This window comes from Pyrus communis, chromosome 16 (assembly GCF_041283825.1).
Source record: "Pyrus communis isolate YQ-2024b chromosome 16, ASM4128382v1, whole genome shotgun sequence".
Lineage (NCBI taxonomy): Eukaryota > Viridiplantae > Streptophyta > Magnoliopsida > Rosales > Rosaceae > Pyrus > Pyrus communis.
The window spans coordinates 13,020,459-13,091,847 of NC_142580.1; the positions used below are offsets into that span (position 1 = coordinate 13,020,459).

The window sequence follows — 71,389 nt, forward strand, 5'->3', positions numbered from 1 at the left end:
AATGGGTCATAGTTTTTGTCCATGAAAGATTTTTTTCAAAACAATGGCATTGAATACCAACGTACATGTGTCTACATTCCACAACAAATGGCATTGTTGAACGTAAACATCGTCACATTCTTACCGTGGCACGTAGTTTATGTTTCCAATCTCAGGTCCCTCTTTCATTTTGGGGCGAATGTGTCACAACTGCTGTCTACCTAATTAATCGTTTACCATCTCCTTTGTTGTCCAACAAGTCTCCTTTTGAGTTATTATACCAACGTTCACCATCATTTGATCATTTAAAGGTTTTTGGATGTTTGTGTTTTGCTACTGTTGTTCACCCTACACACAAATTTGATTCTCGTGCTAAATGTTGTGTATTTGTTGGATACCCCACTAGTCAAAAAGGCTACACCCTATATGATCTAGAAACAAACAAATTTTTTGTTAGTCGGGATGTTAAATTTAACGAAACTATTATTCCATTCCATTCACCAACCCACCCTCCCCTGACCAACCCTCATAACAACTCCTTACCACTACCACTACCATTATTTAGCCATGACATCCCATCACTTAGCCTTGACATCCTTTCCTTCAGCCGTGACCCCACCCCAACCCAACCCACTAGCCCGCAATCCCCACCACCTCCCACTACTCCTATTGTCATCACTTCACCCCGTCAGAACCCTCCACCACACATCACTTATCCTCTTACACCAACCACTGACATGCCAGCCTATCAACATGACCTTTCCCATCAACCCAACCCCATGCCCTTCCTCCCACTCCCACGTTAATCCCTTCGTCCAAAGCGACCTCTGATATGGCATAAAAACTACCATGTGACCAACCACGTCAGTCACTCTACTCCAGGGCCTCGTCCTTCCTCAGGTACTCGGTATCCCCTCTCTGATTTTCTTTCCTATTCACGTCTTTTTTCTGCCCATTGTGCTTTCCTAGCTAAAATTACAGGTCCCGCCGAACCCACCTCTTATGCTTAAGCTATCCTTGATCCAAAATGGCGCACTGCCATGCATGCAGAATTAACGGCTTTGTAGCAAAACAATACATGGACCATGATTCCCTTGCTTGCTGGTCACAAACCCATTGGTTGCAAATGGGTCTATAGAATTAAGTACAACCCTGATGGCACTGTTGAGCGATACAAGGCTCGTCTTGTTGCCAAAGGCTACACTCAAATTGAGGGCATTAATTATCAGGAAACTTTTTCTCCTACTGCTAAACTCACCACTCTTCGTTGCCTCATTGCCGTTACTAGTGCCCGTCATTGGTTCATTCATCAATTGGATGTTCAAAACGCTTTTCTTCATGGTGGTCTGCATGAGGTTGTTTTCATGGAACCTCATATTGGTCTTCGCCGACAAGGGGAGAACATTGTATGTCACCTTAACAAATCTCTATATGGACTTAAACAGGCCTTCAGAAATTGGTTTTCCACTTTTTCAGTCACCATTCAAAAAGCTAGTTATCAACAGTCAAAAGCTGATTATTCCCTTTTTACAAAGGCCCAATGTACCTCATTCACTGCAGTCTTTATCTATGTAGACGACATACTTCTTACAGGAAATGATCTTAAAGAGATAGAACGTCTCAAAACATTTCTTCTCACACGCTTCCGCATCAAAGATCTTGGTGATTTAAAATATTTTTTGGGCAGTGAATTTTCTCGTTCCAAGAAAGGCATTTTCATGTCTCAGAGGAAATATGCACTAGATGTTTTGCAGGATTCGGGTCTTACAGGGGCACGCCTAGACAAGTTTCCAATGGAACAAAATTTGAAACTCATTCCCACCAACAGAGCATTGTTAGATGATCCCACCAAGTACAAAAGACTAGTTGGACGATTGATTTATCTTACTGTCACCAGGTCTGACATAGTCTTTTCAGTTTGCACATTAAGTCAATTCATGCACGAGCCTCGCAAACCTCACTGGGATGCAGCTTTACGAATTCTCAAGTACATCAAAGGTACTCCTGGTCAAGGTTTGTTATTTCCTGTCTCCGATAATCTTGAATTAAAGGCTTTTTGTGATTTCGATTGGGGAGGTTGTCGTGCCACAAGAAGGTCAGTGACTGGGTATTGTGTCTTTCTTGGAAATTCCCTCATCTCGTGGAAATCCAAGAAACAAGACAATGTTTCTCGATCATCTGCAGAAGCTAAATATCGAGCTATGGCCAACACATGCCTAAAGTTAACATGGTTGCGCTATATATTGCAAGATTTAAAAGTTCCGCAAAAAGGTCCCACACCATTATTTTGTGACAATCAAGCCGCTCTATATATTGCAGCTAATCCTGTTTTTCATGAATGAACGAAGCATATTGAAATTGATTGTCACATCGTTCGAGAAAAATTGCAAGCAGGAATGATTAGTCCTTCACATGTACCTTACACGTTTCTAGTTAGCAAATTTATTCACAAAGGCTTTAGGGAAAGATCAATTTGTGAAATTGCGAGACAAGTTGGGACTTCATGATATTCACTCTCCAACTTGAGGGTGAGTATTAAGAAAGGATCGTGTAATATTCTGTAGGATATGTTTACCTAAAGTAGTTGATGTGAAATCCAATTAAAAGAGGGATGCAATTTCCTAGGCTTTATTGTACATTAGTTGAGTTGTGTATATATATTGTACTCTTACTTGGGCAATAAAAAAGAAACGAAAACCATTCAGCCAATTACTTTTCATAGCCTTGCAATACACTATTCATTCATTTAATAAATGGAGACTAAAACCCACCCACCATGTAGGCGCCATCGCCGCCGCCACCCTTCATGCCTTCTTTGCCTATCATCAAATCTTTGCCCATTGCTGTCACCGTCGTCTTCCTTTGCTAAGAGTGGTCGTCGTCTTCCTCCAACAAGTTTTGCCATCGTCTTCCTCCCACAAGATTCGTCGTCGTCTTCCTCCCACAAGATTCACCGTCGTCTCCCTCTAACAAGATTCATTGTCGCCTTCCTCCGACAAGCTTCAAGTCGTCTTGGGTGAGTGTTCGTCGAAGTTGGGTTGGGCAAAGTTGTTGGGTTGGTATTTGTTAGCACAACTGATAATTACTCAAAAGTGCATGTCTAATTCGCTTTCCCGTTAAGTAATTTCTCTATTAATTTATCAAAATTTTGATGTAATATTAGTCAATGATGAGTGTATATTTTATTTCACTCTGAAAGTTACATTCTCTGACAATATGTTGAATATAAATGAGGGGAATTATATGACTTTGTGTTTTTATAGTCAGACTAATGAATTTGGTCAAAATCTTGTTATAAATCCTTGGTTTTAATTTAATCAACTGGTGTAGACCAATTTGAGTACACGTTTTGGGGTTTACAATATACATTTGGTTTCGTATTCATTTTATTTTGATTTCGTTCCATGTCATCTATTAAAATTTCTTGGAAGTTAAATAATAAGATGAAGAAGGAAAGATGGGATTGTCTGCAGCGAGTAAAACCAAGAAGCACATGATAATAAATTGGTGATTAAGCCTTTGTCGGTTACAAAAGAGTAATGTTATTCATACTATGTTTTTGTATCATATTTTCATACCACCTTAGGTGACATTTGATGTGAATAGTTACATCATTTGAATTAATTAGATTTTTAAATTTAGTTCATTGTTTAATAAACTAATAATTAAGAAAAACTAGTTGATTAAATGATGATTGTGGTATACGAAGAGTCTTTCTCTTTTATTTCCTTAGGTTTTGCAAATTTTTCAAATGATGTGGCTGTCCACATCAGATGTCACCTAAGGTGGTGTAGAAATGTGGTATAAAAATATGGTATGAATAACATTACTCATTACGGAAAGGAAATGAAGCAAAAGGGAGAAGGCAGAGAAAGAAAAAGGAACGGCTGGAGTTGTGCTTGGCATTAATAATTAAGAGATAATAATTATGATTAAAAACCACAATATTATTTCTCGATAATAACTGAAAATTATCTTAAAAACTCAGTCATCCAACGGTCTAGAACTTTGCTCACTCACGACCTCGGTTGTATGGGTCGATGATGTAAAATCAGGTCCAAAAAGAAACCCTGCACAAAAATCTCTTAATCGATGCCGAATTTCCGAAATTTTTCGAGATCCATGTTGTTAAATTTAAGGAGAGTTCTAGATTCTGGAATGCAGGAGTCGGTTTCCTCGTCAAAACCCCGAAAAGTGAACTCCCAAATGCCGCCGACGTTGTGGTGTTCGTCGAATAGGGTGATACCCATTTGGATGAAATTGATAGAATCAACGTGGTTACCACTTAGTACTATGGTCTAGTGTTATTCCTTTTCACTTGTAAGTGAGAGGTCTTAGATTCGATTCTCGCCATACATATTATTTATTTATTTATTTATTAAACCAAACAATTATTATTTTATTTTTTTAAATCGTAACAAATTTTATTTTTGGGGGGGGGGGAATTTAAAATTTTGGGGGAAATTTTAAAATTTTCAGAGGGAATTTTTGCCGCTATTTTTTTCTGTCGGTTATAACTAACATTAATGATAATTGTTTGTCGGTTTTTATTTTAAAAAAATATTTCTGTCGGTTGAAACCGACAGTAATAGAAAAGACTCTAAGTCCAAAATAAAACCCCTTCATCTCTTCCTTGCGCCGGTGCTTCTCCCTTCCCTCTTTTCTCCTCTCCTTATTTCCTTCTCTTTCTCTTCTCTCCTCATTTACTTCCAGTTCGAACACCTGCAACCAAAGTTCATAAACCCAATTCTTGAAGAGGGTACTGAGGGAGGAGTTGGGAGACAACTATAGCAATCACAAGCTATTGGTGATTACTGTACAAGTTGTGCTCTTAGAGTCTGGTTTCGTTGGCTTTGATTCATTTTCGGGTATGTTGGCCAATCAAAGGACGGGTTCAACGATTTCGCTTTCGTATACTCTGCTTGAGATATTGCGAAATCGGGGCAATACTAGTAGAGAGGTTGAAAGGGTTGTGTTGAAGTTTCAGAATTTGGTGCATTTTGTGAATGTTTATGGGTCTTTGGCAAATGACAATTCTTCGCCCTATCAGGTATGTTTGGACAAAAACAGATTTGCCCCAATGATTGAATTCGTTTATGAAACCCAAAATGTCAATGACAGAGATGGGTTCGTTTTAGAGTTATGGAAGATTGTGAAAGATGGGATCACATTCCCATTACTGATTAATCTTTGCGCAAAGACTGGTTTTACCTGCACCACCGAGCTTTATGCGCCTTCCACCGGAGCTCAAAATGAAGATTCTGGAGCCAATTCTTACCGTTGTCAGACAAGAAGAAGGTAACAATCTCGCTCTCTCTCTCTCTCTCTTTCTCTTTCCCCCTCTATCTCTCTCTCTCTGTCTCTCATATGGGGAACTGTGGGTACGAAAAAACTTGCTAAAATTTGTTAGTAGTCAGTAGTTACCCAGCCAAGAGGTGATTGAAAAACTTGAATAATTTTGTGTTGTTTGTTTCAGTGGGTTGGATGCTGTTTGTGGTGGTGCTACGAGCGGATGTCGTCGCTCAGAACGGTTAGCATAGCATTATGGTGTTGATGCTGCTCAAGACACCTCAAATATGGGGCAGTAAGGGACAGCCCATCCCATGAACTCTTTGGACTCGAACAACCCCATGATGAAGGGTAGAAACGGGTAAAGGTTCGGGTTGGATAGTCTGGTCAAGACCTAGATTTCCCAATGGGCACGACGCTCGGCTTCTAGCTTGGAGCGGAGGGCGGACTTGTCGATGACTTTGAGAGCGCACGGGCGACGGGTCAGATGACGGGTCGTGGACTAAGAAAACGGTGCTCATTGCTCCCTTGCCTAAGACTTTAAGGGCCCTAAGGTTTTCGAGATCGAGCTCCGGCGAGGTTTCAGATGGTGAATACACAAAGTGCAGGGGATATGAAAAATGCATAGTGGTTTATATTTTTTTTATTATTACTAAATTTTCTATCAGTTATATCCGACAAAAGTGGTCGTAGTTTTAGTACTTTCTGTCAGTTTTATCCAACGTAAATTCTCTTATTTATTTATTATAAATATATATCCTGTTGGTTATATTTGACACAATTTTTGTCGGTTTTAGGGTATTTTATGTCGGAAAATTTATTTCCTAATGTTGGCAATTCTGTCGCTTATTATATCCGCGACTGCATCCATTTTCTGTCGGATTTTGCTTAAAATCCTACAGTAATGTACGTTTCTTGTCAGTTATCATAGAGACATTAATAAATGGTTTTCTAGTAGTGTTAGTGGCAAAAGTTTCGTGATGGCAAGGATTGCTGGTAAAAGATGTCATGTATGAGACTTCTCCTTTAGGTATAGTTGTCCTTACTCTTCTTTTACTACAATTTATCTATGCTCTGACATCACTTGTGTAATATGGGTTCAATCTCACTCACATGCACACTCTAAATTAGTCACATTTAGGTTTTAATTTATTCACATTTTTCACATCACTACACTTTATGGCTTCGTCATTATCCTGGTGTCGGCTAGCACATCGCAACTTGGGTGTCCAGGTGGACATTTCGGGTCGGAGTGTGTTAGTTTGGTATCAGAGCATAGGTTACGCAGTAACACATTCATCACACACATGATGTAAGCATTCTCTGTTCTTGAATTCTAACGTCATAATTATGCCACCTCGTTGAACATGAAATATGCCAACTTTTCATGACTTTTGAGCAACTTGGAACAACTATTGCTGACACTAGAGTTTACATGAAGAACCTCCTTGCCAAAGAGCGACCCGAAATGGAGACGTTTCGTTGACCCTGAAATAGGGTAATCGTATCGATAATTATGTACCACCAAAAATTTATCGATTAATCACAACTACAACCCAACCATCGTTACCAACCCTTCTTTGTTAGGAAGCTGCAAGCGCTTTTATCCTTAGTAATCTTTATTTTTTCGTGCCATTTCCCAAAATTTCCTCAAGGTTTTGCTTCACCTCGAAGTTTTCGAAAATGTCTCGAGTGACCATGTTAGTGTTGATATGGTTGCATTTAACGGAAGAACATCTGGGAGACAGTCATTTTTGGTCCACGACAACATCAATCTTTCAAACATAGCAGTTATGATTCCAGATCTTCAGGAGGAAGATCGAACATCGATAAATCCCTTTATGAGGTAAAGTTAACCACAATTCCCATTCTCGAGCTTAGGGTGGTTTCACAAACACTAGTTTCCATAATTACATACCAAAAGCAGTAGTCAGTGTTCCCAAAAGCAACAAAATCACCTCATAGGGGCAACGTTCCTAGAAATCTTACTTACTCTTCTGATTGTACCTAGATTATCTTGTATTCGGGAGCTGTCATCCAGTATTCAGGTGGTATGATTTCTTTATATTGAAAATATAATGGTATATGGATATCATAACATTGCTAAGACATTGGTTCACTATTTCATCTAGATAGACATTACTAGAATACCATAGAAAGGTTAGGTAACGGTACAACTGACATACACACATATCCAAACATGCAGGGACAATGGAACCATAATTATGGAAACTTAGGAGCAAGCCATGCAGGAGCAGCAAACTTGTAGTCATGTCAATGACATAAACCACCAACCAGTCACATTATCCTTGTCTGTTCAAATACCTCAACCACATGGTACCTTAGTCGAGTACGTCTCGAGAATTCCAATGCCACAACAAGTTTGTTATGCCAATGCGAGTGTAGTGATTGCACTGTTTCCATTACCAATTCAATAATGCTAGTTAATCTTATTTTGTTGGATATTGTGGAATTCCACCTAAACCAAGAGATGGATCGACTACATTATTATTATTCCTTTGGTGAAGCATCAACCGAAAGTAGTCATTTTTCAACGACTTGTTATCCCTATGGTCAGCTCCACTAGCAAACATCAGAAACCTAAAGCACAAAATTCCCACCGTAAAGGTGAAATATTTATTGAGAAAGGTTTTGAAGGTTTATTAGCACGTGTTGTAGAAGAAGACAACAATCTAGTAAAGCTGAAAATTGTGAAACCGGTCAAACTAAATTCCTAACGTCATTCCTAAATATCTACCTGTGTTACGATTGAGTTGTGTGAGGCACCATTGATCTACGTCCAAGTATAACACCTACTTTCCTTGAAACTTTATCATAGAGACCTCTACTTTCATTCATGAAGAGCAAAGACCGAACCTTAAGATTATACATTGTTTACTAGTAATTCAATTACGCGACAATTAAAAACTGTTAATTCATGTCTTGAATTGATCTCTCCAACCAACTTTATGGAACCCGAGCTTACTTCGAGATTGATCTAAAGTTTGGTTGCAACCAGCTGAAGATCAAAAATGATGATGCCCCTAAGACTACATTCATGACTCGACATGTTCCTTATGAGTTCCTCATGATGTCATGCAGGTTGATGAATGCTCCAATATTGTTCATGAACCTGACAGACCATGCATTTCGCCCATGTACCGTGAGATTTATGATAACCTTATCACGAACTTCCTTGTTTACTCTAATAATGAAGTCAAACTTTCTAAACATCAATGATTTGACCTAAGCAATTTCAAAGCGAATCATATTTACACTAAATTCCCTAAATGCAAGTTTTGTTCAAATCACGTTTCTTTTTGGGAGATGTGAGCTCATCAGACGGTATTCTTGTCAATCCCTGAAAATGTTGTAGTTGAAGAAAAATTGGAAACCCCACGAGGTTTTGTGAAATACTAGGCATCCTTGGTCTTGTCTTTTAACATAGTTGACCACCAGAACGTCTCGGTTGACTTTTCAGGGTTGACCGTTGACTTTTTACAAAATTTGTCTAGGACCCCTCTTAGCATAGTTCGACGCGCTAATTCCGAATTCGCCGTCCATTTTCTCAAATTTGAAGTTGAGTTTTACTAATGTTTCCCTATATTATACTTAAGTGCAATTACTATCGAAGACTGACTTTCTTAGCTCGAAAAGATCTGACATCACAAGTACCTGTGAGTAGGTATTTTTGTTTTTATGTATATATGTGTATATGTGATTTCTTCGCGACAACTGCTTTTATATATTATGATGTGACATGCCATGTTTAGCTTTACAAATAGACTTTTCGTGCACTTCATGTTTTTAATATTATTTGTGAGCATAAATTGTGGCATGACATCCTTGCGTTTTATCTGCTCATTACTACATGTTTGCACAGTGTCTCTTAGCTATTTGTACTGTCCTGGGCTAAGGACTAGCTTCACGTGTACTTCGCATGCACCGTTTACATTCACTTTGGATCTAGAGTTAAGTGTCAACCTGTCCTTTTGTGTGATGTTTTGGACTCATATGTGATGCGACTAGCGCATCTCATGTGATGTAGTACTAGAATGTAAAACCTACACCCAGCATGTTCCATTGCTTGAATATCTCTACAATGGACTTGTATGCCTACATAAATTAATAAGCATGACTTCCTATAATAACGAATTGAGATTTGATGTTGAGATGCCTTCTTATTGTGCCTACATCTAATAGCTTACTTGTGATGCAGGGTACCTATTACATACTATTATTATAATATTTTTGGGAAATAATATACTTATTTTACAGTGAGGGATTATACTTTTTAAAAAGGTTTTACAAAACTTTATTTTTCAAGCATACTCACCCTTGTTTTTGGCCCCTCCAAGATTTTAGTGGCAAAGGTTTCGTGATGGCATGGATTGCTAGTAAAAACTATCATGTAGGAGACTTCTCCTTTCGGTATAATTGTCCTTACTCTTCTTTTACTGCAATTTATCTATACTCTGACATCACTTGTGTGATATGATTTCAATCTCGCTCACATGCGCACTCTAAATTAGTCACTTTTAGGTTTTAATTTATTCACATTTTCCACATCACTACACTTTATGGCTTCGTCACCTTCTTGGTGTCGGCCAGCACATTTCGATTCGGGTGTCTAGGTAGACATTCCAAATCATAGTGTGTCATAAATACTGCCAACATTTAAGTTAACCTAGTAATTACACGAAGAAATAGAAGAGGGGAAGATGAAAAATTAAGGCTTTTTCAGTAGAGAAAGAGAGTCAGAGGAAGAGTGAAAGATAAGAGGAGAGAAGACCGCAAAGTGAAGAAGAGTCAGAGGAAAAGTCAAGAAAAAGTCGAAGCAAAGCCTTTTGACGATGGTCAACGCGTGGACAGGCTGACGTCATTCCCCTATGCGAAGGACAAAAATGCCCTGCATCTTGGCTTGAAGAACTTCCCTAACCCGAAGATTAGCTCAGAAACCATGGATCCTTTCTTCTAAATGCATGGTTTATAAAGTATAAACTTCACCCTCCACCCCCACCCCCAAATCAATGGACATAATTCTTTCAAATCATCGATCTTCTGTACACTTCAAATTCAATACCGTACATATGATATTTATACGGCACTCACCTCTTTAGTTTATTATGAAAATTTAGAAAATACGTACAATATAGACTATAGTACATCAACAGTACCTCTATTTTCATCAAGGTTCTAAAAAACGTTAGGCACTAGTAGAGTGGCCGGCTGGCGCCTAGCACCTAAGTGGCTAGGCAGGGTCTAGGCGGCCTAGGCAGATTTAGGTAAATTTCTTGTATATATTGTAAATAAGTGCATATTGACACTTACAATAAATTATTCTTGTACATCTTGGAATAAATATATTATATACCGTATAAATTAGTTAAATTAATTTTATAGTAGATGATTAATTATTGAGCAAGATGTTATTTAAAAAAATATATATAGATATCTAACATAAGAGTATAATATAAGCTGATCTTATTCTGATCATAAAAAGAAAAATAATAAAATAATATAATGCAAGAGTGTAATATAGTGTTATTTTAAAAAGAACAAATAATAAAATATTATCTAAATAATTTCTATAATTTATTTATTAAGGGATAGTGGGTAATTATTGTTTGTCCCTTTATTATATGCTAAGGCTGGTGGTCTTCACGCCAAACTAGGCATCTTTTCAAACTGTTCCACTTTCCATCTTCTTTTTCTTCACGCCAAACTAGGCATCTTTTCAAATTTTGATTTATGGTTTCTCTGCTGCCTGTTCTTTCGCTATCTTTTTCTTTCCATCTTCTTCTTTCCTGAAAAACCACAAATCAAACATCGAAAATATCTCCCTCTATCCCTCCAAATTAAAATAACTCTCTCGATCCCTTCATCTCTCCACCGCACATCTCCCACTATCCACCACCGCGCTTCTCCGTTTTCATGCACAAAAGTCTTGGGTTTGCAATACTTGTCAAATCTGAGATACAGCACGACGAGAGACACCTAGATGTTCTGGGTTTGCAGTTTGCACAGACACAGATCAGAGAGACAAGGAACCGTTTACCATGCCTCCTAGCACTACCTAGTGCCGCCTAGTTGGCCGCCTAAACCCTCTCCGTTTTATTGAACATTTTGCCCAAAATCGCCACGGAAGCCCACCGCCCAACGCCTAAGCGGCCGCCTAGGCCAATTTTTAGAACACTGATTTTCATACCAAATAACAAAAACCTACATGCACGCATGTTATGTATCAACAAGATCCATACAAAAAAAAAATTTATTTATTTCATCAAGTCCTCTTTTTATATATATATATATATATATATATATATCACCTATATTGCATGCATGTTATGAATCAACAAGATCCATAAAAGAAAAAAAAATTATTCATTTCATCAACTCCTCTTCATATATATATCACATATATTGGAGTTTTACATAATTCTTGATATACATCAACTCCTCTTTATTTATAGGGTAATTTTGTATATAATCAATACAAAGTTACCATATTGACAATAAATCAACAATATTTATGTTAATTATAAATAGGTCAATCATGTATTTGTGACACTTAAATACATTTGAATTCAGACGTTGTGTTGCAGTGTCCATTTCACAGTTTTGTTTTTCCCGTCACTCACATGCCTCATACATGCCCCTTTTTACATTTAGATTCAGACATTGTAATGCAGTGTCTGTTTCCTAGTATTGTTTTTTATTTTTCGATTCAGACATTGCGTTGAAGTGTCCGTTTCGTGATTCTATTTTTTTCATCAGTCACATGCCTTTTATGCTTAATACCTCGCGTGACTCTTGATTTCTACATAGGATTCATACACTGCAATGCAATGTTCATTACCTGTTTTGTTTTTTACATTTGGATTCAAACACTCCAAACACTACAACGCAATGTCAGTTTCGTTTTTTGTTTTTTTACATTTGGATTCAAACACTACAATGCAATGTCCGTTTCTTGGTTTTTAATTGTTGATCGTAGAAGTATGTGTTTTCTGATTTTGAATTGCTGACCACAGTGTTTGTTTTCTAGTTTTGCATCGTAGGCGTGTAAACGGTGGTGGAGAAAACGCGAACGTGTATGGAAACAGTTTCGTGAAAAGGGAGCAAAAAAATCCAAACAGTTTCCATTACTTAATTAGCAATCGAAATTGTCAAGCTCCAAGAATTTGCAAAACTGTTTCCTCTCTGATACATCAAGTCAACTACAAAAAAGTAGTTTTTAACCCTACTCAAGTTTCATCATTGGGATCTAAATATTTTCCTGATTTAATGAATTCTTCTTCAAACATTGACTTTACAATATCATCACCTTATTGTCCCTTACAGATGTAAAGACCTTAAGAAGTTACAAAATTTCACAGCCTTTCACATATGAGAAATCACATGTCATTGATCTCCACAAGTCACAACTAAACACCTGCAGTTGAACCATTGAGAATCAACGTCGCCGACTCCCAATTCTGCTAATTCCAATTCAATTTCAAAAGCTGAGGAGAGAGAGAGAGAGATGACGACGAGTCTATCAATACTGAAGGTGATGCTAGTGATGGCTAGGATGTGCATAAGCGGGTACATAGTGGGCCTACCTCTATACTAGCACTTCATGGAGGGCTTAGTCACCGTCTCCCACTTTTCTTCTTCCTCCTCTTTTGCTTGCCCTCCCTGCACCGGCAATTGCTCTTCTCACTATGTCCTCCCAGGGCCGACCTTGAGGGTAGCCCAAGTAAGTGCCCGCCTAGGGCCCCCACTTCGGAAGGGCCCCTCAAAAAAAATTTATATCATGTAATTAACATATAAATACAAAAAAAAAAAAAAAAAAAAAAAAAAAAAAAAGTAAGAAATATCATAATTCATTTGTTAGTGCAGTGGAAATGTTGGCTTCATTTTTCTTTTGGGTTGTTGAGTTCAAAACACAAAACTGTCTTTCAGTCACTAGATTTTTCTTGTTTTTCAAATTTATTGCCGGTGTTGAGTTCGAAACACAAAGCTGTCTTTCAGTCACTAGATTTTTCTTGTTTTTCAAATTTACTTCCAATCCATCTATCCAAATGCATATAAAGTTATAAAACTCAAGTCTCTTTGTAATTTTTTTTTTTTTTTCAACTTCTCATTCTCTCCATTTCTATCGAATGTTCAAACCAACTTCTCATTCTCTCTATTTCTATTGAATGTTTAAACCAACTATCATATGGTCTTAAAGATTGTACTTTAACGTAATCAAAACTTTGAATTTATATTTTTCTTTTCAATAACTTTTATTCAAAGGATTATTTTAATATTCAATTCGTTAGTGTGATGTTGAGTTTAAACGAAGAAAAAAAAACACAAGGGAAACAATTGGCGTTGAATTTATTATACTTGTCAATCAAGTTTTATTGTTATTTACTCTCTTCATCATCAAGTTTTATCGTTCTTCACTTTTAATCTTAGATTGTTAACTGCAAACATTTAGTATATTTGTGTCTAAAAACGTGAATCGTGCGATGTTTAAATAATGTTTGTATATTTATCTTCTTTTGATATTAATTTTTAATGATATTTGATGTGAAAATAGAACTTTTTACGTATTTAGCGAATTCTTTTGTATACAAATCAATATACAAAGAATCAGAGATCCGAGCATTTTAGGGCCCCACTTCGAAGGCTCGCCTAGGGCTCCCAAATTCTCAAGGCCAGCCCTGTGTCCTCCATCCCCATTGGTAATGACATAAAACATATGTGGCATTCATTATTAACATATCTTTAATAATAAAAATATATCATTGATTAAATCCAAAACAAAAATACATCATTGATATATGATTAAACTGTAAAGTTTTTATTGATTTTTGGCTAAATTACCTTTATTTATATCACATATATTTGATCACATATATTTGAGTTTTACGTAATTCTTGATATATCTTAACTCCTCTATATATATCACATAATTGGAGTTCAGAGTTTTACATAATTCCTGATATATATGTAGACCGATTATAACATGTTTCTTTTAAATGACTTAGATCAAAACGACATCGTTTAAGCCAAATCATTTATTTAAAATAAAAAAAAAATAAAAAATAAAAAAAAAAACTGATTCTTCTTCGTTATTCTTCTGCTGTGCAAACTCTGTAGCCACCGCAGCATATCACTCCTCTCCTCCGCCACAAGCCCAGACTGGGGTGCTCCTCGGAGGTCCTCACAGCTACTTCTCCAGGATTCCGGTACTTTGAGTCATACTGAAAGTTGTAGTAGTTGACACGGGTGTAAACCCCATCGTCCATGTTGTATATATTCTGTTTGCCATTAGTAAGCGTGTCACTGAGTGTAGGAGAATGGGACATCGCACGTCCCTCTGGTTGCTAGCAGACTCACCTTCACCATAGTCATTGGTGGCACAGTGACCTTGTACAGAGTCTCCACCACACTTTCCGATGTCTCAGTTTCCCCCCACTGGAATACTGCCCCAAACTCAGCCAACACTTCGATTTTTCCATTTCCAATTAGAGGAACTCCGGCTTCGAAGGTGGTCTTGATGCCTAATTTGAGTGACACGTTTGTGTTCCAAACACTGCTCCTTGTGTTCTTATACGAGACCTTCATTTCTACGGTGTTTTGTTCTTCTGTTCGGTTGAGGGCCTATCCGGTGGCCATGGTGACGACCGTTTGGTTATAGATCCTCGCATCAGGACACGGTAGTTGACATTGTAGATGCTTCTCGACACAACCACCTCTTCCAGTTCGAAGCGTGCCTCTTGGGTAATGGTGGGGACAGCAGCGTTGAGACAATGATATTTCCCCTCGGTGGTGAGCCTCTTGCAAAATAAGTTGTTACCCAAGTTGCGGAGAACCAAGAACTTACCGTCAACCTTGACTGGCCAAAACAACATGTCCATGTTGTTCTCATTGTTATGAAGCTGAGTCTGCCCATATCCAGTTAGGGCTTCGCCTCCAGAATTTTCCATGGCGATCGTGTTGAATTTTGAATGTCTATATTTTGTATATATGAAAACAAAGTACAAGGAGCTCATATAAATGAGCGGAAGAAAAAGCAACAGAAAGGAAAAGAAAGGAAAAGAAACAGAAGCCAAAAAACAAGGGAAAAGGAAATCAGCAAAACAAGGAAAAGCAAAAAGCAACAAAACAAGAAAAAGAAAGCAGCAGCAAACATGGAATCAGAAAACATGGAAAAGCAAATCCTTGATTTATGGCACTTCTTCCAATACTCCCCCTCAAGCTGGATCAAAGGGATCAATTGATCCGAGCTTGGATAGCAGATGATGAAAAGTAGTAAATGCCAGTCCTTTGGTGAAGATATCTGCTAGCTGGTCATGACTGCGAATGAAGTGTGTAGCAATTACCTTGGACTGCACTTGATTCCGAACATAATGACAATCAACTTCAATGTGTTTAGTTCGCTCATGAAAGACAGGATTTGATGCGATGTGCATTGCTGCTTGATTGTCACAGTGAAGGGACATAGGTTGCGGGTGAGGAAACCCTAGATCCGAGAGTAGAGTTTTGAGCCAAGTGAGTTCACATGCCGTTGATGCCATAGCACGATATTCTGCCTCTGCACTTGAGCGTGCAACCACACTTTGTTTCTTGCTCTTCCAGGTGACAAGATTACCCCCTACGAATGTGCAAAAACCAGTGATAGACTTGCGATCGAGAGAGTTCCCTGCCCAATCTGCATCTGTATATCCCGAGATCTGAGTATGACCATTATTGCGCATGAGGATCCCTCTACCAATGGAACCCTTCAGATAGCGAAGCACACGGTGAACAATCTTCATGTGATCTGTGTTTGGAGCATGCATGAACTGACTAACAAGGCTCACAGCATATGATATATCAGGACGAGTGATAGTTAGGTAAATAAGCTTGCCAACCAATCTCTGATAATACTCTATATTAGGAATGATATCACCATGAGACTGCAGCTTCAAGTTGCTATTCAAAGGTGTCCGAGCAGGTTTACCATCTGTCATGTTTGCCTCATGGAGAAGATCAATGATGTACTTGCGCTAATTTATAAAACAGCCCTTGTGGGAATGTGCCACCTCGATTCCTAAGAAATATTTAAGAGTGCCGAGATCTTTGATAGCAAATTTGTGACTGAGATATTGTTTAAGAGCACTAATCTCAGAAACATTATCACCTGTAACAATTAGGTCATCGACATAAATAAGCACCACAAGTTTACCAGATTTGCCCGATCGCACAAATAGGGAGGAATCAGCATTGCTCCGAGAGAAACCAACTCCCTCTAGGACATGACTGAGCTTGGCATACCATGCTCGGGGACTTTGCTTGAGGCCATAAATGGCTTTATGAAGTCTGCACACCAGGTCTGGATTGTTTGATTGAGGATGACCCGGAGGGATTTGCATGAAAACTTCTTCTTCTAGTTCCCCATGTAAAAAGGCATTTTTAACATCCATTTGAAAGAGAGGCCATGTATTGTTAATGGCAACAGATAACAGCACCCTCATTGTATTCATCTTTGCCACAGGTGCAAAGGTCTCTTTGTAATCTACTCCATAAGTCTGAGTAAATCCACGAGCAACCAATCGAGCCTTGTGTCTTTCAATCGTGCCATCTGAATGAAACTTGATCTTGTACACCCAACGACTTCCTACAGCCTTCTTTCCTTTAGGAAGCTTCATGATGTTCCAGGTGTTGTTTTCGTGAAGAGCTTGAAGCTCTTCTGCTATAGCAGCTCTCCATTCGCTATGTAATTTAGCTTCTTGAAAGCTTTGAGGTTCATAGGTCTCAGTAACTGTATTGAGGAATGCAGCAAATGAATGTGACACTTTGCTGTAATCAATAACAGAAGTTAAGGGATGCCTGACATTGTAAGTTACATAATCATTTAACTTGGATGGGAGTCTCCTCTCACGGGAAGGATTTCGACGAACTGTGGGAGGTTGAACCACTGGTAGTTGAGCAGTCTCTTGGTTGGAGGGACTTCTTGAGGGTTCAGATAAGATAAGTTCATCAGGTGCCACTGGTGGTGTGTTCTGCAGGTTGTGAGACTGAGAATGGACCTCATTAAGTATTTCGTCCCTTATGACACCCGTTGCGTCTTCTTTACATGGATATGGTATTGGAAACAAGTCAAGCATGTTCTTCCCCTCTTGAGAGTAGTCCAGAGGTTGAGTGAAGTAAGGCATTGGTTCCTCAAATCTTACATCTCTTGAAACAACCATTTTCTTAGTTGCGGGATTGTAACATTTGTAACCCTTTTGAGTGGAAGAGTAGCCCAAGAAAACACATTTGGCAGCCCGTGGTTCTAGCTTGTCACGTTTTTGTGCTTGAATGTGAACAAAGCATGTACATCCGAACACTCGTAAGTGTGACAAATCGATTTGTCTGCCTTTTAGAATCTCATAGGGTGATTTAAAATTCAAAACCTTACTGGGCAATCTATTGATAAGATATGCAGCCGTAAGAACACCTTGAGACCAGAATTTTTTCGGCACATTTGAGTGAAACATCAGGGTCCTAGTTTTTTCAAGTAGGTCTCTATTCTTCCTTTCTGCTACCCCGTTTTGTTGGGGTGTTCCAGCACAACTGGTTTGATGTAGTATGCCATGTGTGCTTAGATAATGAGACATATTATGGGACATATATTCAGAGCCATTATATGATCGTAAGACATGAATATTTGAAGCAAATTGAGTGTTTACAAGTCTATGAAAATCTTGAAAAACTTCCAACACTTCATTTTTAAATTTCAAAAGATATAACCAAGTTATCCTTGTGAAATCATCCACAAAGGTTACAAAGTATTTGTATCCGTCAAAGGACTCTAGAACTGGTCCCCAAACATCGGAATGCACGATTTCAAAAGGGTTACTAGCCCTAGATAGAGAGGAGGTGAAAGGTAATCTAGTGAATTTAGAAAAATGACACACATCACAAGAACTTGTAATCTTGCACAGGTTTGGAAACAAAAAGGATAGGACTTTATCAGAAGGATGTGCAAGGCGTCGGTGCCAAAGTTGTTGTTCCTGAATCAGGCTTGAGGTGACTTGAAAAGCCTTGGGAGTTTGAGCATGCTGGAAAAGATAGTAAAGGTCGTTTAGAAAAAAAACCTTCACCAATCATCTTCTTGGTGGTGATATCCTGAAAAAACACAGTTTTTGGAGAGAAGATGGCAGTACAGTTTAGTGAGTTTGTGATTTTTCCAACAGATAAAAGCTGAAAAGGGAATGAAGGAACATATAGGGCCTCAGACTCGACATTACTAGAGATCAAATGTATTTTTCCTTTCCCTACAACCATGGCACCCTTGCCATTAGCGACTGACACTTGGGATGGACGTGAAATTTTTTTAAAATCATACAGATTTGTGGACTTGTTGGTCATATGATCAGTGGCTCCTGAATCTATAATCCAATAATCATGCATATTACCTATTTTAAGAGCAGTTGAGAAGGATCATAAGATACCTGGAATATCTTGTTGTGTCACGCCTTCTTTCCCAGCCAAAAAACCAGCAAACTGCCCAAGTAGAGCAGCTGGTTTGTTGTCAACATGACTGGTTGATCCTTCATTCTCCCCACCACCTTGTTTCTTGTGAAGAAAGGCAGCAAATTCATTTATCAGCATGGCCGGATTAGAGGTGAACATCTGTGCTTCCTCGGAATGAGAGGTCATGGTATGATTTGCCTTGGGTGATGAGTTGTGTGCTCCTCTAATGAAGCTCTTGTTGCTGTCCCTCGAATGCTTGGGCCTTAGTTTAGGATGGAGAATCCAGCAATGATCTCGTGTATGTCCACCATTATCACAATAGCTACACTTCACAGTGGGTTTCTTTCCTTTATATCTCCTCTCTTCACTAGACTTGTGATTTGAGAAATATACCCTAGATTCTGGTATATTTGACTTTAATTCCACAGTCATGATTTTTCTGCGAGTTTCTTCCCTTTGGATAGTGGCACACACACTTGAGAAGGAAGGAAGTTCAGGATTCATGAGAACATGACTCCTGAGATCTTCGTATTCAGAGCTCAAACTTGCTAGAAGCTGAAAGATTTTATCTTCCTCAGCTCTCTTGATCAACACGGCAGCGTCAATGGTGTGTGGCCGATAAACATTCAACTCATTCCACATGGTGGTCAACTTGCCAAGATGATGCACAAACGAGTTCCCTTCCTGTTGTAGACTAGCAATATCCTTCTTTAGCTGGAACACTCGAGCTGCGTTATTCTGATTTCCATACATCTCTTTGAGATTTTTCCAGAGAACGTATGAAGATTCCGCATAACTGAAGATTTCTGCAATCTTTCGATCCATAGAGTTGAGCAGCCATGACATGACCAGCTGGTCCTTGCACAGCCAATCATTGTAATCGGATGAGGACACATCAGGTGCTGGAATCACGCCATTAACATAACCAAGCTTCGATCGTCCTCCTAACGCAAGGGAGACAGCTCTCTCCCACGGGAGATCGTTGAACTCATTTAGTAGGACCAAACTGAGACGTTGATTTGGATTGATATCAACATCTAGATGAGATGAAGAAGACGCAGCATGCGAGTTTACTTCTTCGTCATGCACGGAGCTCTCTTCAGCCCTGATGGAGAAGAAAGGGAAACAGGGAGACGGTACTCAGAAGCAGGTCGATAGAGATCACTGCTCTGATACCATGTTGAATTTTGAATGTCTATATTTTGTATATATGAAAACAAAGTACAAGAAGCTCATATAAATGAGCGGAAGAAAAAGCAACAGAAAGGAAAAGAAAGGAAAAGAAACAGAAGCCGAAAAACAAGGGAAAAGGAAATCAGCAAAACAAGGAAAAGCAAAAAGCAACAAAACAAGAAAAAGAAAGCAGCAGCAAACATGGAATCAGAAAACATGGAAAAGCAAATCCTTGATTTATGGCACTTCTTCCAATAGATCGGATTTAATGCGAATGGTTCCGTCCCCGGTTTGGAAGACCTTATTCCCCACCGTGGATCTCTAATGTCATCAGACGAGAACTGTAAGTAAGGGTACCCCTCAATCCACTGCGCGCTGAGGTACTTCCCGTTGTCGCCCTTGAGGGCTATATGTTTGGGCAAAACCAACAGCGACTCCCAATCAACGATCAAGCACACATCGCACAAGTCGCTGTCGGGTGTTTCACTTCCTGCAAATAAGCAGGACTCGTAGGGCGGGCCAGTGCGCCATAAGCATGCATAGTTCCGGAGCTGGACGTGACGTAAACGGACGCCTTGAGCAGAATCGTGTTCGTCCACGTAGACTGGCTCGAACAAGGTGCATGACCATTTGGATTCATCCTCCTGGGGTTCGTCAGCGCCGGCAACAATCCAATGATGGGTTTGCTGTTGGAAATATGCCCTGAAAGTCAATCTTTGGAAGAAACCTTTCAGGACAATAAATTGATGTATATATGACTCTTATACATCGGAAGGCAAAGATACTAATTAGGACTATCTCAATGAACAAAATATGTCCTAAATAGTGAATCCATGGACAATGGATCGATGGAAGAAGTAACCTAATGATGTTAGATTACAGAGACCTTCTTCTCATAACCATCATGTCCAAAAAGGTTCTTGGTCATAAGGATTGTCGGAGGGATACTGACAATCCATAGACCGGTACATACTATGTCTGCTTCAATTCGAAGGATGGAAAGTCTCATCCCATTCGTGTAGCGACACTAAGACAAGCATGTAGGTGCTCATTAAGGGAATGAGTTCACTGAACACAATCAAACGAGAGTACTTGCATGGAGGTCTACTCACATGTCAAGCAAGTAACTCTAATGGTTGGAATAATGTAAGTAATCCTTTGACCTGAGGCATCGTCGTTGTCTTGTGGTTAAGTACTTAATCTTTGATTATGTTGAAGTCATTCCATACGCGAGTGTCCAAGGCATCGTTGGGGTTAAGCCACTTAGCCATGAAGGCAAGTGAATGTGCAACAAGGAATCTCTAATCCTCGATAAGAAAGGATGAATACTCTAAGATATGATTCGGGAATCTTCGGCCGAAGTATCGAGCGTAATAAAGGAAAACGTTCCTATACGTCTCAATTGAATCGTATAAGAAGGAATAATCACATTAGGGGTTTGACATTATAAATCCATACCCTAGTGATGTGATTGAGAGTATTGTTTTAGAGAATGATCGAATTACATTGTAATTCCAACTGAATAGGTTCTCCGAATAAACTTCTACATTAGCTTGGGTAGCCATGATATATGTTTAGATGTCACTCATGGCTTGTGAGTTCTTCTAGATGATTAAATGTAGTCATCAAAGAAGAAGGTGAATTAAAAGTAAGTTTTAATTCACTAAGTGTATGGATTAAATATAATCAATTGGATTGGTGCCAATCACCTCACTGCCTTGCTAATTAGAACCTAAAAGATTGTTCACCAATACACTCTTGTAGTGAGTAACTAATGCATGATGGAAATAATTAATTGGATTAATTAAGTGTTTTGATTAATTTAGAAAGTCTAAAGAAATCATAAAAGCGATAAAGATCGTTTTGGGCTTAAAGAAACGTTCGGGTTTAATTAGGCCCATTGGGCCAAAACCCATTGGGCTTTTATTCAAGCATTGGATGACTTGAAATAATTAAAAGCCCAAAGCCCAAACCAAACACACATGGCCGGCCAAAGAGAGGAGAGAAGGTCAATTGTTGACTTGTTTCTTTATGTAATAAAAGGAACATAATAATGAAAGAGGTAGGTGTGTGTTTTTTAGATGATTAAAAACACAAAAGAGAAGAGAATATCAAACTCTCTCTAACAACAAAGGGCCGGCCACCATGGGGGAAAATTAGCTAATCATTTTATCACCCCTTTGGTTATTCCTTCATCTTTCTCATTACAAAGTGGGTGAGGATCTTTAGAGGTTTTCATATCTTTGGAAACTTGAAGAGAACCTAGGAGCACTTACTATACAAAGTGGAGGAAGCAAGGAGGGAGGCTAGGCTCAAGGAGTTTGAGGAGCAAAGATCTTGGAGGTGGTCCATCCTTGGTCTAAGATCTAGATCAAGAGGTATAAAACTAAACCTCTAGTTTGTTCTTCTTATAAATTTTGTTTTGATGCATCTTATATAAACCTATGCATCTTGAAGGGGATTTGCATGACTATAGCTTTGATAAAATGTATGACATGCTTCCGTTGCTTTCGTATATAAATTTTGAATTGTATATGCATGCTAGTCACTAGAAATCCCACATGAATCTCATAGATTTCCCTTCAATTGGTATCAAGAGCCAAAGGTTTATGTATGATGTGTCCTTTTAGATTTTATGCATATGGGTTTTAATTTTATGTATGTCATATTATTGCCTCATTCAAAATATGTTTATCTTTTGTTTTTTCAAAGTGTTGAAAAATTGTAAATCAAAAGTTGAAAAGGATATGCAAGAAAAGTGTTTTTGATGCATGAATGAAGTTTGAGTTTAAATTGTTTTTCATTCAAAATATGTTTATCTTTTGTCTTTTCAAATGTTGAAAAAGGTGTATCAATAGTTGAGAAAGATATGTATGCAAAAATGTTTTGGATGCATGAATGAAAAGAGGGTTTAGAAACAAAAATTTTGGGGTTTTATTCCTTAAAGGGGGTTCGGCTAAATGGGGAATTTTTGTTAGTGTTTGTGTTTTGTTTTGAACCTCACACACACACCTTGAAGCTAGAAAGTAGTGATCTTGTCACTTTTGTTTTTTGGGTTTGAAAAATCACCAAGAACATACAAATCTTGAAAAATATGTTCATGGTTTTGTTCTTGGTGTTCATGGTTTGGTTTTTGGGGAAAATGGTTTTACATGCATTGTTTTGTGGTTATGGATGATGTACATACCATCCATAGCCTACACCAAAATTTAAATTAATACCTAGACTTGTCTAGATATATATTTCCATCACCCTTTTCCCTGAAGTCCTTAAAGCAAAATTAAGTGGCAAACAAGATATATTTTTCTTCTTCTTTATGTTGAAATAATGTAAGGTGGGTGAGACCTACCCACTTCCCCCTTCATTTGGCCGGCCAACTCAAGTGGTTTTCCCACTTGAGGGTCCTTTTGTAATCATGAAAAGTTTGGTATTACTTTTAGTATTTATGGTTTGACCTCTTACTTTTTCATATTTGCATTAAGACCCCTACTATTTAAAAATTGAAATGTTTGATTTTAATTTTGTTTAAAGTTTAAACTCATCATTTAATTATGCCCATATGCACTAAATCTAATTGATTATATTGCATCCCATTTAATTATTTAATGTGATTAAGTAGTTAGAAAATGGGTGACTATGGACTTATGCCTTAAACGATAATTGAGCTATGAGTTAAGGCGCTAAAATCAAATTGTTTGAACCTTGGGAATGTGTTTTAATTACTGTTTCAATTGGACCTTGTCACGTTTCGACATTAATCTATCTCTCCCTCTTAGTATGTGTAATTTGTAGGAATTTGTACAAATCGGTTTGTAATTCTTATTACTTCTTAATCTCTTTTAGTTAGTTGATTCCCTCTAGTGCTAGACTAGAGTTTCTTTAACTATTGGTAAGGAGACATAACTAAAAGAGGGTTTTGACATGAGATTAAAGATTAAATGGGTCCAACGCCCTAATAAGCAATGAATGATTGTCTTTCATTTCTAATGGCTCAATGAAAATGTTTTAATTGGATTGAAAATCACGTAATTAAAATGACACAACCTCCCCAAGATCTTATTCAACAATGTTGGCTCGTTGTTGCAATAACCCAATAAGTCCATGGTCATCCAAGAGCCTAAGATAACTATAAAGTCCAATTTCAAAGGATTGCAAAAACCGTAGTAGTAGTAGTTACTTCCAATATTTAAAAAAAATTCGTTTTTGATATTGATTTGTTTTTCTCAAAACAAATACTGGGAGTATCATACGCTACTAAACTATAATGATTTCAATTAGTAGTTATATATATCTCCAATATTTTGAAAAATGTTTTGATATTGATTTGTTTTATGAAAACGAATAGTGGGGATATCATATGCTACTAATTTCATTAACTTTGGACTAGTAGTTGTAATAGGACAATTTATTTGAATATGTTTAAATAAATAAAATTGATGAGACCTTAAAATCCCTCAACCAACAAAGAATATTAAGTTGATAAGCGAGAGATGCTTTGAACATTTCTTCGTAGGCCTTCCACCGTGGTGGGCTCCAATCGTTTGTGACTCATGCACCAACTTCACCCTATAATGGGGAGGTACAAAGTATGTGCTTACATTCAGGAGGAGTCCATAAACATATGATGAGGTGAGTGTAGACAACGAGTATGACCAACATGATATAATTCTGAGGTTATGCTTGAACCTTTACATAAACTAAGCATGGTGGGAATAACTTAACTAAGTGCAATGGTGCCAACATGATATAATTCTGAGGCATTCATTCTCTAGAGGCCAAACTAGATGGGTAATTACAAGAGTTGTAAATGACTAAAGTGTTATTCTCTCATCATTATTTTTGCTAACCAACATGATATAATTCTGAGGTGGGCTTGGTAATGGTGAGTCTCCCATACCCCGCTAAGAGTTCAACGTAACTCTCGGATTCTATTGAGGGATATGGAATTTGCCAAAAATGGTGGGTGGTGTCATTCGGTTTAAAGACCCGAATCGTGTGACTTAATCAACAATCAAACTAATTTATTTTATTGTTTATGTATTTAGATATGGTTGGAAGCACGTTCGCGAAAATACTCGACAAACATTGCCTAGAGGGGCATAATTTCCCAACCTGGTATCGTAATGTCAAGATTCTCCTAACATTGGAGAAGATCATTTACGTACTTGACAAGCCTCTTCCTGACATACCTCTTGGCCCTGAGGCCACAGAGGATGAACGTGCTAAGTATGACAAGCACGTTGAGGATGATACACAAGCCAAGTGCTATCTGTTGGCTTCCATGAATGAGGAGCTACAGAGACAGCACGAGGGCATGGACAGTGCATTTTCCATAATACTCCATCTTACGGAGTTATATGGTGAAGGGACGTGCAACCGTCGCTTTAACACTGTTTGTGAACTTGTGAAGACCAAGATGGTCAAAGGGGCTCCAGTGCATCAACATGTACTGAAGATGATAGGATTCATAGAACAACTGGAGAACCTAGGTACTCCACTTGACGGGGAATTGGCCCAGGACTTTATATTGGCTTCTCTTCCTGATTCATGTTCACAGTTCGTAATGAACTACAACATGAATAAGATGGATCATACTCTCTCTGAGTTACTAAACATGTTAGTAACTGCTGAGAAAACTATGATAAAAGAGAACGTTGTAGGGACTTCTGCAGTAGCCTACAACAAGCCATCCTCTTCCAAGTCTAAGCCGCAAGGCAAAGGCAAAGGGAAGGAGAAGAAGTCACCCACTCTTAAGCCGAAAGGGGGAGTGAAGAAAAAGAAGGCAATGGAGCCCAAGGGGGCTTGCCACCACTGTGGAAAGGAGGGACATTGGAAGAGGAATTGCAGGTTATACCTTGCAACTCTTAAGGACAAGCCACAAGGTATGGTTTATGTTCTTATCTTCAATTCTAATTGTTAGATCTTCTAAATATTTATATTTGATATAAAGTGCTAATCACTTATATAATTGTATATAAGTGGAGGAGCTAAGTAGAAGAGGAACAAGCAAATAAAAGAGTGGAGAAGGGTTCGGTCACCATGTTTTTGCTTACTACTTGGGAAGTTTGTTTAGGCATTTAAAGATTGTCTTTAAACTTTCTTATTGTGTTAAGAACTTATTATGTGGCTTCATATGATGGAAGACCACTATTAATGCCTAAATGTTTGAAGGTACTTAAATAAGTCTCTAAATGTTTAGAGATAATTCCTTTTAAGTTAAACATTGTGAATGTTTGTGTTATCATATTAATGTAATGTGACGAATGCCTTCTAAATATTTCCTTAAAGTAAAGTTATGAATTGAAGATTGTCTTGTTGTATCCTAGATGAGATACATGATAATAATGATATTAGAAATAAGAAAAACGTTTCTTATATGGTTATCACTTAAACCACAATAATCAAGATCACTCTTGATTCAATTAGTAGTTTTGAACAATTAATTGGACATTCTTAAAATTGTTTTAAAATGTCAAGTGTGTTTAAACCAAAAATTTAAGTGTCTAAATCAATAAAATGTTTAAAGGTTTTAGTCACTTAATAACAAGACATCAACTTAGTGAAGAGTGAAACAAATGAGCTTGAAAGGTTTTAAAGCTACTACACAATGTCCTCAACCCGTATACTCCACGTTTATACAATTTTTGAATGTATGAAATGATTTCTCATTAAAGTCATGAGAAATAGTGGGAGGTGAGAAATTGGATATAAACTTGAATATGATTGGTTTATAGTTGTCTAAATAATAATAGTACTTGACTATTATTGAGAGTTTATAATTTTAATTGTTAAAAGACTCAAGCTCTACAAAACATTAATATTCTATGTTGTGTAACATTCTAAAGAATAGTCTTTGAATGTAGGTTTCGTCAACCTAGCATAAAATGGTTATATGTTGGGAGTTGTCCATCATTCTCTTTTATGAGAACAAGCTAAATTACAAAGCATATGGACAAGTTGATGAAACAAAAGGGAATAGTTTCAAAATGAGTCACAACATATAGTTTAACGACAAGACAATCCGAATTCGTCACCTTATGTAACTATAACGCTCCATGTAGTTTTTGATAAAGAATTATATCAACCACCTAGAAGGAATGGTTGAGTTTCTATATCCTTAGTAGAAGCCTTGCTTTCACTAAAGACTTGGATAATTCTTATATGACTACATTAAAGTCTTAGTATGACTAAAACTTGAAGAATGGTGTATGACACCATTTAAATGATTCATTTAAATAACTTGTGTTAGCTAGTATTGTTGATAGTCTCAAAATTGTTGAGACATCATTAATAAGCTAATGGATCTCAATGATTGTCAATAGATCCAAAACAAGTTAGTGGGAGTAATATGCATTCAAATCAAGAAAAATTTAAGTGTTAAGTTTTGAATGAATGCTAAGTTACAACAAGCCCAATGGGAGTGATGTCATAATTTGAGCAACAAGATATGAATGAAGTCTATTTGATAGACTTGATCAAACCTAGATGTTACTCGAAAAATGACAAGACATGACACGGTTAATTTTAAGTATAGACTTGAATTGGACTTATTGATATAACAAAGGCTATCTTAAGGAAGTTATATGGGGAAATTAAATCTCAAATGTTGAAGATTTAAGAAAGCATTTTACTATATGATAGAAAATCACTTTCATAACCCTTATAATGAATGTGTCATAAAATCACAAAAAGGGACACATGTATGGACTTGTGAGTAGATATCCAAAAGTGAAAAACCATGGGTTATCACTTTAAGATATTACTATATCCCAGGATCAGAACCAAAGCAACTGATAGAGTATTATTGCCTTTAAGAAAGGAACATCAGAGTGGGACTTTGGAAGCGTGCATTCACTTAGGTTACGAACCAAAGTGAAAATAACCCATTTTAACAAATGGAACTTCATAATGGATGAAGAACTAATCATATGAATGTATTGTTAGTATCGTACTACAATGGTCTCAAGGTTGGAGCAAAGTTTGTATAAAGTATACAAACAAAATATATGTCGATATATTGTTTTAGAAACTGCTTCAAAAGGTGTTTTGAAAGGAAGGGGTTCTTTTAGAACCAATGATTGAATCCAAACCATAAGGTCGTTAGTAGGATACTACGACATAATGGGGCACTTACTATACAAAGTGGAGGAAGCAAGGAGGGAGGCTAGGCTCAAGGAGTTTGAGGAGCAAAGATCTTGGAGGTGGTCCATCCTTGGTCTAAGATCTAGATCAAGAGGTATAAAACTAAACCTCTAGTTTGTTCTTCTTATAAATTTTGTTTTGATGCATCTTATATAAACCTATGCATCTTGAAGGGGATTTGCATGACTATAGCTTTGATAAAATGTATGACATGCTTCCGTTGCTTTCGTATATAAATTTTGAATTGTATATGCATGCTAGTCACTAGAAATCCCACATGAATCTCATAGATTTCCCTTCATTTGCAACCACCTGACCCAGTATTTATTGTTGTAGCAGCACCTTATGTGCACCAGTCCGTTGCTAGCTCCACTACTCTTTGCCATCTCCATTTGGAGCTTTGCGTACGGACTCACAACCTCTTGTCCGGAGAATTTGAGAAAGCCATGGATCTGCACATCTTCCTTTACGTAGCTCAAGTATTTGGCGTTGTACCTTGATTGTAACACCACATACCTTGGCAATTCGGGCGCCATATATATATTTTTTTTTTCTTTTTTTTTTCCTCTTTCTTACTCCTCACACTTCATACTCCTCATGCTTCTTACTTCACTCTGACTTACTCTCACTTCTTCGTTCTTATGACTTTAGTTACAACTAGAAATAGTGCCCGCGCACGCGTTGCTACAGGATTAGAAAATGTATGTTTCAAAAGGATAAAAGAATGTAAAGCACAATATATACAGATATTTAAAGAAAGATCAAGTTTGAATCAAAGGTGCAGAATGGTTTGTAGACAAAATGAGAATAAAGGGATTAAAATAGAAATAGAGGAAGAGCCCTTAGGACATTAGTAAACATAAATAAAATCATCCTTAGATGCTTAAATAATAAAAATAAGTCAGTAACCATTGATCCTACCATCTAACTTCTCCAAATTGTCACCTATCTTTCCAATAACTTCCTCTCTTTAAAAGAAAAATTGCCATCTATCTTCAAATTCACAACCAAAATAAATTATATTGTTTACTTTATCCAAGCACTGAGCTTTTAATAAAGAACACTAACCTCCATTGGGACCAGAGAGTGCTCCACCATCACATGACTGAGTTTTATAAGATCCTCCATGTTCACAAAACATTCATAACTAAATTCATTAAAGGCTCAACATTCTACACTGGAATACAATGCAATACTGCAAATTAGAAAGAACAAAACGCAAAAAAAATAGAGAAAAGGATACAGTTATGCATCGTTGGCAGCATCCAAATTGACAATTGTAATTTTCCTCTGAGCCAAAAACAATGCAATCTCTGCAACAATCAGAGCTTTCCGCTGAGAACACAAAGAAACCTGCAACAATCAGCTCTGAACAAAATGTATATGGATCCATCGTTGGCAAAACTGCGGTGCAAGCAAAATGTTTGCAACTTATTTTGTCAATTTTGATCTCCGATTCTGTCCACTCATTTTCAAATAAATTGGCATCTAAGGTAATACCATGAAGCAGCTGATTGACTAATCACCAAGAACGTCAAAAGTTTTTTTTCACTCACAACCAAAGAAAAACCATCTACTTCCTAATTGGGGAAACACTTCAAAAACCTAAAGTAATAATGAATTCGAATTTGAATCAGAAGGAAGCCACAATTGTTTTAAAACTCCTAATAAATTTGATAACTAAGCTGACAGATTTTTTTCAAAGCCTTTAAATATGTAAGCAAAACTCTAAATACTCACCACTATTTACCAATAAAAAAATTCTTTATAATTTCAACTCACTATTTAATTCAAAGATTGATCCAATGAGATACCGTAGTTTTAGTTAAGTATCACTTAGAATAATAATTCCCTACACCGACAACTAATGTTATTAGAGTAACTTACAAATTAATTATTTTTCTTCTCAATCAGTAGGTATACTAATTGAAATGACCAATGAAAACTTTTGAATATTCTAGTGATCAGTGTTTGCAAGGTGAATCCATCCATATAAACAGGAGGTGCTTACTCAAAGCAACATGGAGATGTTGTACACATCAGATATCTGATCTTCACCAAGTTGTCTGAAAAGAAAAGAAAAAAACAGTGAAATGTTATATATTACACCAAATTCATATGAACATTTCCAAGTAAATTCACACATAATTAATTTTAAAATAAACAAAGAACATACTTCTTCTACAAAGTAATGTCACTCCTATTCCTAATGCAGATTACAAAGACAATTAAACGAATTTAACAAATTTAACAAATTGAATGAAACAATAAAGAATAACAAATGAGGATTTAAATATTTCCATGTGATCTGGAATAAGTGAAGAACCTCACATGATCCATCTGATCTTTCTTCTTCTTTTCTTGAAATGCTTAGAGGCAGCTTTAAGCACCTTATTACAAACTTATCAAATTTTGAATACTTTATGAATTTAAGATCTTCAGTTTTAGTCTTACATTCATGGTTCCATATTCATAGCAAATTCCAAAAATTTAATTAGATTTAACCAATACAGTCCTAAACCTATTTAATCTGAAAAATATAAAAAGAATTCTGTACATTACAAAATAAAATCAAATCATATAATCTCAAACATTTTATTCATACCTTTTTTATTTTGTCTTTATACCGATCACCAACAGCCTTTATATATTTTTACTCAATCTCTGAAGGTGAAGTTTTTTCAAAAACCTGCAATCATGACAAAAAAAAATATTTAATGTCATACTCCATAACTCTATCCCCCCGTTGACTCCACCCTTCTGGTTAACTCTATCTATTGCCTAATCTTTGCAACTCAGCCATAACCTTCAAATGAAAAATCTATTTAACTAAAAACATCTTGCAGATGGTCTAAGAGCAGTCTGTACTAATCAAGTTCTCTACACACCATTATCGCTCAGTTGATTCAAATCTTGAAGAAAAAAGGTGGGTTGCTAGATTCATACCTCTCCACCATCTTTAAGTGAATCCAAAATGTAAAACATCTTAACAATTCAAATTAAATAGAAAAAAAAATTAAAATTTTGAAAGAACTTGAGCATCATACTTTCTTACTCAGAAATAGAGAGAAAAAAGAATTGGGGGAAATATTTGGAAATTTACCAGAGGGATTTAGGTGGAGGCGCCGAGAGGAGGCGGTCGGCAAGGCAAATTGAAGCTCGAAGGACGGAGCTTCGACTCTCCGGTAGCGACGAGATCTAGGGTTTTTCCACAAAGACAGAGGGAAACCTAGATTGGGAAAATAGGGAGAGAAATAGAGACCTTGATTCAAAGAGATATGGTGAAGCTCTAAATCGAGCTGTTTGGTGCAGAGAAGAGTAAGGGAGATGGGGAGAGCAGGAAATAAACAAAATAAGGAAAAGCTGATAATGGAGAGAGAACCGAAGCACCCAAAGAAATCGAAACCAGAGCGTGGCCTCGGAGGGCAAGGAAGTCATTTTGATAATGGAGAGAGAACCGAAGCACCCAAAGAAATTGAAACCGGCGCGTGGACTCGGAGGGCAAGGAAGTTATTTTACTGTAGAAAAAATGGCAAACAAGTGGCTTAACAAACGAATTGAGGGGCATTTTGGTCTGCACACTGCCCTAGAACAGTACCACCCGAGTTTGGGTTTTAGTATATATAAATATGTACTACCTCATCTATTTATAGGCAAGGTTTTGCCAACTTACTCTTACCGATCGACTTGGGCTTTCTCTAATAACCACACAAATTTACAAAATTCTAGGTCTTTTTACAAAAGATCTTAGATATTTTATGCATGCATTTCACCGACAGATTCTAGGTCTTTCTACAAAAGATCTTAGATATTTTATGCAAAATATCTTAGATAATTTATGCATGCATTCCACCGACATATTCTAGGTCTTTCTACAAAAGACCTTAGATATTTTATGCATGTATTCCACATGCTTTTGCTAGAATTATCTAGCATTTGCATGAATCATCCATTGTGCTTGTGTTGCCTTTTCAACATGGGCTGGACCTGGCCCAAAACAAGATTACAATTCAACACTGTCACCATTCTAAATCTTTTTCCACGTTTACAGAACATTAAGTTTCAAACATTCTTACTCCAGGAATATCTTTTCAATTATTGGCATCATGACACACATGTTACTGTGTTCATCGCTTTGGACGGTTCGAAGTTGATCACCATAATATAGTTGATTTCATAGGAATAGATGTGAGATGAAAACATGCTTACTTCCAATCCTTGACTTCCTAGTTTAACTAAAGGGATTTGAAACTTTTCTTCCATCTTCAACTAATAAAAAATACTTGTGCAATGAAAAGCTAGACCAGCTAATGGCATCGCCATAACACTTCACCTTCCGATGTCGAAAAAATTCACGTAGACATATTTAGCTATTGAATATACTAATGAAAGAGGGAACCCAACCCATAAAGTAACCTCTAGTCAACTCAAACTTATTCAAAACTCGACTCAAACTTGGGTTGGGTTCGACTAAGTTCGAGTTAGCCCGTATATGCAGACGACGTACAGCATGTTAACTGGCCCCAAACTTAGGCGTATCACACGATGAAAATCCCCTAGGCCCAATGATACTAAGTTGACCCAGCTGCTTACGTGGCCCGAGCGACGTGTCAAGGACATATAGCCAATCGCCACGTATTAATCTCCGTTTTCACCGTCCCTCTTTCTTCTTCTCCGTCGTCTTCTTCTTCTTCAACTTCAAGCTGTCGTCATCGAGTTTGAATCTCTCAGACCCCAAAACTGAAAAGACAAAAAAATGGAGGGAAGCGCGAAGGGTTTGATGCTGATTGGTCTTCTTCTCATGAGTTTCTTCGGAAAGATCGCATCGCTATCGGTGACAGTGAACGATGTCGAATGCTTGTACGAGTATGTGCTCTACGAAGGCGACACCGTTTCGGGCAACTTCGTGGTCGTCGATCACGATATTTTCTGGGGCGCGGATCATCCTGGCCTCGACTTAATCGTGAGTTCTGTTTTTATGTTTTCACGTTTTATCCCCAAACCGCAATCGCATCGAAATTTTGCCAAATTGGGTTTTAGGGTTTATGCAGGGGACAAATTTTGGAGGGTTTTGTGAGTTGTGGAATGGATCTGCTTATAGATTGTAGATTTTAAATTGGTTGGTATTAAAATTTGTTAGAATTTTTTGAAGATATCGATTTTTAAACTAAAATTGGTAATTGAAGCTGCAATCTTGATGCTTGTAAGTCAAAGCCAGTTCTGAAGACTATTTGATATTCTTAGTTTATTGGTTTCGAAAATTCAAACCCCCGAATCGAAAATATTGATAACTGATAAGATTATAAAGCAAAGGTGTGCTCTTTTTCAAGTGTTTGTAGCAGCATCAAGGAAGTAGAAATAGTTCGAGTAGGTGGGAACTGATGAGAACCCAGGGAAGGTCTTGGAGAAATTGTCAAAAATAGAGCTACATTGGCTGTCTGAATATCCCGCTAGAGTCTCTGCTTCAAAAAGAATAGAAGTAGTGGATCGTAATGGTGACGGTCACCAATCCTTACAGGTGTGCTTAGTAGGGAGAACCCGTTTCAGATAGTCATGCCTCTGTCCATCTTGCACAAATTTTTTAAACAACCTTGTCTGTGATTTTAGTAAAACTACTGCTCAAGATTTCCACTTTGTTTCCTTCCTGGATTAATATTATTCTGTGGTAATTCATAAATTAGGTAAGTTAAAATTCAGTTTGGTTGTGTCATTCAAGTTGAAATTCATGTTAAATTTTATTATCCGAACCTTCAAAGTATTGCTAGATTTATTTCAATAATACTACTGCATTAGACATATGCTTGAGATGCTTTGTCTTATAACTTTTAGTTTAGATGTGGAGTGTAGGGGTTTGAACCATTGGGATACTGAATGCATATAGTACTTGGTAAATAGATTATGACAATGTGCATTAGGAACCAAAATGTGGTGTTATATGAAAATATCATTTATCTAATTTTATAAGAATTATTAGTTTTCAGCTGCAAATAATTTGGATCTTATTACGTTTCACTGTTGGGTATGTTTATATCCACCCAGTTTTTCCATGGCAGCAATTTAAGTTCTTGCTTAAATAAAGGATTTTGACATTGGATAATTGGACCAAAAAGGGGTGAGGTTCTTGTTTGTAAGAACTAAGAACTCAAAAGAGTCGGTTCATTACATACCTATTCTCTACTTTGTAGCTTGGGCACTATGACTTCTGTTTTCTCTAGCTTGGTATTGGTTGGTACTTGGGTATTGCATAAGAGTGTAGGAAATGGTATCTGGCTAGATTGGAGTTTAGCGAGCAGATTGTTCATGATTTTTGGTCTTTGGAAGGCAGTTTCGATATTTGTTTCATAGAGTTGGTGGGTTGAGAGGGATCACCAAGCATTTGAAGGCATGCAACTCTCTTTCTGTAAATGGACCAAGAAGGATTATCTATCTTTCCTTCCTCTTCTAGAGATTTTGTTTTCTTAACATCCTTGATTTTTGTTATTGTATGCTTCTTGTCTGCATTGGCTGCACTTATTCTTTCAAATAAACTTTTACTTGATGAAAAAAATTCCTAATGGTTGTATTTTGTGCAGGTGACATCTCCTGGTGGTAATACGGTGCACACTTCGAAGGGAACATCTGGGGATAAGTTTGAGTTTAAAGCCCCAAGAAGTGGGATGTACAAATTTTGTTTCCACAATCCTTACTCAACACCAGAGACTGTTTCCTTTAACATTCATGTTGGACATATTCCCAACGAGCACAATATTGCAAAAGATGGTTTGTGAAATTCTCTGTCAATATGTTTTCATTGTGTTATTTTCTTTTCAAGTTTCGATCTGCAATTTGAAGTAATTGTTGTCCTGAATGGCCAAAAGGAAAACACTTTTCCCCTTTGACTGTCAACTACTATGAATTGCTTGCTGAAGTATGTTAGTCTCAGTAACACATATGAGACTGATTTCAGTTTTATCTCTGCCCCCCTTAGATTTTCTTTAACCTTTAGATGTTTGTTTGTTGCAGAGCATCTAGACCCTATAAATGTTAAAATTGCTGAGCTTAGAGAGGCGTTGGAATCAGTTACATTAGAGCAGAAGTACTTGAAAGCACGTGATGTTCGACATCGTCATAGTAAGTTTTGGTCTGTCTTTACCAAGAAAATTGTCAATGTTGCAGTCATGCTATATCATTATAGTGTACTGCAATTAGATCTATGCCCTATTTGTTAACAGGACCCTTGCTCCCCACTTTGTGTGAGCGTATGGGAATTTCTTGAATTTTAATCCCTATATGTCCTCATTACCATTTGTATCTGTGTTTACAATATCTTCTGTTTGATTTGTTTATTATTCCCTTTGCAATTCTATACTCACATGTTATGATGCTAATGGTAATACTTAGTTATGCTTTGATAAAACTGAAAATATATCTTTGCTGATAACTATCTACTAAATGTGCAGTACTGTACAACCCGCGTTTAGCTAACTTTTCAAATATTAGTTCATTAGATCAAAATTTTCGACAGCTTATTTTAGTTATTAACTGAAATGGTGATAAAACATTGACTCATGTGCAAGTGTTAAAATTAATGCTAGACCGATGTGGACTACTTGGTTACTTTTGTGATACTCCAATGTTGTTGATTGTGTGCATATGTTATGAAGTCAAGAACTCTCATGACAACCATTTTTCAGTGGCTACCCACAGATAATTAACCTGCTTCTTGTTAGCTCATGCCAGTACTAAGTAACGAAATAATGCGGTGGATAATACATCCATGTTTTAGGACCTGGTAACATGTTATGATTCTGATGACATACTTTTTTGTGACTGCCACAGCAAACGAGAGCACAAGGAGACGGGTTGTGTTGTATACAGTGGCAGAGTATCTTGCGCTGGCTGCTGCGAGTGCTTTACAAGTCGTATACATTCGCAAACTTTTCAGCAAATCGGTTGCATACAATCGGGTTTGAGCTGCTTGGGTCGTGTTATTGTGTATTTTAACAACAGGATGAGCCTTATAGATTATTTCAGATACGTCTTTTGTGTAACAAGTTATGAAAAGTTAATACTATTTTGGTTGACTGGCACTTTGAAATGTCATGGAGCTTCTTATTCTTTTGCCATAAAAAAGGGAAATGAGCTTCTTAATGCATGCAACAGAATTTCCCAGAATAACACTTGCGCAAATGTTCCAAAAATAAATCAAAAATTGTTATTAGCACTCTAAAAATCTCATTATGTAATTCAAATTTTTTATAATTAGAAAGAAAAATACACTTGTAAGGAGTGCATACCAGTGACAGTTTCCAAAAAAATTAGATCTAAAATCAATACCAAACATACCCTAAGCTATCATTGCATGTGGTTAGTTTTAACTAGATATTGAACTTATTACAAATATGACATAGTTTTAACTAGATATTGGATTTATTACAAATACGACATAACTAGTTCTAACTAGATTTTTTTTTTTTTATTTGAACAAGCGATATTATTTACACTAAGAGGTAGGAGAGTGAGCTGAGTTTTACAATGGACTAGCAATAATGTAATTCAAATTCATTTTTTAGGAGAATCGAACTTACAACCTCTTATTTACAAGCAAAATCTAAATTTCTTTTCCTTTCCTCACAAGGAAAATCCAGATTTAGAAAAAGGTTATAAATCTCATTCCTCTTTTTTTTTCTTTTTCTTTTTTTTTTTTGTGACTCTAATTATTGGAAAAAAATCCACCCCTAATACATTTTTTTTTTTAAAAAAAAAAGATATGTAGCAATTTTATTCATAGATCAGGGAAGCACACAATAAAAAAAAAGAGGGTGTCCCGAATTGAATCTAGAGGCTCCATCGAAACCAGTTCGAACATTTTAATGTTTGTGCTACGCATAACTATGCCAAATAAAATTTATCTTTAAAATTAAAGTAGTGCTCGAAAGGTTATATTTGTATATTGATTGATATCACGAATAATGCATACATGCATACTATTGAAAAAAATAAAATAATAATATAATTTGTGTTGTAAAATTAATTCTGAGAGTAGGTGATACTTGATACAAAGAGGAACAACATACCGAGAAAGAATTATTCAGGTGTACGAGAATTGTATGTTCACTCTTTAATTTTATATTTTTATTTATACTAATTATGATCAGCCTTTTTACCTTATAAGTAACCAAATCTATGAGAATTTGATCTCCAAATTCTATTGACATTCTTCGTCAAATTCACACAATTATATTTTTAATAAACACACTAATTGCACTGGTATGCTTAATATAGATATGCGTGTGTGTATTTAATACAAGTAATTATTTGATATGACAAGTAATACTCCAGGAGATCTTTCCTTTTTAGTGAAAAATAGTCAACTCAACTTAAATGCATTTAACCCAAATTCCGAGATGTTGAGTTTGCTTGTCGCGATAAATAAGGTGAAATTTTTCGTAATCTTTCCGAATTTTAAAGAGACGAATTATCGTTGCTTGTCAACAGTCATCTTTTTTAAAAGAAAATTAAAAATTAGTGTTCATGAACATTGATATGTAGCAACTAAAATATTACAACTTAAAAGAACAAAGAAAGAGTATTATTATCACAAAACCTGTGTGACACTAATTATTGCAGAAATTTACTCGTAAATGTAATTGTAACCAATTTTTCCCCGTTTTGGCAAAACCATTTACAGTTAATAGCAAAGATATTTACTGGCAAGATAGGAACAAATGGTTGTAATTTGTACAAAGTAGTAAAGGCAATATTGGAACACCAAAAGTCCTTTCTAAAGCTTATAATATTAATCCGTGATTACCCATGGAAGACAAATTTTAGATCATACATCCAACTCTCTCTCTCTCTCTGCTTTTATCCGCCATTTCTTTGTGTGTGTTTGACTCATCGATAAACTAAGCGATCCAGAAAATGTTGGCTGTGTTCGACAAGTCGGTCGCCAAATGCCCGGAGGCGCTGCAGAGCCCTCGGTCCGGATCAGCCTCCGCCCTGAAAGATGGGTTTCTGGCGCAGCAGTTTGCTTCTGTGCATCCTTCCTCCGTCACTGTCAATCTTGGCGCTTCTGGTCTAATCGCCTACTCTCTCGACAGACAGAACCCTCTTCTTCCAAGGTACAATATCATTGAAAGATCATCTCTCTTTTTGGGAAAATCAGTGAAATGGATAATACCCTTTAAAGAAAACAACAAATTAAGACTGCCCATTTCTTTGTATTTGTAGTTTTTGGTTGATCCGAACTCGATGATTCCTGGGTCGTTTTTTTTTTTTTTTTTTTTTTTTTTGTTAAAATAAACAAAATGGAAGATACCCTTTAAAGAAAACAAGAAATTATGATTGCCCATTTCTTTGTTTTCTGTCGTTTTTGTAGTTTTTGGTCGATCTGAGCTTTTGGATTCGCGGGTCGTTGGCTTTTTCTGTGTTTGTGTTTGTGTTTGTTGATCTTAGTTTTGGTACAGATTGATCTCAGTTTTTTGACGATCGGAGAACGTTGGTTTGGATTAAATCTGTTCCAGAGTGTTTTCATGGAGTTTGACAAAAAAAAAAAAAAAATTCTGTTTGATCATATGTATTTAGGCCTTATTTGTAAGAAATCGTGAGTTTGGCCATTCAATTTAATTTGTTTATCTGCTTTTATTATTTTTTGAATCTTGTAAAGGGCTTATAAAGCATGATCTGCATAAATTTGGTGATGTAGTTTTACCTCCTGTAAATTCTTTGTTTTTCTTGATAAGGACAAAGAACATATGGTTTGTTTGGTGGAGATTTGGAACAAAAAAACAGTTTAACTCTTTGGCAATATCCTCCTACTAATTTAAGTATAATTTCATACATTAATTGGACTTAGATCATAGCTTTATTGCTTTTCAATCATTTGAATGCCATTTTTTTTTTATTTGTTTTGTAGTACAGAAGATTGATTCTTATGATTTTGTTGTGGTTAATGATCAGTAGCTTTGGAATTGCATTGAGAAATTAACTCCGACTTTGTTCTCGTATCAATTTTCTCTCCAAAAAAAAAACAACAACAGAAGGAACCAAATTTTCTGTTGCATTTAATGTTAGACATATTCATTCATTGTATGTTGGTTAGGTTGTTTGCAGTTGTGGACGACATTTTCTGCCTGTTCCAAGGCCACATCGAGAATGTTGCTCTTCTTAAGCAACAATATGGATTGAACAAGACAGCCAATGAGGTGATCATTGTTATTGAAGCTTTCAGGACTCTGAGAGACCGAGGTCCTTATCCTGCCGACCAGGTTGTGAGAGATATCCAAGGGAAGTTTGCATTTGTTCTCTTTGACAGTGCTTCCAAAGCCACTTTTATAGCTACTGTAAGTAAACCTCCTTCCGTAGAATGTGTCCTCAATCGTCGCTTGCCCTTCCTTTTTAACTTTCAAGTTCTAGTGATCTCTTTCTTTCCACTGGTCATTTGGTTTTGTAGTTGAGCCGACCCCTTTTCTTGTGCAGGATCCTGATGGGAATGTTCCGTTCTTCTGGGGAACTGATTCTGAAGGCCATCTTGTTCTTTCAGAGGATTCAGAAGTTGTGAAGAAGGGCTGCGGGAATTCTTTTGCACCATTTCCTAAAGGTATATATAACTATAACCAAATGTATTAGGCCTGATAGAACAAAATGTGTAGCATTTTCGTTGAGTCCTTTCCGCGTTGTATAATGTATCAGCTATATCTCAATCGTGGAAGAATATGATGCCACAAATGTAGTATGGAATCCATAGTTTTGTGCATCGGAATTTGGAATTGATTCACATGTAAACATGTAACGGATCTCTCATCTTGCTCATTGGGGTAATCTAGGTCTTTTGTCTGCTTACCTTTCTTGTTTCACATGGCATTGCTTTCCTTTGAATCCTCGGTATGAGTGGTAGACTGCTAATAACTATGTGGGTACTGTTCTCTCAGGTTGTTTTTTCACTTCCTCTGGAGGCTTGAGGAGTTATGAGCATCCCCACAATGAGTTGAAGGCGGTGCCACGTGTGGATAGCTCGGGTGAAATGTGCGGTGCAAATTTCAAGGTCGATGCTGATACTAAGAAGGAATCGAGTGGCATCCCAAGAGTCGGGAGTGCTGCCAACTGGTCGTCAAATTACTAAGTTCGTAACTATTTTCACTGAGAAGGCTATTACGTAGGCCTCGAATTAGTTCTGAGCCGACTTTTCTCCATCCTTTTTCCGTATTGATGACTCCGTTTGGCTTAATATGGCTTACCAAAGTTTATATGGTTATTGAAAATTTGAAAGACACGATTATGTAATTGCTCACTATCAAAACTATAAGCTGTAACGGCCCTTAGAACCTTCTGGCATAGAACATCAAATAATACTGCGCCCTTGGGGGCTGATCTTTTCCCCGAAGATGCATTCAAGAACCGTGTAATGGAAAGCATGTTAAAGTGAAGTAGATTTTATGATATTCGACTAGTAATGTCTAACATATGTTGTTGCTACAGAACTATGTTTATGCTCAACAAAATTAAGCTATACCTCGGAGCACAGGCAAGAGTGAACATGCATGCTCTCGTGCTCTGACGACTCTTAAGAAAGTTACTTTGCGTATCACTAAAGTTTTGAACCAAATTACAATTATATAGATAGCATCTCCATTGCCTCTTGTGTCGACGAAGGCCGTCAACTTCAGTCCTTTGCATCGGCAATGCCTCCTGCAGTTATCTGGAAAACGTGCATTTCTGTCAAGAATAACAACGAATGAATATAGGCAGTTCCTGCAATTTTTCGTCATCTTGGATTTACGATCATATTCTTGCTATAGATGATGAGGACAATCAGAAAATTCAAAATGTAGACTCTGAAGGATATTGCTTCGGCCTCGGGCAGGTTTGGGGCATCGAACACCTTGCAGACACGCTGTTCACCTTTGCCTTTCCTGAACATCAGCCTGATTGTTGCAGCATGGGCAAGCACATGTCCTCCTGCTGGTTTCTTTGGGTCTGATATGAACACTCCGCCACCAGGGTCGGCTATCACTGCACAATTATATGATTCGCCAGTAAGCCCTGAGCTTTTAATTGATTTCAAAATGATTTGAGCACAGAAAAATCTTCAAAAGTCGGGCGTTACCTTGGTTGGTCATGTAGACAGCAACGTTGAACTCCTCAGCTATCTTTGTTAGTCGGGAAAGCATCTGAGCTAGTTTTTGCTGCATATAAAAGTTTTCTCATGTCAGAACAACACCAAATCTAAATCTAAGACATTGCAGGGAGTCTTTGGAGCAGACCTGGCGGTCTGCAAGCTCTCCTCGTCCTGTAAAGTCAACTCGAAAGAGGGCAATCACCGAATCCACAATCTGAAAAAACATGACGATATGAATCAATATTCCTGGACTGTTGATATTTGTCCATAAAGAGTTTCGGTTAGTGAAGTCTTACCAGAAGTCTGAATGGCTCTTCAGACATTTTTGCAGCCAGACCAAGAAGCAGGTTATACTGATGCTCATATGTATATGCACGAGCATAAATGATCTTTGCAGCAGAAGAAGAAAATGACACGGTTAGTTCCGAAATATAATCGCTCGCAGCTTTAACTGCTGTATATGGAGAAAATGAAAGCTTACATTGTCCAGGACAGCTCCTGGATCCAAGCCAAATCTTTCAGCTATTGGCACAATTCGATCAGGTCGGCTGCAGGTGCATATAGTTAAGAAGACAACAAACTTGAATTGAACTAAAGTGGATTTGTTTAAGCTAATTTTAATTTTGTTCATTTTTTCATCGAAACACGCTGTACGAAATATTACAAGAGATGGACAAACAGAAAGGATACAAGGTTCCTTCAGTATCAATGTAAGCAACTTTTCCATTCCCTCCCTTCATGTTGGTGGGAAGCTGCAAAGTAATAGACAATCTCAGTCAGCAAGGCTTGATGCGTATCTTCTGATATTCGAGTTAAAATTCATATTCCAATACGTGAAATCCTGGCATTACGCTTTAGAAAGTTTTGCATGCAGCAGTTCGAAAACCACAATTATCACTAAACTACACAGCACAGCACGATTATAAACGGATCATGTATAATCCCTTATAGCAAATCAAAGTCTGTCATCTTAGATTCTTAAAACTAATGCAAGAAAATCTGTGAATTGCAGTCGATAGACGCTGACATTTCAAAACTCTAATCAAATCCCAGACTTATTTTCGAGTTCGTAAAAGAACCCGACAGTTCTACACAATGACTAAATGATTTCCCTGTATGATAGGAAATAACTCGGGAGAGAGAGGAACCTGTGTAGAAACGCAGAGAGTATGAGCAAGCTGTGTTTTCCCACACCTGATATCAACATTTTATATGGCAGTAAAGAAGTTCGTGTCAAAATATTAGAATTGCAATTGCAAATGAAAGCTTCCTAGTTTCGATACAAGCAATGGACGGCAATAATGCATCAAAGAAACAGTGCTATATATGACTAATGTCCTCACCGGAATTCTCCAAACGCTTCCGTGATTGACATAGTTTCAACTCCACCTTCATTTTATTTTCACACAAATTACCTCAAACAAACAAGTAATCACAATAAACCATACCAGATTGAATAACTAACAGCGCAAAATTACCGCCTAGGAGTTCATCAAGGGCATGGCTTCCGGTTGTAATCTTAATCACCGACTTTCTCTGTACACAAAAACAAAATTCAACTTCTCAATTTTACATTAGAGCATGACCTCTGCTCTTGATAAATCTGTGCGAGAGAAAAAGGAATTAATCTGACGGCTCAGATCTACTGGATTTGCATAGAGCCAAATCATAACTATAGCAACTGTGAACTTACTTTGATCAGAGCGTCACTTCCAGTAATATATCCAAAGTTCTGTAAAGCAAAAACATAAACGAAAAAAGTACATTACGAAAAACGAAACTAAGGCTAGCAATCGCAGAAATTCAAAGAGAATCACACATGAATGTTTCAAAATATGGAAAATCTTTAGTGCTAAGTGCTAACCACTATCTTTTCAGCGGCTTCGCATATCTTATCAACTTTTGCCTCTGATAATCCTTTGATTCCAGTCAAGTTCTGCCAAACAGAAATCGGAGTAAGGAAAAGGAACTTTAACACGCACAGATTAAGAAATCGGAACTGAAATTCGTTTGTACCTTCTTCGTATGCATCATCAAGCCATTGCAGGTGTAGATCCCTGCATCCTGAAGCTTCTTAATATCTCCGGCATTGATTCCCTGAGCAATCACTGCACAAAACTCGCTTTTGAGGCAAAAATGGCTCCAAATTTATGTCTACTGTGAGAATCGTATGAAACTAATTCTATTTCACCAAGAAATTAAACTTAATTACTTAAAAGAAGTGATGCTCCTAGGATTTGAGGAGTTTTTGAGAGAAATAAAGCAAATCCAACAGAAATTAACAAATGAGAGGCAAAAAGGTGAAATGGAATTCGATAACAGAAACTGATCGAGCTAGAAACAATAAATATTCAAATAAATCGAGAAAATTAGTTTACGATTTCGATTTTCCTAAAATTAAACGAGAACACTGTTGAAACGGTAGAAATCGAGAATTGAAGTACGTAATCGGAAAGTGAACGGAAGAGAAGGTCAGTGAGGAAGCTTACACTTGTCGATCGCTTCGAACAGGTCCTCTTCATCCTCAATGTCTTCGCGCTCGACGAGCTGCAGCTGCTGGCTCTGCTCTTCGGCCCTGAGCATCATCGCAGATAAAGTTAGGCTTCAATTTCAGAGAAGAACACTCGGTGGCTCGAGCTGAAAGGAAGAAAATGGAGCTTTCAAATCTGCGATTTACTTGAGAGTAGCGAGCATCTTTGTTGTGGTTGAACGTTTGAGTGAGTGTTTGGCTTCTGGGAAACGAGAGAGAGGTTTGGATTTTTGAAATGTGGAGGGATGTGAGGGAGGGGCTCTATTTAAAGGGCGGGAAGAAGGGAAGCGAAGAGGCGTCGGTTTTTTTATTTTTAATTTTGGTCTTTATGTTTTGATAACTCATCAATTTAGTCCTTTAGACATTTTTTAAACATAAAATTTGAATTTGAGGGCTTATGTAGCACTTTGACATTTTTTAGAATTTTTTTCTCTACCCGATATGTCAAATTAAACTATTATTTTATTACACTATTTTATTTTAATAATTATATTATATATTTTAATTTTACATATATAAATAATTGATAATAAAAATTATTCGAATTAGACTGCAAATATTCTAAAAGTGAAATCAAAACCCTAAATCTGAAGTCTTTGATTGTTTGATTCACGGGAGGAGAGAAGGAGGGAGAGAGAGCGTGACGTGATGAAGACAGGAGCACAGAGACCGACTGATTCCACAACAATCTCCGGAGTTTTAGGCCTTTGCGGCATCACATTGTTTGAAAACAAAGGAAAGCGGTCAAAGTCTGAGAGGTGTGTCACATCCCGGTCTCCCACCTTGAAGATATTGTCTGCTTTGGCATTCCCTCTGGACTATGTCGCAGCAGAGCTACCGCACGGTTTTGTTCTTGTGGCCGAGTGTTAGTCTGCATACCACATCTCCCACCACAAAAGGCCTCTTCAAAGTTGAAGCACCAGGCATAGATATATAAGGCCCAAAGACCACGCCCTCACGGGCGATGTGGGATACTACAGGTGGGTGGAAATTCTAGGCTTCTAGGAAGAAGACGTTTTGGAAATTGGACAAGATTTAATTTTGAAATTGGATTTGGGTTATTAGGGTTTCTTGATTTTTTTGCACAAGATTAATTTTGACTATGATTTGTCTTTTAGAAAGCGCAGAACACAGAGAAGGAGCTTGATCTCAATCCCTATAGCTATTCTTGATCTTGAGGATGCGAATCGATAAAAAGAAATTCATATTAACCCAGCTACTTTCCTCACCATGTTTTAGATTGAGATCGTGAGGTTGATTTATGGGTTTGGTTAGAAGAAAAGGGAAGAAGAAGGCGAGGAGAATCGAGTAAGAGAGGACATAAAAATAATAATAAAATATTTGAAGCTGCTGTCAAATGTGACAGCAAGCCCTTGCTGCCAATCCTTGTCATCGCCACATAGGAATTGGCATTTCAATTGGAGAATATTATTGTGGTTTTTTTTTTTTTTTACTTTTATAGCCTATGTGGACATTTTGACATCTCATTTGAAGATGCTCTTATAATTCAAACTCGTACTTTTGCCACATCATCATAAGTGGGCCATAATTATGCCACATAAGTAAACTTAACGGTTAACTACAGAATACATAAAAACAAGAGAAGGTGGAGTAAATAGTGAGTTTCCGGGAATAAGGTGGTGACTTTTAAGTTTCAGAGGCAATTGAGAGCGAAATCAAGTTTTAGGGAGTAAAGTAGCTATTTTTGAGTTTCAAAGGGTAAAGTGAGATCAAAATCGAATGTCAGGGAGCAAAATGGCAACTTTTCAATTTTAGATGGCAAAATAAGATCAAAATTAAGTTCTAGAGAGTGTAGCTAAAAAAAAAGTCAAAAAAAAAATCTAGTTTTGATTGAAGTTTTGTAAACATATTATGTGTATTTCTTTAGTTCATTCTTCTACCTTCAACACTTGGAATATAACTGCTCAACTGAAGTTCGACCCGAAAGGTGTGATAGGGCGCTCAAGGGGGCTTCCTCTAGCTAAAACAAAAACAAATTACAAGTTACAATTTTTTTTAAAAACAAAAGTTTGTTTCCTAAGTAGTCGTTGGATAATTATTTCATTTTTTTGTTGAGACCCCTTTTTGTTGTTATTTTTTCTAAAAAAATAAAATTTTGTTTGGTAACTATTTCAGTTTTCAATATTCAGATAAAGAGATTGAAAACTAATTTCTTGATTTTTTAAAATTTGACTTTGAGTTTTCACTATTTTTTTTCATTTTTTTTGAAAACTGATGGCAGTTATAATTTTTTTTTTCTTCAGTTTTCAAAAAAGTTAAAACTGAAAAAACAAAATGATTATCAAACGGCTAAATCAAATGACTAAAAGTTTTAATTTGTTTAAACAGTTTCCTCCTTGCTCATGGTAATTCTACCACTCATTTGAATTGTTTCATTTTGGCATTCCATAGTAGTTCAATTGCATTTGATTTTTATATATATAGAAATCAGACAATCTAAGTTTGATTTCTATAGTACAAATTGATACATTGATGTGAGTTTGATAGATATTTCTCAAAAAGTGAGTCAATAATTGGAGTCACCCTCATAAACTCACGAGTTTGTTGGTATCAAACTCACGAGTTCAATATATTGAACTCAATAATTGGAGTCACCCTCATAAACTCAAAATTTCTAGTTTATTATAGGAGTTTGATTCATATTGTTGTGGAAGTTATTCTCCTCATAAGTGTTTTTGTTAAAATTTCTTCACTATAAACACGTTGAAATTTTTACTAAATCCAAGTGATTTTAAAAAAATACTTATGACTACTTCTTAAAAGATAACTAAAAAGTGCTTACATGGAAAGTTTGCTATGACCCATAAACACTTCTACATTTTTTTTGCAAAACTCAGTTAGAAGCGCAAGCGCTTTTGGTTGTCAGAATCACTAATTCAAAACAATCTCAAGCATACCCCTTTTTGGTTACATGTCACATGCTCCTAGACTACTTTAACCATATTTGTAAAAATATAGGTTCTCCAAACTGGTATCAAACTGTATGGGCAAAGATACTCAAAGAAAATGTCTTAACCATGAATGTAGTTTAGTCGTCTGTATGTCAGAGAAATAGTCAAGCATAGAATGCCTCACTCATCAAGAAGACTAATGAAGCGACCTATTTCAGCAAAAATATCAAAGATACTTTGTTGTTTGAGAATGAGGTTAAATAGTTAGCCACAAACTCAAAGAGAATCCCTATCTATCTAGTCGGTTGAAATTCCTAATGCAATATGATAGCTCCAGCCCAGTCTATCTAGTCGGTCGCCCTCACTGGTTGCTTTTGGAAAATTATAAATATAGTAATTTATAATTAAATATTATTATTAAATATACAATTCTAATTATTATAGGTCGTTGGATTTGGTTGAGATTTAATCTCAATCGTTCATTCATAAATAAAACATCTCGAGTCTGGACCTCCCTTCTTGCTCTATCTCTCTTTTTACTAGTCTTCACTCTTCTCTGACCAAACACAAAACTCTTTCTCAACTCATCTCCTTCTCAGTCATCCCACACCACCCAAATCCATGCCTAAATTGCGACTCCACCACCCATACCAGTCACACACTCTAATTCTCTCTCTCGAAAGTCCAAAATGAACTCAGTCTCTCAGTCTCGGTCTGAGTCTAGACGTCATGGTCATGGAGAGGCATCATTTTACGTTGCATCATAAATGATTTCTAGGGTTTGATTTTTACGATTCAAATTATTTTTATGTGGTTGATTTCTAGGGTTTGTGAAAATTGGGGTTTCTGCAATTTTTTTTGTTTCTGGAATTGGATTTGAATTTGGATTGTCAATTTGAATAACTTGAATTTTTAAGCATGCATGTAAGGGTGGGCAAGGTCTAGTTCACCCCGGTTGAACCCTTACATTGAAACTGGAATAAAAAAGTATCAACAGTTCGGTTCAGTGCGATTCCATTTAAATTTATTAGTATAATCGTACCGTTCTGCTCAAGACGATTTCAATTGGGTTCTTACCAGTTTACAGTTTTAACCAAAATTATATGTATATATTTTCAATTCTTCTACTTCCTTGATTTTTGTGCCCCTAGCTAGTTTAACTCCACCTAGGGATGGGCAAAATGCCCATGGATTTGGATAACCGCGGTTATCCGTCCATTTAAAGTTCACGATTATGGTTATGGGTAACCGTTTAAACGAACGAACGGTTATGGGTATAATCGTTTATCCGTGAAATATAGGGAAATGCATGCTAAAATGTACCTATAACGGTGTTTAATTGTCAGAAAACGAAAATTATGAGAAATTTTTCTTTTGTAATTTCAAGTTGTCAAAAAAAAAAAACATGTAGACGAGTGAAAAATAGGTAAATGAGTAAAAAAAGGATAAACGGGATCAAAAACGGGTAAATGGTTATGGTTAAATGGGTAAACGGTTATGGTTCAATGGGTACACGGTTATGGGTATGGTTAACCATTTATAAACGGTTATGGGTATATGTATAACCGTTTATGCAATTATTCAACGGGTAAACGGTTATGCAGGTATGAACATAAACGATTATAGGTAAATAACCGCGGTTATCCGGTCGCCATAACCGTTGCCCATCCCTAACTCCACCCTTGTACCCAGCTAGACCATGCTATACATACACAAATCTGTGCCAGCAAGAAACATAAATCCAAATAATGACTAACAATACTACTTCCTGCAACACTCTTAAATAAAATAAATTCTAATATTGTTAAACCATAACATCAAGCAAAGCACATAGGGAAGAAAACTTATGTTTGGGGTATCATGAGATGGAGGTTGCGTGTTGGGATAATGGATGAGGAGAAGAACTGAAGAAAAAAAAATGAAAAGAGAAGAACTGAAGAAAAATGGGAAAATGGCGTTGCGCAAAAGAAGAAGAGAGTTTTGTAAATTTCATATGTCAGCTTTAAACATTAGGGGTCTAGGCTTTTAGGCTTGGAATTAATTAAATTTCATATGGGCCTAAATATAAAACGGGCTAAGGTGAGTTTGATATTAAAAAAAAAAAAAAAACGGTTAGGTCCGGTTTTGTAAAAATAAAAATAGGAACCGAAACCGGTTAGAACGGTTTGGTTTAGTTCTTGAACTTATGTTGACATTTTTTTTTTTGTTAATAAAGTTGTCACAGTTTATTTTGTCGCGACTCGATTCGGTTTCGCAATTTCATGATTTTATGTCACCCCTACATGCATGTCAATTAATCTTATCCGAAGAGGAAGGAATCAACCTTATATGTATGGACCTCTCTTTGAAAGGAGGAGAACACCCTTACTTCGTAGTTCATCTATTTTCTGAACGGTATTGAAGTACCGAAATTATTTTGGAAATTCTAGAATTCGGAAATATCGAGGTTCGGTTTCACCTTTCGAAATCATGTCCCAAAAAGAATCGGTTCGAGATTCAATATAACGTTTTCAAATAGGTTCTCGCCCCGAAATACCCCTGGTTCGGAGAGGTAAACGGTTTTACTCCTAAAAACAATATGTAAATGTCATTTCCTTTTGCCAAGTACTATTTAATGCACAATTTTTTTTTCCCAAAAATTTCATTTATAAAAACACAATACGGTTGTCGTTTTAGGCACGTCCTCCAAACAAAGGTAACATTTAATTCAGGATTCTGCACAAATTGTGAAAGAAAGTCGCGGTGCCTCCGCGGAGTGCTCTATTAAGGTATTTCATTTTAACTCAAATTGAATGACATACTACGATTTTGTAGTATTTCTTTTTAGGTTTTTTAATCAAAATAATTTTTGAGATTTACAAAACACATCATTTTAGTCATTGAAATTGAAAATCAATAAAAATGATTTCTGAGATTGTTCACCATCTATTATTTTGATCATTCTGTTAAAAACTCTGTTAAGTGTTCAAAGCTCTTGGCCGAAAGTTTGGGCAATTTTCAAAGCTTCGTAACTCAATCTTCTCAACCAAATTCAAACCATAATATATTAAAATGAAGATAGGAAAGTGTAGAACAAGATTATACTTATTTAGAAGCCTAATGATTGTCGAAGATGGCCTGAAAATAGTCTGAAATGTGACTGGTCCAAGGAAAAATTGGAAAACTCGCCGGAAATCGGGTAAACTTTAAACGTTCATAACTTATTCAATGCTCAAAGAAATCGAGTGATTCAAAGATGAAAATCATACTTCTCGACAAGCCGAAGAGAATGGTACCCTTCTCAATGACTAAATCGTCATGGTTTGGCCAGAAAATGGCTCGAAAGTGGCTATCTTGGTCTCGAGTTAGCCACTTTCGAGCTTTTTTTGGGTCAAATCATGGCAAATTAGCCATCGAGAAAGATACCATTCTCTTCGTCTCGTTGAATAGTATGATTTTTGTTTTTTAGTCACCTGATTTCGTTGAGTATTAAAGAAGTTATGAACGTTTAAAGTTTACTCAGTTTCCGGCGAGTTTTCCATTTTTTCCATCTACCAGTCACCTTTTCAGGCTATTTTCCAGCCATCTCCAGCAACCAGTGGGCTTCCAAATATGTATAATCTTGTTCTACAATTTCCCATCTTCATTTTGATATATTATGAATCAAATTTTGTTAAGAAACGATTGAGTTACGAAACTTTGATAATTGCCCAAACTTCCAGCGAAGAGCTCAGGGACACTTAACAGAGTTTTTAACGGAATGATCAAAATAATGGATGGTGAATAATCTCATAGACCATTTCTATTGATTTTCAATCTTAGGGACCAAAGTGACGTGTGATGTAAATTTCAGGGACTATTTTGGCTAAAAAGCCTTATTTTTAGTTAAAAAAATCTTGTAAATGACGAATTCGATATCAAATAAAGCTGTACATTGTATCGCTTACCAGCAATGTACTTCAAAAAAAAAAAAAAAAAAAATCAAATTGAAAGAAAAGAAATGAAAGCATCGACCATTTATACATATAACTATATATAACAGTGCGGCCGATGCAAAGGGCTCCTTTTGCTTCGTGGAAACTAGAGTGAGAAGGACTCATTTGTAAGCTCCAGAGTTTTCTAGGGTTTTTCTCTCTCTAAATTATTCACCAAAGGAGCGGTCCGTCTACTTCCCCGCTCCTCTTTCGATTTTCCCTCTCATTTCTTTTCCTCCAATGCCATTAATCCTATATTTTCTCGCCTCCCCAACAGATCTCTCAGCCTGCCCGCTTCAGAAATTCCCGTTTTTTCCCCGGATTCCGGCTCCAATTATCAATGCAAGTCCCCAATTCTGACGAAGCTGCCCCCGAAAGCACTAAGGTACCTGAGCAATCAGAAGCTGAAACCTCCAATCCGACTGTCGAAGATGAAGACGGCGGCGCCGCGGCCGACGGTGACGACGACCCTAGGGTTGTCGACATATCCGGCAAAAGCTTGGACTTTTCGATTGGGGAGAATTCTGAGGATGTCGGGGCTTTGTATTTGTACAAAAACGTGTTTAATTTATTGCCCAAGTCGATTGGCTCTCACAAGCGGTTGAGGACGCTGAAGTTCTTTGGGAATGAGATTAATTTATTTTCGCCTTCAGCGGCAATGGAGTTTGAGAGCTTGGAATGCTTGCAAGTGAGGATGTCGTCGCCGGAGTTTTGTGGGTTGCCGTTGGATAAATTGAGTGGCTTGAAGGAGCTTGAGCTTTCCAAAGTGCCGACGAGGCCTTCGGGGTTTCAGATATTGAGCGAGATTGCTCGGCTCAAGTGCCTCACCAAGCTCTCTGTTTGTCACTTCTCCATAAGGTAAAGCTTTTTTTCTGCTCAAGTACAACGCTGATTGCTGTGTTTTTCATTTGAGTTATTTCGATTCAAGTTTTTATATAGTGAAGTAGACTGCATGGGCAGTGAGATTGTTCATATGTTATCAAAGGTTTTCTTTGGAGCTGTTTTGACTAGTAAAAGATGAACCCACATGAAATTGAACTCTTAAATGGTTTCAGCATTTGTGTGTTTTGGCTAGTGAGTGAGCTTGAATGCGTTCGGAAGGAGTGAAGTCGAGCTGCAAGGATCATAGGCTAGATGATGTAGTAGGATGACTTCATTAGTTACTTGGGTTTTTACCCCTAGACGTTTCTTGTCTCTCTCTTAAGAGATATATAAAGTTTTTAACTTTGTATGTGATCCATGTTTCACCATTCTGATGGTTATACAATTCCGTTTCTGCAAACTCTCTGATATGCAACTGCTAACAAACACTCAGAAATGTAACATAAAGAAGAGAAATCATAATTAATGGGATTGTAAAGTGAGACCTTTGTATTGGTGAAAGATATAATATTAATATGTAGTAGAGGTGTTTCTATGCAAGTTTAATGTACTGGTAACATGATGTCTTCAAGAACATTTTCTTATTCAATAATCGATCTTTCTGATGAAACACTGATGGGAGTTTTGTTTGTGGTCTGGAACTTAAGGATCTGGTAATCTTCTTGTTAATTATCGCTATTTGGTTAGCTATTGAGTGAAATTGTGTTTTTTATTATTGTAATTACCATTAAAATGGTTGTCTATGTTTGTGTAATTTAGGCATCTAGTAAATCATAAAGAATGGGATTTTTTTTTTCCATGGAAAAAATAGTTACCTACTTTAACTTATCCATTTTATGGTGTGTTTACTGCAGATACCTCCCTCCAGAAATTGGCTGCTTAAACACTTTGGAATATCTAGATCTTTCATTCAACAAGATGAAGAATTTGCCTGCTGAAATCAGTAATTTAAATGACTTGATATCGTTAAAAGTTGCTAATAATAAATTGGTGGAATTACCTTCGACTTTGTCCTCTTTGCAAAGGTTGGAGATCATGGACCTGTCAAATAATAGGTTGACATCACTAGGGTCTCTTGAACTTGACTTGATGCACAACCTTCAGATTTTAAATCTTCAGGTACTTACATACTACTACAAACTAGGATTATTATAGTCAAGTATTCCTTTTCAGGGTTTGTATTCTTCTATCTGTTATTTCCACTGATGACATTCCAACACTTAATTCATTGGATCAAGATTTTATTTTATTCCACATACTATCCGTTATAACTTGCTGAAAATCATATTCTGCTGCTACTCTCTTCATGATGGCTGTGTGCTTATTCTTTTTGTGCTGAACCACTTAAAACCTTAACATAAACTTTAAAGTTTTAGGCGATCATGTTTCTTACAACCATGGTGCATATTCTGTTCTAATTCATTTTGTTTCTACTTCTGCAAACAGTGTTTAAGTTCACTTGCAAAGCCATGGTTTATTAATTAGGTTTTTGGTTTCTTTTATTTTTGAATTGTATTATGTATAGTCTTAACTTTCTTTTAGAGTAATTGTTATTTAGTTGTTTTTTTTTAATATGATATGTAAACCTAACGGTTTGTTTTGTGATCTTCTATGGTTCAGTACAACAAGCTTCTCACTTTCTGTCAAATACCCTCATGGATATGTTGCAATTTGGAAGGAAGTGGGAAGGACACACACAGTGATGATATTTCCATTTCCTCTGTTGAAATGGATGTATATGAAACCCCCCTTCAGAAAAATAATGAAAGCCATTTTCGTAGAGGTAAGGCTGTGGAATTACATATGTAATTTATTTAGTGTTCAGTTTTAGGTAGTCAACGCTCTCTCCTTGATTCTCTCTATTATATATATTAGTATGTGATATCGTACTGTTAATGTGTTTACAGGCTTTCATCATAACTCAGCAAGTCTAATTTTCACGCATTCATCTACCAGTAGGTGCTGTGCAACTCGGAGGTCAGGTAGGTGGAGGAAGCAAGGGTATAGGTTGCAGCAGAGAGCTCGTCAAGAACGCTTAAACAACAGCAGGAAGTTGAAAGGTCTTGATCTTTCCAAGCAGTTACATGTGAAGGAAGATGGAGAATGCAAACCAGGCAACCCTGACCTTCTTGCTTCTGAATCTTACCCTGAAGGTGCATCAGTCATTATCAATCTGGACGATGATGTTGAGAAAGATTTACCATCTAGGGAAGTGCAAAGTGAAAATGTTGTGTGCCATGATATGAGTTTGAAGGAGCATTCTGTAGGAAATTCCTCATCAGTGAGTCCAGACTCTAGTGCAGTAGATGAAAGTGATGAAAAGGATTGTTGTGAGTTTGATGCATCGTCGGCCCCCAATCAACGGGTTTATGGTGAGGAAGATGAAGGTTCATCTTCAGATACATCAAAAAGTATTTGTCAACCCAAAAGGCACCCTGATGGGTGCCTTGATAATCCGAGACAGCCCAAACATCCTAGATACAGTTCTAATAGTTCAAACTTGTCTCGGAAATATAATGACATCTCAGTTTGCAGCACTGAGGACCATCTTTCAGATGGCTTTTACGATGCAGGGCGTGACAGGCCATTCATGCCACTAGAACTCTATGATGAAAAGTTCTGTCTTGACTCACGTGAAGTCATTCTCTTGGACAGGTTATTATTTATGCAAGTCGTTTATGTTGACACGTATTTGCTGTCCTCTTGGTTTTCTACTGATAATGGTCGTATCGTTTAATTTATCTCCAGGCAATGGGATAAAGAGTTGGATGTAATTTTATGTTCTGCCCAAGAATTGGTGAATCGTTTAAATACGGATGGAAATAAGGCTGATATGCTGCAGATTGCATCACTACTTGCTCTGTTTGTATCAGATCACTTTGGGGGGAGTGATAGGAGTGCTCTTGTTGAATGGTCACGAAAAGCTAATCCTCTTTCAGACTACAAGAAGCCTTTTGTTTGCACCTGCCCAACTGGAAACAAGGGCTTTATTAGTTTGTCCACTAAACCAGTTGTAAAGAATGTTGAAGATATCATTTTTTCTGATGTCTGTGAGAAATCTCTTCATTCTATCAAAGCACGACGAAATTCCATTGTAGTTCCCATTGGAACCTTGCAGTTTGGTGTGTGTCGGCATAGAGCATTGCTATTGAAGGTTATTCTTGTATTAAATTTATCATTTATTATTTGTACCGATGTCTATTATTTGCAATAGGTATTAATTTGGTATTCTAATCTGATGAAACTTTATTTCTGTAGTATCTTTGTGATTGGGTGGAGCCTCGAGTACCTTGTGAGCTGATTAGGGGTTATTTGGATTTCATGCCACATGCGTGGAATATTGTATTAATCAAGAGAGGTGCCAAAGAGATTCGAATGTTAGTTGATGCATGTCGTCCACATGATATAAGAGCGGAGACGGATCCCGAATATTATTGTAGGTCAGTATATCATGTAAATGATCTTGGTAATTCTTCACTATTGAAGATGCTCTGAATACAGTAAAATGTTTTTTTAGAGCTTATTCATGTTCTGGGTCACTGTATTTGCAATACCAAACTAATTTTGCCTGCTTCGGTGGTAAAACATATGGTGATTTTTTCGAATATAAATTTTATTACATACCAAAAATATGGCATAATATGTTTATTTCTTAGAGGATATTTGTTGCTGAGACTTTGTGTGTAAATTCAATTTGTGATGGCAGGTATATTCCTCTCAGTCGGACCAAAGTTTATCTTCCAATTCGAAACAGCCCTGCTCCTACCTCCTTACATTCTATGCCCTCTTGTGATGAAACTCTGAAAAACTCTGTTACTTCTCTCGTCCGGCGCAAATATGGATCAAATGAGGCAGCAGGAAAGGTGTGTTTCTTGAAGTTTAATCCGTTGTCCGGCCGGAAAACTTTGGAGCTATTTTCAGGCCTTAAGTAGTTGGCTGTGCTGGCAATTATTTGATAGGTCTGAAAATTCCTAGGCTTGTTACTACAATTAATGATCTAAATTTTGCTTTTGTTTGCTTGTGGATGCTGCAGATGCGTACTTCTGTGGTATATGGAACTTCAACGGATGAAATTAGGAACTTTGACTACAACTGCTTAGGGGAAATAAGGATTTTAGGTGCTTTGAAACACCCTTGCATAGTGGAAATGTATGGACATCAGATATCTTCCAAGTGGGTTCCTCCTGGAGATGGTAATAGTGAGCATCGTATATTGCAGTCTATAATTTGGATGGAGGACATAAAAGGGGGTTCCTTACAGGTGAATTCAACTGTAGATCGTAAAGTTTCAGGTTTAATTTTGCTAGGGTTGACTTGTATTTTTTTTTTTAATATTTTCATCCCCATCATCTGACAGAATTATATAGAAAAGTTATCAAAAGCTGGTGAGAAGCATCTCCCAGTGGAGTTAGCTTTGCGCATTGCTAAAAATGTTGCATGTGCACTGGTGGAGCTGCATTCAAAGCACATTATTCACCGGGACATAAAAAGTGCAAACATATTGATTGATCTGGATAGAAAGAGAGCTGATGGAACACCTGTTGTGAAGCTCTGTGATTTTGATAGGGCAATTCCCCTTCGATCTTACTTGCATACGTGCTGCATTGCCCACGTTGGAATACCTTCTGCTAATGTTTGTGCTGGAACACCTCGCTGGATGGCCCCAGAGGTTTTGCGAGCAGTGCATGAACAAAATATTTATGGATTGGTAAGTTCCTCCTCTGGTCAGTTTGTCACATATTTCTAATCATTGATTTATTCTCTGATCTGTACCTCTTTTACATCTGTTTGGTAGTGAACTATTTGTGTACAAAATGATATAGATATGCATTGAAGTGTTCATTTAATATGTTCATTAAGTTATAGACAAGTTTTCTTTTGAAATATGTTAGAATAGGATCTAGTTAGTATAATCGAGCATATCTTTTGTTGACAAACAACTGTTTTAAAGCTAGGACAACCACAAATAGCACTGCATGAAATCAATCTATCTAAAAAAAAAAAACGTTCCCATTGGAGTCCGAGATGGTTCCAAGGGTTCCAACACCAATATTGTAGCTTTTTTCTATCTTAAATTTGTGTCACTTTGCTTTTTTGTGTTGTTAAGTTTGTTTCCCTTTTGGTAACAGGAAATTGATATCTGGTCATTTGGGTGCTTGCTGTTGGAAATGTTGACTTTGCAAATTCCGTACTTAGGAGTACCTGACTTGGAGATTCATGAACTTCTGACGGTACTACTCCTCTTGTTCTATCTCTATTTTATGGACAATTTTGTATGGATTGTTAGAGAATGTGTAATATGAATGAGTAGTGGGATTTATTTGTAAGATTTTGAGGTCTCCATACTTTTGTTGATTTGAATTCGTACATGCTGCATTCGTGGAATACATCAATAGTTGTTTGTTGAACCAGATTTCTATTCCTGTCAGTGAAGTGAGAAAGTGAATATGTTATTCTCATATAATGTTGCTTCATTATTCCACAGCATAAGTTGGCTTGGCATTAAGACTCAATCAAGCATGTAGACTGTCGAGAGCGTTAGCTAATCTTTTTAGGTTGCCTGTGTATCGTTTAATGAAATTGTACATTCAATGTTTTGTTACTTCTGAAGTAATCTGCTGCTTCTTGTTTGTTTCGTGCAGAAGGGAAAACGACCAAATTTAACGGATGACTTGGAGGTGTTTCGGTCGTTGAATGAGCCAGTAATGACTCAAGCGGGCGCAGAACTTGATGGAACAGAGGCTGACTTAGACACACTGAGATTTCTTGTTGACTTGTTTTACCAATGTACGGAGGAGAATCCGGAGAATCGTCCTACAGCCGACAACCTCTACGAATTGATACTGGAGCACAGCAAAACTCATACAAACTCCGAAACTTAGAAATCCTAGGTTGAACTTTTGAGTAATCATAATCTATAGCAAACCTCATAATTTTATGTCCCAATGATGTATTCCTAAGTTATTTTATTTCTTTTGGGCCAAAGTGTTTGGGATTGCCCTGGAATCATTGCAGCCGGTTGTACGAGTAGGGTTTGTAATTTTCTTGGTAGCTATTTCTGCGATTTACGACGAACAGGTGACTCAAAAAAGCCTCCAAATTATTGTTCTATATATTAGGAGTTTGGTGTTTGGCTGCCCATGTTTACTGGTTATAAATTTGGTTGTTCAGGGTAATCTGCAACTAGGTAGCAACTTAGCAGTAGGTTGTGAACATGTGCGGTACCAGAGAGCGTTTGTTGGTGCTCCATGTGGTGATTGGGAGCCTGTTTTGGAATGCTTTTGTATAAAGTACTAGTCATTTATGCTCGTGAGAAGTCTACCAAATATTTTATTAGAAATTCATGAATCTTGTTGAAAAAGCACTTTAAAAAGCTCCCGTCAAAATCACTTCTGAGGGGAAGCACTTTTCCTAGAGTGAGTGTTGGAGGGTCCTCCTAGAATGATGAATCACACTCCCAAACTGGCCCGAAGCTTCGGGGGAAAGCATCCAAAACTGCTTTTAGTTTTCAAGAACACACTAAACACTACTGGAATCGCCTTTGATTATCTGGCAACAATTAAGACTGGAAATTTGTGTATGATAGTGTAAAATGTCATTATACAAAATATAAAAACTAGTTTGTACATAAACAATAGTGTGATAAAATAAAGGGGAAGAGGGAATTCATGTAAATAATTTAGGGTCTGCTTGGTCAATGATTTTGATCATTCTTAAAATAACTTTGATTAATTTCTCTTTAGAACATTTTTTTCATAAAATTTGGTATTTAACTTAAAAACAATTTTCAATATTAAACTTTGAACTTTGAGTACCAAACGGGGGGGTGTTTTTTTTCTTTTTTTTTTTTTTATAAAAAAAAAAAAAAAAACCTTGACGGTACGAGGGGAGTTTTATTTATAAAAAAAATGATACGCCTAATTTGTTTTTTTGGGGAGGGGGCATAAAGCTAACCCCTCATACAAGAAAAAAAATTAAAAAAATACATGAAAAGAAAAGAGGATATGAACCTTAACCTTCTAAAAACAAAAACAATAAAGATGCAAGGAAAAGAGGGGGAGACATAAAACCTAACCCCTCTAAAGCCGAACCTGAAGGTCTAAACCTACAAAATAGAACAAGGAACATCACAAGGTTAAGAAAAAATAAAACAAGAAAGTTAGACAAACATGTATGCAGAAATGCACATTAATTTGAGAAGTGGAAACCAGGAAAGCCAACATAGTTAGAAAAAAAAAGCGGCATGAAGCGCCATTGGACGAGAATCATGCTATACCAAAGTTGGAGAAGACAAACCCATGTTAGCAAATTTGTCTGCAACTACACTTCCTTCGCGATATACGCGAGAGGCATAGAAAGTCATCTTTTATGTCCACATTACCAAGAATTGCCTTTTTATCCATAAAATTGAACCCTTCTGAAACTAGGCCAATGCAATCAGAAATACGTCAACCCTTAAAAAAATGCCAATTGATGAGAAGAAATTATGCGAGTGGCAATAGGGCCATGTCGATCAGCGAGAATCTTGAGAATAATTTTGAATAGAAAGTTAGCAAGAGCAATTGGCCGATACTAAGCAATGGTGGTAGCCCCTTCTACCTTAGGGATAAGGACCACAAAGTTGTAATTAGCATTTGGATAAAGTCAGCCCGCTTAAAAAAACTTGTACGAATGCAATAACATCTAAATCAATAATATCCTAACATGATTGATAGAAAGAACCTAGAAAGCCATCAGGTATCCTATACTGCCAGTAGAGCATGATCTTTTGCTGAGATTATTATGGACTGGTTGGTAGTTGGTACCCAAAAACCAATTCATGGACATGATTATCAATCGAACCGACCTCAATCCATATGTAGCTACCACCAATACCACTGGATGAATAAACTTACCAACCTTGATTATGTACTTGTAACGTCTGATGAAGGGCCAGCGGCCTTGAGGTACCACAGATGCATCAACTCGGATTTCGCATCGCTTAACGCGTCATGTGGGAGTTATCGATATGCAATCTATGTAGCGGTAGTTCATGGTGCCTAAAGAGATTGAAGGTTTTGATCTTGTGGGTTGATGGGCTGAAGCTGCAAACCAGCTGAAGCCTCCCCCTTTACACTATTGTGACACGAAGCTTCTATGCGAAAGCTGCAAACTTTAAACGGCAGCGTGAAGTTACAGTTGGTGAAGGAGTGTGTCTCTTGCTTGCCATGTTTGTAGTTAACAAACAAATTGATAGACAATAAAATGACCCGTGACCCCATAACATTGCTTTTTCTAGTTTCTATTTCCTTTTCCTTAATATTCATTTAGGGAAAGAAAAATAGCTAGCTAAATGCTCCTAGAATTGTTACCAAAAACCTTTGTCTTCGAAATAAAAACAGTGGGAGTAACATGCACTATTCCAAATTGATATCTAAAGAAAGGAAAAAATCACCCTTCCTCTTGCTTGTATTTTGACTTGGTGTGAGACATGCATGCAGCTAGTGCAGTAATAAATAATAATTAACCATTCTCTCCCAAAAGAACAAAAAGCCTATTAGGCATTAGCATTGAGCTTGAGGGATAGAGCATAAAAACACAGATATTTGCACTCCAAAAATATGTCAAGTTATCAGAGAGACGAGCTAAAGATTTATTTTCAAAACATTGATATCGTCCTCAACTTGTTAATTATCATTTGCACAGTCCGATAGATGCAAGATTGTAGCCCAAAAGGCCTTGGTAATGGGGTTGGGATATTCAAACTCCTCTTTCATGTCTCTAGCCGATGTAGGATATTTCAACAAAATAATTAGCAACCATGTGGAGCCAAGGGAACTCATCCAACACACGGGGCCAAGGGACCCACCATCATCTCGTGGGGCCAAGGGACCCACCCATCATGTGACAGTACAAACCTGCTTTTTGGTTCTGATACTTTGTCAGATTATCAAAGAGATGAGCCAAATGCCCACTTCCAACCACATCGATATTGTCCCTGATAACTCATATATTTCATGCATCTATACCATTCATTCCTAGTCTCTTTGTGATATTTTTGAGTTAAATTGGTTGCGTTTACCCTCTTTTATTAATGTGCAGTTAATTGTATTTTAAAGTCCATTTGAGGGCAAATGAGGCAAAATGGTGTTGAAAGTGGAGAATTCAATAAGGATTTTATTGTAGAGAGATTCAAAGTGAACAATTGAATATGGTGATGAATATGGCACCTTAAGAGACCAATAACAGTAAAAAAAAAAAAAAAAATTTGAAATAAAGGCTCAATTATTGAGATGTGTTTCCATTCTGTAACAACCACTTTTACCTTATAAAATCTATCTTTCAGTCACTTTTACACAAGCCCCATCTTGGGGCTGCCCAGAGCACTCTCTTCTCTTTCTTTGGCTTTTCTTCTAGAAACAAAACCCTATTTCCCTTCATCATTTACTGCCATCAAAGAAACCACCCAGCCACACTGTTCTTGAAGGAGTTCCACATGAGAATTGCTTTAGGAGGTTTCTTCTATGAACTTTAATTTCACTCATATTGTTCTTCATATTTATATATTATGTTATCATGTTGTATAATTAAGTTCATAGCTGGGGATTTAGATGTAGCCTCGCAAAACTACTCTATGTTATTAAGTTGAAGTATTCAATTACTAATATGTTTTCTTGTTTCATTCACTGATTTTATAGTTTAATTTGTTTGTTTATCTTAATGTTTGATCACCATTAGGGTTTCCCACATATTATTTGATCAAGATTATAGTACACATCATGCTTAATCTTGGTGGACATGTGAATGAATGAAGAAACTGCTATGCAAACATCCTGCCATGTGATTTCTTTGGTTCTTTGAAGTTTTATTATTCTTAATGGATTCTTAATTGGTAATCTAAGTTGAACATCACAACTAGGTTGCAGATTAGGAGTACTTAATCACAACCACACATCAAATGGATGATCATAAATAAGTAAAACGAACCCTAGTTGCAAATTGGAGAGCTGAGTACGTTTGACTTAATTTTCATGGAGTTGGCTTGTAAAGGTGAAATCGGTATCCTTAGTTCCATCAATCTATCATTCATATTTACATTTTTTAGCATTTCAAGTTACTTTACTTTTCAAACAAAAATCCAAAATCAAATTTTTAGTTTCATTGTTTAGTTAGGTTTTACATAAAGTTAGTAACTTATACAGGTCTAATAAGTCCTTGTGGTATGACACCCTTACTTGTGCCATTATATTATCCTTATATTTGCATTTGAAAGGAACACAACAAAATTTTGGTGTTTAGTCTCCTCTAATTGCTTTCTTTATAAACCCTATATGTTTTTGTTTTATTAATTTAGATTTTTTTTTTATATTTTTAATTTAGTTTGTTTTGATTTCAAGTGGTATAATATGATGTATGGTGTATGTCCTTTATGTGGTCAGACCAGCCATCCTCTTCAATTATGTCCAATGAGAGATGAATTTTCTACGTTTGTCCGAAAACACTCACACCTAACCAAGGGCCACTGCAACCATTGTCAAACACATATAGACCAATATGGAGGAACCTTTATCATGACCCTTGGAACAACATGGAAGCTCCAAATCAAGAATTTGCACATCCACCACAACATGACTCTTTTTACAATTCTTTAGAGGATACTTTTGAAGCTACTTGCTCAAAACAATTTGCAATTTCAACAATCAACGAGTAGCACTATTCAGAACCACTTCATAGCACTAACTAAGTTGAAAATTCAAGCGGATCAGATTGTCCAAGCTTTAAATGAACAACAATCCGGTGGTGATTATGAAAAAGAAAAAGAGGAACAACCAAAGGAAGATTGCTGTGCATATTTTCATAGTGAGGTTCTTGAGTTTTACGAAGATGAAGAGCTTTACACTCCTCCCAAGCTATATGTTCCACCAATTCCTTTTCCAAGGAGATTTGTCAAACAAAAGCATGATGAGTGTTTGAAGCTCTTCCTTAGTCTTCTAATTCAATTGAATGTTTTTCAAATTCTATGTCAGATTCTCCATGTTGTTTTACATCTTTTTAGGTGCCATGTTTGGAGTCTTGGAAGATGATTGGCTACCAAATCAAGAGGAAAATGAATTGAAGGTTAGACGACGACAAATCATTGCTGCCCATTCACCATATGAAAGAAGATTCAGAGTTGGACGATGAGCTTGCTGCCTTGAATGAATTTCGTTCATCCTTAGTAGCTAAGAACTCATCCATTGAAATCATTGGTCCAGCCACATCTTCAACGATTTTTGAGGATATGGTTCTTCACAAGGAGAGACTAAAACGCCATCACAACAAAGTTCTTTTGGAAATTCAACGCACCATATTCAAAGTCCCTTGAAAGAAACCACTTCTTCCAACCAAGGTTCGGAGGTACCTTGATTTCCTGCCACCCTAGGCGTTCATCTATCATGGTACCATGTCTTGCTTAGACATTAAATAAAGCGCTTGCTAGGAGGCAACCTAGCTGGGTTTGTGTTCTTTCTTTTATTTGTTTTCTTTTAGTTTTCATTTTACTTTAATTCTTTGCGCTCTTTGTCTTGCTGCATTACTACATTTCATTCGTTTTTTACGCATTGAGGACAATGCTTAGTGTAGGTTTAGCTGTGTGGTTGAAATTTTCTGTTTGATTTTAGTTTTTGGCTAAAATTTGCTTTTGCTTACTAATGTGAATGTATATGAGGGCTATGTTTACAATCAAGACTATGGTGTTGTCATGAAAATGTTTTGTATCATAATTTTTTTCACAAGGCTAGTACTTTTTGATTTATTATGGTTAAAGTATCATGCTCAAATTTTGGAAGAAGAATAGTGAAGACTACACTAGCGAGCTATTTTGAACCTATTTGCTTCTTTGAAAGGGTTTAAAGTGTTTCTGCTCCCATCTTTTTATTTCAGTTTCACTTCAAATGATCTAATTATTTCTTTTTGATTGAATGCTAAGAATAATCCTATGTTGCAGATGCCATATGCTTGTTATCACCTATGAATGAAATTGAGACGATGTTAGGCTTTGCATGTTTTAACCACTACAAGGCCTAATTCCCATCCCTTTGTGTGTTCCATTCACCCTTGTTACAGCCAAATACTTTTAACCTAATTCTTTTATCACCCACACCAAACTCTACCCATCTTAGCCCATTAAACCATACCTTATAGTTTGGGGAATACCAAAGTGATGAAGACAAAGATAGATTGAGCTCTAGATCAAGAATGTGGTGTGTACCAAGGTAACATGTGTTGGAATTGCAAATAAAAAGAAATAAAGAAAAGAAACAAAATCAAAGATGTAATTTCCAAATCCTTTCACTACCACACATGGGTCATGGACACCAAGAACAAATAACAAAGACCAATTCAAGTGAAGAGCCTGCTTATTTCACAACAAAGACACTTTGGTATGTCCCAAGCTCTAGTATTTCCTATCTAGTCTTTCATAGCCTCGTGCCTAAGCCTTACATTAAAACCTTGTGAAAGACCGAGTTGATCTTTGGGATGTATTCATGGGTGCTGGTAAGTATGTGTGCTATCCATATTCTTAGTATTTGATTCCCTTCATGAGACTTGTTCAGAAATCGTGCTTTTATTTCATATTTCCTATATGAGCATTTTGATTCACTTTTACATAACTCCACTCACATATGTTTGTTAAGAGACTACACATTAGGATATGTGTAAAAATTTTGAGTGAAATCTGTGAGGACTAGAGTTGAGACGAATTCTATCTTAGGCATTTGAGTATGGTGTCTTTGAAATCATGAGTCATAGAGTTATGGTTTTACACTACACACATGATACGATTCATTGGAGTGACAAACTTTTAGTTTAAACGTAGGACTAAGCTTTCATTGATTATTATTAGTTTGTTTCAAGTATGCTTTAACCAATTTGTTTGCAGAGTCTATAAATGTTTGTGGACGTCATCACTGTAAACCCTCAGGAGACACAACTCCCCCTACTAGGGACAACTAGAGGTTTAAAGGCTTGTTTCACTTGCTCAGTGCAATCACTTAACCATCGAAGATGGTCTAGCTAGATTTTTCTTTGTTTTGTTTATTTTTAGTTCTAGTTTTGCTTGAGGACTAGCAAAAACTAGGTTTGGGGGTATTTGATAACTTATATATATCATGCATCTATACCATTCTATTCCTAGTCTCTTTGTGATATTTTTGAGTTAAATTGATTGTGTTTTACCCTCTTTTGTGTTAACGTGCAGTTAATTGTATTTTAGAGTCATTTGAGGGCAAATAAGGCAAAATGGTGCTAAAAGTGGAGAATTCAATAAGGATTTTATTGTAGAGAGAGATTTAAAGTGAACAATTGAATATGGTGATGAATATGGCCTTTTAAGAGACCAATAACAGAAAACAAAAAAAAGGTTTGAAATAAAGGCTCAATTATTGAGTTGTGTTGGTATTCTATAACAGCTGCTTTTACTTATAAAATCTAGCTTTTCAGCCATTTTTACACAAGCTCCCTCTTGTGGATGCACAAAGCTCGCTCTCTCTTATCTTTTTTTTGGCCTTTCTTCTATAAACAAAACCCTATTTCCCTTCACCATCTGCTGCCATCAAGGGAACCACGCAGCTACACTGTTTTTAAAGGAGTTCCACATTAGAATTGCTTCAAGGGTTTCTTCTATAAACTTTAATTTCACTCATGTTGTTCTTCATATTTATATATTCTGTGATCATGTATGTAATTAAGTTCATAGCTAGGGATTTCGATCACTAGTACAAAAAACACTTTGCATGACGTAGGTATTGTCGTAGCACAAAGTAAAAAAACGTTGCCTGAAAATTAGTCCAACAATCACTTAATCACGTGAAAACCGTCGTGCAAAGGTAGTGAAAATAAGGTTTGTGTGACGAAGAAGTAACCCGCATCGCGCAAAGATCTTTTGCACAATGCAGGTTACACCTTCGTTACGCAAACCCTTTTTTTTTTTTGACAAAATATTTTTTATTTAATTTTTTTATAAATATTGTAATTAAATTATAAACAATAATTAATAAACCAAGAAAAAGTATTTAATTATAAAATATATGAAAATGTACATACAAGATGTCCGAACATAAAAGAAAAAACTACAACAAGTAGTCGTCTAGATTTGATGCATCAGGTTATTGGGTATCGGCTGGGCGATGTGGCTAGAAGGTCGAAGATGGAGCAAGATCAGGTGTTGGTATCGGGATTTAAAGGCTGGACATATGTAAGGCTTGTAAAATCATACTCGTCTTCTCGTCCTAGCCAATAACTGGGCTACAATCTGGGCTTCTCGGGCTGCTTCTTGGGCCGCAATCTAGGACGTCGTAGGAGTATCCTCAGTAAGGGGTGTAGGTTCCCCAATCAATGGAGTACTCATGGATGAAGCAGTAGCTGTTGAAAATGCGAGAGGAGCATTGATCATACTCCGACGAGGAACGATCAACTGCGAAATTTATACACTTTTTGAACCATAAAAATATAACATTAGAAACTAATCCTTTCTTGCATTTGAAACTAATCATTTCAGGGAAAAAAAATACAAAGTAATGGGTATTCGATTCAATCAATACAAAGTAATATTCTACGTCTTTGCATTCATATTTTTTCAACCTACAATGTTTTGTCTGTTTAGCTCATACACAAAGAAAATCCTAGTGTTTTAGTAAATGAATCATGTGGAATGATCCATGTGATTTTGATGGCATGAGGTCTAAGTTTGAAAATTACACGGAACATAAAAGATAGAGGTAGTAGTACTTGAAGAAAATCAATCAAAAGAGGTTCTTGTAAAGTTCACACAAGAAACATGTGGAAAGAAGAAAATAGTAAAAAAGATGCCACCCAACAAATTCCTTTTCGACTCACATACAAGACAGAACTTGGATGTCAACAAGGGCATCAACCAGTCTAAACCAGTCAATAGCAAAATGTAGAGAGGTATCTGATTTTTTAGAGTGGGGAAACAGAAAGGAGATGTATGCATATGGAATCCTTATCAATAAATTAGCTCAAAATTGGATAAGGGAAGTTATGGTCAGCACTGTGTAACCAATCCCAGTCCACTATATCTACTAACCCAAAAAAAAAAAAAAAAAAAAAAATCCCAGAAGCAGAGAAAACTAGAATAGAAAATGGAACCAAGTGACATCTAGTAAACCACATGTCACAAACAAGTATTAAATAGCAATTATAATTCATCCTCACATTTGCTTTGCTCCCATCAATCACAATACCATATCATTGAAAAGCAACAAGTTCTTCTCAAAAAGAGAAAGCAAAGATAGACACTTGGGGACAAAAAATCTACACCTACATGTCAATACCTCCCAAGCGCCCCCTTGATAGTTGAAGAAATGTTCAGGAATCAGTCGTTGTTCACTAGTAATGTTCGAAGCAAGAAACATGAGAAAGCAAAGCACTAGCATTTTGGAGGGAAATAGAACTCAAAGAAGACCAAGTAATAATAAATTAGAGCAATTGAAAACATGAGAGGACTTCAGGATGTACCAAACTTTTGGATGGGAAAGTATTACTTTGCAAGACAAATATCCTTGTGGTAAAGCACACCCTCTTTGTTCTAAATGAGCTGCCATGTGAAACATAAGAAATGAGCCATTTCTCACGTAGACTCCAATAGGTTGCAGAGAAGATATAGGAAACAAAGGCAATATACAGATTAAGGGAACAAGGGCAATACCAAAGTTCATTACATTTAATAGTTCTCAAAGCAAATTGAAAGCTTAAGTACATGGAATGATTAAATTGATTGACATCATGATAATATCATCAAGTTTGCTTGTAGCTACCATTTGAAATAAAAGTAGTGATTCAATGATTAAATTGATTGACATCATGATAATATCATCAAGTTCATAGCTAGCTAGCTAAGGTAGAGAGAAAGTTTGAAGGGATAAGAAGTCGTCATAGATGGCAATTGGTACATGATTTATATAATGGAAATCTGCCTTAATCTAATTATTAATCCTAAAGTTGTACTTACGACATAGGCGCATTGCAAATTCTCATTTATTATTTTCAAATTCTCATTTAGTAATTTTCATTTGCTTGCTTTACAGAGTTTGGTTATACATTTCTTTCTCCTCATAGTGGAACATAACGACTTTTGCTTCCAGTCCATCTCCAACTTGTTATAGGAATGCACTAATTCTCTTACATGTATTATATTATATACATATGTTTTTCTAAAAGGATTACAAATTCTTTTGGCCGAATTGACAAGACAACAAAGCCTAATCAACCCCATCATCGCCGGTTCAGTTACACTAGTAAGTAATCAAATCACACCAGAAGAGTTGCATCTTTGTACTATTAATTATATGCCATCTTTTGCAAGGGTTCTGCTTATGCTAAATATGCACAAGATCAAGCCACTTTCCACAAGTTCTATCTTACATTAATTAGCATGTAGTCTGAAAACTAAAACAAGCTATGTGAAGATACTTGCAAAAGTTGGACCATGAGGTACAATGTTGAAGATGAAGCAGCTGCAAAAAGTGTGCAGATGAGTGGTTTGCTAAGCATGTTAAGTTATTAATAAGTGACTAATAAGCAGCTGTAAAAAGTGTGCAGAGGAGTGTAAAAAGGGTACTGTAGTTTCTATTACATAATAATAGCAATATCTAATTTTAGAACTTTCCTTCTTTCCATTTTCCTGAGCCCAGTTACCTTTGCATTTGCCCCGCAACCAATTAAAAAAAATCACAGATTTGCAACCAGAGCTTTCAAATAAAACCCTAATTTAGGATTAAAGCAAACATAGATTCTTGCAACACTCACCAAATAAAACCCTAATTACCCTAATTACACTTAAAGTAACAACAAATAAAACCCTAATTTAAGTGTATATATGATAATTAGGGTTTCCTAATTACCCAGTTACCTTTGTCTTTATCTAACGATGGGTGGGTAACGGCGAGGAATTCCTCATGCACTGTATTGCATGTGGTGGATGTCCGGCGTCTTCGAAAATCACTCAAGGAAGTGGCAGATGAAGGAAGACAAAGACGACCGAAGTGAGAGACCAAGTGAAAGAGAAATGTCTGGACGATTGAAAATTGCAGTGCCTAATTTTACCCCATTTTTTCGAATTCAAAAGAGCGCCTAATTTTTACAATTGGAGCCCTAAAATTTCACCCACTTGCGTGATGCATGTATAAATTATGACGTCATGCAAAGGCTCTTTGTGCAACTATCACACTTGTGGTGTCGCGCTAGTTATTTTTATTTTTTTTTAATTATAAAATTTATTGAAAATGTGACTTTACTCCTTTTAAATTCAATTTTTTTCTTACATAAAACCCACAATAATCTTTTTTTCTAACAAAAACCCGATCCAAACTACAATAATAAATTTAAAGCTACTTAATAAATATACATACCATTCAATTTCTTAAGTGTTATACGTACAAAATAAATAAATTTAAAGCTACTTAATAAATATATATACCATTCAATTTGATGGGATACACATTCTACGAAATTAGTTTCAACGATCCAATCGTCAAACTTGTTTGTATATACTTCGAGATCGCATACAACGAAAATCACAAAAAACAAACATTTAGAGAGCAAGTAACGGGATAAAACTTTTCGATGGTTATAAACGAAAAATCACGATTTAACGGTAGTTTTAACTCTGATTTTGATGATTTTTTATAGCTACACTCCTTGACCCTATATGAATACAATGAATGAATTCGATCTTCAATTTAAAATATGTACACTAGTGGATACTACAAAATCTTATGTTATACTTAATGAAAGTATAAATAAACTCCAAGTGTTAGTGAATCTATTGTTTTGATGAGATACGCATTCTACGAAACTAGTTTCAACGATCCAATCGTCAAACTTGTTTGTATATACTTTGAGATCGCATACGCTGAAAATTGCAAAAAATAAACATTCAGAGAACAAGTAACCGGACAAAACTTTTCAATGGTTATAAACGAAAAATCACGATTTAACTGATTTTTTACAGTTACACTCATTGACCTTATATGAATACAATGAATGAATTCGATCTTCAATTTAAAATATTTACACTAGTGGATACCACAAATCTTATGTTATACTTAACGAAAAGTACAAAATAAACTCTTAAGTGTTAGTGAATCTATCGTTTTGATGAGATATGCATCCTACGAAACCAACTTCAACGATCCAATCGCCAAACTTGTTTGCATATGCTTCGAGATCACATACGCTAAAAATAAAAAAAAAACAAACATTCAGAGATCAAGTAACGGGACAAAACTTTTCGATGGTTATAAACAAAAAATCATTATTTAACGGTAGTTTTAACTTCGATTTTGATAATTTTTTACAGTTACACTCCTTGATCCTATATGAATATAATGAATGAATTCGATCTTCAATTTAAAATATTTACACTAGTGGATACCACAAAATTTTATGTTATACTTAATGAAAAATATAAATAAACTCTAAGTGTTAGTGAATCTATCGTTTTGATGCGATACGCATCCTATGAAACTAATTTCAATGATCCAACCGTCAAACTTGTTTGCATATGCTTTGAGATCGCATACGCCAAAAATCGCAAAAAAAAAAAAAAAAAAAAAAATCAGAGATCAAGTAATGGAACAAAACTTTTCGACGGTTATAAACTAAAATTCACGATTTAGCAGTTATTTTAACTCCGATTTTGATGATTTTTTACAACTACACTCCTTGATCCTATATGAATACAATGAACTAATTTAATCGTCAATTTAAAATATTTACATAAGTGGATACCACAAAATCTTATGTTATACCACAAAGTTGTTGACTTTGCGTGACGAAGGCGTGCATTCATTGCGCATCGTGCAAAACTGCTTTGCGCGACAAAGGTGCACCTAGGTCATGCAAAGTTATTTTACGCAACGAATGCACACCTTCGTCACGCAAAAGACGTTTGCGTGACGTGGCTTGTGTGTCGCGCAATATTTTGGCGCCAAACCAAGACTTTTACCCTTTTTTCCCCAACATTGGGCCACGAAGGTGTTCCTTCGTTGCACGAAGTTGTTTTGCGCCATGTCAGTCTTCATTGTGCAAAGTTCCGTTGCGCAAAATGTCTTTGCGTGATGTTTTGTTGTCACCGTTGCGCAAACATACTTTGCACGATTCAACTTGCTTCGTCGCGCAAGTATGTTTTTGTACTAATGGATGTAGCCTTGCAAAACTACTCTATGAAATTAAGTTAAAGTATTCAATTACCAATATGTTCTCTTGTTTCATTCATTGATTTTATAGTTTAATTTGTTTGTTTATCTTAATGTTTGATCCCTGTTAGAGTTTTCCATAGATTATTTGATCAAGGTTATAGTACACATCATGCTTAATCTTGGTGGACATGTGAATGAATGAAGAAACTGTTATGCAAACATCATGCCATGTGATTTCTTTGGTTCTTTGAAGTTTTATTGTTCTTGTTAGAGGACTTTCAGGTCGAGGTGGACTTGGACTTTGAGAAAATCCTCTTGTCTTCCTTGGTGCGGATTCGTACCAAGTCCCATAATATCTTGCAAGAGTTAGCTTGTCTTAGGAAATACCTTGGTAATATCAACGACTTGAATATAGCCTGATTGATCAAGATGATGATTTGCTTAAGTGAAGCGTGCTATGGAAGCTAGAAGATTATTAGTTTAACATGAGAGAGAAGGGATTTGCATGGTTGCATGGCATTCTTAGCTGCATGATTTAGGCTTTCCTAGGGTGATAGTAAGGCTAATGGTTGAGATGTTTGATAGAAAGCTGTGGGAATTACTAAGGTTCCATGAATGGTGATTCTTGAGGCTTGGAGTATGCTTCTGGGCTAAATGGAACTCTCTGGGCTTTGTCCTAGGTGGTTCTCACTCACTACGTTATCTCTATCTCTATTTCTATGTTATTATGCGTGTTCCTCTCCTCTCATTTATGTAATGGCTTTTCCCTC

General features: G+C 36.6%; 5 protein-coding genes and 1 long non-coding RNA gene across 8 annotated transcripts; 4 read left to right on the forward strand and 2 right to left on the reverse strand.

Annotated features, from left to right (window-relative positions):
- Window positions 1-21,923: 21,923 nt before the first annotated feature.
- LOC148690002 (uncharacterized) lies at window positions 21,924-26,195 on the forward strand. 2 transcript variants are annotated; one of them, XM_088688318.1, is made up of 3 exons: window positions 21,924-22,298; window positions 24,966-25,802; window positions 25,900-26,195. In XM_088688318.1, exons 2-3 carry the CDS (start codon window positions 24,968-24,970, stop codon window positions 25,932-25,934), a joined length of 870 nt encoding a protein of 289 aa, XP_088544444.1. In that variant the 5' UTR covers window positions 21,924-22,298; window positions 24,966-24,967; the 3' UTR covers window positions 25,935-26,195. The 2 variants fall into 2 exon arrangements, with proteins under 2 accessions (XP_088544444.1, XP_088544442.1); XM_088688316.1 differs by lacking the exon at window positions 25,900-26,195 and having other exon boundaries at window positions 24,966-25,848.
- A 2,060-nt stretch (window positions 26,196-28,255) lies between these two features.
- Window positions 28,256-31,733, reverse strand: LOC148690003 (uncharacterized). Its single transcript, XR_015958008.1, has 6 exons — window positions 31,166-31,733; window positions 30,668-30,751; window positions 30,074-30,128; window positions 29,306-29,397; window positions 29,131-29,209; window positions 28,256-28,746 (listed from the first exon to the last, which is right to left on the reverse strand). It is a non-coding gene; the product is annotated as an uncharacterized LOC148690003 (long non-coding RNA).
- Window positions 31,734-32,720: 987 nt separating this feature from the next.
- LOC137731409 (transmembrane emp24 domain-containing protein p24beta3) lies at window positions 32,721-36,131 on the forward strand. Its single transcript, XM_068470517.2, has 4 exons — window positions 32,721-33,025; window positions 34,635-34,821; window positions 35,065-35,172; window positions 35,881-36,131. Exons 1-4 carry the CDS (start codon window positions 32,819-32,821, stop codon window positions 36,012-36,014), a joined length of 636 nt encoding a protein of 211 aa, XP_068326618.2. The 5' UTR covers window positions 32,721-32,818; the 3' UTR covers window positions 36,015-36,131.
- Window positions 36,132-37,824: 1,693 nt separating this feature from the next.
- Window positions 37,825-40,426, forward strand: LOC137730801 (stem-specific protein TSJT1). Its single transcript, XM_068469774.2, has 4 exons — window positions 37,825-38,165; window positions 39,146-39,386; window positions 39,523-39,643; window positions 39,975-40,426. Exons 1-4 carry the CDS (start codon window positions 37,966-37,968, stop codon window positions 40,163-40,165), a joined length of 753 nt encoding a protein of 250 aa, XP_068325875.2. The 5' UTR covers window positions 37,825-37,965; the 3' UTR covers window positions 40,166-40,426.
- Window positions 40,427-40,453: 27 nt separating this feature from the next.
- Window positions 40,454-43,973, reverse strand: DMC1 (DNA repair (Rad51) family protein). 2 transcript variants are annotated; one of them, XM_088687938.1, is made up of 15 exons: window positions 43,839-43,973; window positions 43,651-43,736; window positions 43,178-43,269; window positions 43,026-43,097; window positions 42,855-42,893; window positions 42,640-42,697; window positions 42,505-42,550; window positions 42,310-42,355; window positions 41,852-41,913; window positions 41,643-41,709; window positions 41,458-41,550; window positions 41,307-41,375; window positions 41,150-41,228; window positions 40,889-41,055; window positions 40,454-40,750 (listed from the first exon to the last, which is right to left on the reverse strand). In XM_088687938.1, the coding sequence occupies exons 1-15, from the start codon at window positions 43,853-43,855 to the stop codon at window positions 40,706-40,708; spliced, it is 1,038 nt and encodes a 345-aa protein (XP_088544064.1). In that variant the 5' UTR covers window positions 43,856-43,973; the 3' UTR covers window positions 40,454-40,705. The 2 variants fall into 2 exon arrangements, with proteins under 2 accessions (XP_088544064.1, XP_068325872.1); XM_068469771.2 differs by having other exon boundaries at window positions 40,607-41,055.
- Window positions 43,974-50,603: 6,630 nt separating this feature from the next.
- Window positions 50,604-57,579, forward strand: LOC137731380 (uncharacterized). Its single transcript, XM_068470489.2, has 11 exons — window positions 50,604-51,414; window positions 52,293-52,557; window positions 53,059-53,221; window positions 53,346-54,093; window positions 54,187-54,592; window positions 54,697-54,878; window positions 55,145-55,301; window positions 55,472-55,699; window positions 55,796-56,146; window positions 56,568-56,669; window positions 57,081-57,579. The coding sequence occupies exons 1-11, from the start codon at window positions 50,897-50,899 to the stop codon at window positions 57,318-57,320; spliced, it is 3,360 nt and encodes a 1,119-aa protein (XP_068326590.2). The 5' UTR covers window positions 50,604-50,896; the 3' UTR covers window positions 57,321-57,579.
- The last annotated feature ends 13,810 nt before the right edge of the window (window positions 57,580-71,389 follow it).

Coding starts and splice junctions, on each gene's coding strand:
- LOC148690002 (XM_088688316.1), top strand. CDS start 24,968: ATGGTTGGAAGCACGTTCGCGAAAATACTCGACAAACATTGCCTAGAG.
- LOC137731380 (XM_068470489.2), top strand. CDS start 50,897: ATGCAAGTCCCCAATTCTGACGAAGCTGCCCCCGAAAGCACTAAGGTA. Junction 52,558..53,058: donor TTCAGATTTTAAATCTTCAG/GTACTTACATAC, acceptor TCTATGGTTCAG/TACAACAAGCTTCTCACTTT. Junction 55,302..55,471: donor CAAATGAGGCAGCAGGAAAG/GTGTGTTTCTTG, acceptor TGGATGCTGCAG/ATGCGTACTTCTGTGGTATA.
- LOC137730801 (XM_068469774.2), top strand. CDS start 37,966: ATGTTGGCTGTGTTCGACAAGTCGGTCGCCAAATGCCCGGAGGCGCTG. Junction 38,166..39,145: donor CAGAACCCTCTTCTTCCAAG/GTACAATATCAT, acceptor TATGTTGGTTAG/GTTGTTTGCAGTTGTGGACG. Junction 39,387..39,522: donor AAGCCACTTTTATAGCTACT/GTAAGTAAACCT, acceptor TTTCTTGTGCAG/GATCCTGATGGGAATGTTCC.
- LOC137731409 (XM_068470517.2), top strand. CDS start 32,819: ATGGAGGGAAGCGCGAAGGGTTTGATGCTGATTGGTCTTCTTCTCATG. Junction 33,026..34,634: donor ATCCTGGCCTCGACTTAATC/GTGAGTTCTGTT, acceptor TATTTTGTGCAG/GTGACATCTCCTGGTGGTAA. Junction 35,173..35,880: donor TGATGTTCGACATCGTCATA/GTAAGTTTTGGT, acceptor TGACTGCCACAG/CAAACGAGAGCACAAGGAGA.
- DMC1 (XM_068469771.2), bottom strand. Junction 43,270..43,650: donor GTTCGAAGCGATCGACAAGT/GTAAGCTTCCTC, acceptor AGTTTTGTGCAG/TGATTGCTCAGGGAATCAAT. Junction 41,376..41,457: donor AAGAGCCATTCAGACTTCTG/GTAAGACTTCAC, acceptor ATGTTTTTTCAG/ATTGTGGATTCGGTGATTGC.